The sequence below is a fragment of the Tursiops truncatus genome, chromosome 8 (genome assembly GCF_011762595.2).
Source record: "Tursiops truncatus isolate mTurTru1 chromosome 8, mTurTru1.mat.Y, whole genome shotgun sequence".
NCBI lineage: Eukaryota > Metazoa > Chordata > Mammalia > Artiodactyla > Delphinidae > Tursiops > Tursiops truncatus.
The window spans coordinates 36512107-36584195 of NC_047041.1; positions in this window are offsets into that span (position 1 = coordinate 36512107).

Here is a 72089-nt window from a genome sequence, read left to right on the forward strand (position 1 = left end):
CACTATTTTGTTTATGGTACAAAGGCCTTCATATATAAGGCAAAGTTGAACATTCACTTCTACAACTTTTCTACTTCAGCTTCTTTATTCATCTCTCATTCGACTCTTCTCCCACATTTCTAATCACTAATTCATTTCTACTTTGTGCTTTCTTCTTCTGCCAACTCTGGGAATTCCCTCAAGGTCTGACAGCTGGCCCACTCTCCTTTTCACATCACACTCTCTTTTTGAGCAGTCTTATACTCAGCTTTACATTTTTGCTCTTCTTTTGTATTTCTGTACTTCTCTTTCCACAGAACAAGAAGTTCTTTAAATCAACAAATTCAAAAGTAAAACTTATTTTTCCCATCCCACCAATGAAACTTCATGTTTCTCCAGTATTGTATTTCCAGTCTGAATAATCATACTAACATCTACCCAATTACACATGTCAGAAATCTCAGAGTAGTCTTAGATTCTCTGTATTCTTGCTTCAAATCACACTTCAATAAATTAGTCATCAATTCTGATTATTTTAATTCCTAACTATTTATTATATCATCCCCCTCACCCCATCTATATCTCTACTAATCTGGCAATGCATTCATAATATTTTGCCCAGATAATTTAGATACTTTCTGTTTTCAGTACTGTACTACTCAAACCCATCCTCCTGACTGCCTCTAGAGCAGTACAATAGTGATAGAAATTACTACTGCTCACAAACATTTTAAGTTCTTCTTTCCTGCTGCACATAGAAAAACTCCAGCCTTTTCAGACATATTACAGTTGAGTAGCACCATGCAATGGTTTATGTAGGGAAGTGGTATTTCCAGGTGAAGGTGATGAAAAGTCCATGTATTCATTACCAATCTATATTCCCTGGGATTGTCAACCAAAGAGATTGTACAGCCCTGATAGTCAGGGTTCCTCAGTGAATACTTAGGTCTGATCCCTAGTTCTTCCAGTCAAAGCCATGAAGACTTGGGGACTAATTTATTAAAGCAGCTTTCCAGAATTCCATGACTGGTAGAGCATCTTAAACAAAAATTTTAAGCATGTCACTCTCTTACATGAACTGCTCCAATAGCTTTTGATTTTTCTTTAAGTGTGTTCCAAACATCTTCCATAGTGAAAGAAGGATTTTCAAATGTGGTCTCTGCTCATCTTCATCACTTATGTTCAGTACCTTCATTTTATGTACTATGTACATTTTATGTACTATGTACATTTTATGTACTAATATGCTGAATGCTTTTTTTTTTTTTTGTATATACAATTCATGCCTTCATACCTATGTTTTCACTGTTCTCTCTATATTGGATAACTTCTATTCAAACTTTAAGATTCCACTCAGGTGTCAGAACCCACAGGTAACTGACTGCAAACGTTGAAGCTGATAAACTTTCCAGGAAATGTTTGAAATTTATATTTTTTATCTTAATCTTTTAACAAACTGCCTTATACCTTATTGTATACCTTATACAATGGACATTTCTGGAATTCATCTTAATTAACAAATAGGATATTTTTTGTTAAAAAATTTTAGCTTAATGGAGGGGAAAGGCAAATAATTACAACGATAATAATTTTTATAAATATGTCAAGGATAAAAGAAACATATTATACTGGTAAAGAACAATAACCAGTGCATTTTGGGAGGTCTAACTACCAGCTACCAATGCAGTGAGTATAAAATGAGAGCATTTTCCTTTCACTTCTTTTCATTCCTTTCTTGATAGCTCTTTTTTCTTTTATTTTGCATAATTTACAGTTGTATTGATGATTTACATTTTGATTATGCTATGATAGTTTTACTATGTAAACTGGACCTACTATGTGCATAAGAATTGGAATGGCAGAAAACATTTTCTTTTTCAAAAATGTCCATCATGCTCAGTTGCAATTCTTTGCCTCTAAATATATGAAACACAAAAACATGACATTTCAGACCTAATGGGATTTTAGACACACTCTCATTCATGTATCTGGAAACAGTCATACTGATGGAAGAAAAGTTAACACTTGCAAATTCTATTACTATATCAAGCACCATGCGAATGACCTTCAAGATGGCAGAGGAGTAAGGCATGGACATCACCTGCCTCCTCACAAATACATTAAAAATACATCTACATGAGAAACAACTCCTACAGAACACCTAGTGAATGCTGTCAGAAGACCTCAGACTTTGCAAAAGGCAAGAAACTCCCCATGTAAATGGCTGTGTGGCTGACAGGGTCTTGGTGATCCATCCAGGTGTCAGGCCTAAGCCTCTGAGGTGGAAGAGCTGATTCAGGACATTGGACCACCACAGACCTCCTGACCCCATGTAATATCAGTCAGCAATAGGTCTCCCAGAGATCTCCATCTCAATGCTAAGAACCAGCTCTACTCAAAGACCAACAAGCTCCAGTGCTGGAAACCCCATGCCAAGCAACTAACATGACAGGAACACAACCCCACCCATTAGAAGAGAAGCTGCCTAAAGTCATACTAACTTCACAGACACCCCAAAACACACCACCGGATGTTGTCCTGCCCACTAGAAAAACAAGATCCAGCCTCATCCCCCAGAACACAGGCACCACTCCCCTCCACCAGGAAGTCTCCACAAGCTGTTGAACCAAACTTACCCAGTGGGGGCAGACACCAAAAACAACTGAAACTATGAACCTGCAGCCTGCGAAAAAGAGACCCCAAAAACAGTAAGTTAAGCAAAATGAGAAGAAAGAGAAATACAGAGCTTCTGTATTCCTCTGAAGGAACAAGGTAAAACCACACCAGACCATACAAATGAAGAAGAAATAGGTAGTCTACCTGAAAAAGAATTCAGAGTAATGATAATAAGGATGATCCTTATTATAATAAGGGTCATCATAATTATTATTATTATATAATAATAATATAATAATTATTATTATATAAGCATTATGATGCTCATATAATTATTAATATTATATAAGCATTATGATGCTTATATAATAAGCATCATAATAAGGATGATCCAAAATCTTGGAAATAGAATGGAGAATATATAAGAAAGGTTTAACAAGGACCTAGAAGAACTAAAGAGCAAGCAAACAATGATGAACAACACAATAAATGAAATTTAAAATTCTCTAGAAGGCATCAATAGCAGAAAAACTGAGGCAGAAGAATGGAGGAGTAACCTGGAAGATAAAATAGTGGAAGCAACTACCACAAGGCAGAATAAAGAAAAAAATAATGAAAAGAATGGAGAACCGTCTCAGAGACTTTGTGACAACAGTAAATGCACCAACGTTCAAATTATAGGGGTACCAGAAGAAGAAGAGAAAATACAAGGGACTGAGAAAACATTTGAAGAGATTATAGTTCAAAACTTCCCTAATATGGGAAAACAAATAGTCAATCAAGTCCAGGAAGTAAAGGGAGCCACATACAGGATAAATCCAAAGAAAAACATGCCAAGACACATACTAATCAAACTATCAAAAATTAAATACAAACAAAAAATATTGAAAGCAGCAATGGAAAAGCAGGAAATAACATACAAGGGAATCTCCATAAGGTTAACAGCTGAACTTTCAACAAAAACTCTGCAAGCCGGAAGGGAGTAGCAGGATATATTTAACGTGATGAAAGGGGAAAACCTACAGCCAAGATAACTCTACCCAGGAAGTATCTCATTCAGATTTGATGGAGAAATTAAAAGCTTTACAGACAAGCAAAAGCTAAGAGAATTCAGCACCAACAAACCAGCTTTACAACAAATGCTAAGAGAACTTCTTGAGGCAGGAAATGCAAGACAAGGAAAAAACCTACAATAACGAATCCAAAACAATTAAGAAAATGGTAATAGGAACATATATATCAATAATTACCTGAAAAGTAAATGGATTAAATGCCTCAACCAAAAGACATACACTGGCTGAATGGATGCAAAAACAAGGCCCGTATATATGCTGTCTACAATAGACCAACTTCAGACCTAGGGACACATACAGACTGAAAGTGAGGAGATGGAAAAAGATATTCCATGCAAAACGAAATCAAAAGAAAGCTGTAGTAGTATTCTCATATCACACAAAATAGACTTTAAAATAAAGACTATTACAAGAGACAAAGAAGGTCACTGTATAATAATCAAGGGATCAATCCAAGAAGAAGATATAACAATTGTAAATATTTATGCACCCTACATAGGAGCACCTCAATACAGAAGACAAATGCTAACAGCCACAAAAGGGGAAATCAACAGTAACACAATAATAGTAGGGAACTTTAACACACCACATTCACTAATGGACAGATCAACCAAAATAAAAAAAAAAAAATAAGAAAACACAAGCTTTAAGTGATACATTAAACAAGATGGACTTAATTGATATTTACAGGATATTCCATGCAAAAACAACAGAATATGCTTTGTCCTCTAGTGCTCATGGAACATTCTCCAGGATAGAACATATCGTGGGTCATAAATCAAACCTTGGTAAATTTAAGAAAATTGAAATCATATCAAGTATATCCTCCTATTACAACAGTATGAGACTACGTATCAATTACAGGAAAAAAAACTGTAAAAAATACAAACACATGGAGGTTAAACAATATGCAACTAAATAACCAAGAGATCACTGAAGAAATCAAAGAAGAAATAAAAAAAAAATAACCTACAAACAAATGATAATGAAAACATGATATCCCAAAATCTATGGGATGCAGCAAAAATAGTTCTAAGAAGGAAGTTTATAGCAATACAATCCTACCTCAAGAAACAAGAAAAATCTCAAATAAACAACCTAACTTTAAACCAAAAGCAATTAGAGAAAGAAGAACAAAAAAACCCCAAAGATAGCAGAAGGAAAGAAATCATAAAGATCAGAGCAGAAATAAATGAAAAAGAAATGAAGGAAACAATAGCAAAGTACAACAAAACTAAAAGCTGGTTCTTTGAGAAGATAAACAAAATTGATAAACCATTAGCCAGACTCAACAGGAAAAAAAGGGAGAAGACTCAAATCAACAGCACTAGAAATGAAAAAGGAGAAGTAACAACTGACACTGCAGAAATACAAAAGATCATGAGAGATTATTACAAGCAACTATATGATAATAAAATGGACACCCCTGAAGAAATGGACAAATTCTTAGAAAAGCACAACCTTCTGAGACTGAACCAGGAAGAAATACAAAATATAAACAGACCAATCACAAGTATTGAAATTGAAAATGTGACTAAAAATCTTCCAACACACAAAAGCCCAGGACATGATGGATTCACAGGTGCATTCTTTCAAACACTTCGAGAAGAACTAACACATATCCTTCTCAAACTTTTCCAAAATATAGCAGAGGGAGGAACACTCCCAAACACATTCTACAAGGTCAAAATCACCCTGATACCAAAAGCAAAGATATCATCAAAAAAGAAAACTACAGGGCAATATCACTGATGAACATAGATGCAAAAATCCTCAACAAAATACCAGCAAACAGAATCCAACAGCACATTAAAAAGATAATATACCATGATCAAGTGGAGTTTAACCCAGGAATGCAAGGATTCTTCAATATATGCAAATGAGTCAAAGTGATATGCCATATTAACAAATTGAAGAATAAAAAACATATGATCATCTCAAAAGATGCAGAAAAAAATTCAACAAAATTCAACACCGATTTATGACAAAAACTATCCAGAAAGTAGGCATAGAGGGAACTTACCTCAACATAATAAAGGTCATATATAGCAAAAAAACTGAAACCATTTCCACTAAGATCAGGAACAAGACAAGGTTGCTCACTCTCACCACTATTATTCAACATAGTTTTAGAAGTTTTAGCCACAACAATCAGAGAAGAAAAGAAATAAAAAGAATCCAAATTGGAAAATAAGAAATAAAACTGTCACTGTTTGCAGATGACATGATACTATATAGAGAATCCTAAAGATGATACCAGAAAACTACTGGTGCTAATAAATGAATTTGGTAAAATAGTGCAATACAAAATTAATGCACAGGAATCTCTTGCATTCCTAAACAATAATGATGAAAAAATCTGATGGTGAAATTAAGAAAACACTCCCATTTACCATTGCAACAAAGAGAATAAAATACCTAGGAATAAACCTACCAAAGGAGAAAAAAGCCTGTATGCAGGATACTATAAGACACTGATGAAAGAAATTAAAGATGATTCCAAAAGATGGAGAGATATACCATGTTCTTGGATTGAAAGAATCAACATTGTGAAAATGACTATATTATCCAAAGCAATGTACAGATTCAATGCAATCCCTATCAAACAATGAATGGCATTTTTCACAGAAATAGAACAAAAAATTTCACAATCTCTATGGAAACACAAAAGACCCTGAATAACCAAAGCAATCTTGAGAAAGAAAACTGGAGCTGGAGGAATCAGGCTTCTGGTCTTCAGACTATACTACAAAGTTACAGTAATCAAGAGAGTATGGTACTGGCACAAAAACAGAAATATAGATCAATGGAACAGAATAGAAAGTCCAGAGATAAACCCATGAACCTATGTTCACCTTATCTTTGATAAATGAGGCAAGAATATACAGTGGAGAAAAGACAGCCTCTTCAATAAACGGTGCTGGGAAAACTGGATAGCTACATGTAAAAGTATGAAATTAGAACACTCCCTAACACCATACACAAAAGCAAACTCAAAATGGATTAAAGACCTAAATGTAAGGCCAGACAGTGTAAAACTCTTACAGGAAAACATAGGCAGAACACTCTATGACATATATCACAGCAAGATCCTTTTTTGACCCACCTCCTAGAGAAGTGGAAATAAAAACAAAAATAAACAAATGGGAACTAATGAAACTTAAAAGCTTTTGCACAGCAACTGATGTCATAAACAGGAGGAAAAGACACTCCTCAGAATGGGAGAAAATATTTACAAATGAAACACCTGACAAGGGATTAATCTCCAAAATATACAAAGAGCTCATGCAGCTTAATATCAAAAAAACAAACAACCCAATCCAAAAATGGGCAGAAGACCTAAATAAACATTTCTCCAAAGAAGATATATAGATTGCCAACAAACACATGAAAGGATGCTCAACATCACTAAGCATTAGAGAAATTCTAATCAAAACTACAGTGTGGTATCACTTCACACCAGTCAGAATGGCCATCATTAAAATATCTACAACCAATAAATGCTGGAGAGGGTGTGGAGAAAAGGGAACCCTCTTGTGCTGTTGTTGGGAATGTAAATTGATACAGCCACTATGGAGAACAGTATGGAGCTTCCTTAAAAAACAAAATAGAACTGCCATATCATCCAGCAATCCCACTACTGGGCATATGCCCTGGGAAGACCATAATTCTAAAGGAGACATGTACCACAATGTTCATTGCAGCACTATTTATGATAGCCAGGACATGGAAGCAACTTAAGTGTCCATCAACAGATGAATGGATAAAGAAGATGTGGCACATATATGCAACGGAATATTACTTAGCCATAAAAGGAAACACATTTGACTTATTTCTTTTAAGTTGAACAGTCCTAGAGTCTGTCATACAGAGTGAAGTAAGTCAGAAAGAGAAAAACAAATACCATATACAAATACATGTATACGGAATCTAAAAAAAAAAAAAAAAAGGTTCTCTAGAACCTAGGGGCAGGACAGGAATAAAGACACAGACTTAGAGAATGGACTTGAGGACACGGAAAAGAGGAGGTGTACACTGGGACGAAGTGAGAGTGTGGCATTGACATATATACACTACCAATGTGAAATAGATAGCTAGTGGGAAGCAGCTGCATAGCACAAAGAGACCAGCTTGGTGTGACCTCCTAGATGGGTGGGATAGGGAAGGTGGGTGAGAGATGCAAGAGGGAGGGGATATTGGGATATATGAATATGTATACCTGATTCATTTTGTTATACATCAGAAACTAACACAGCAATGTAAAGAAATTATCCTCCAATACATATGTTAAACATAAATAAATTATAAAATTTAAAAATTTAATAAAATGGAGAGGGTTTATGTGGATATATGTATTAATTTTTTTTAAAAAAAGCAGCATGATGAGGATTTTATATACAAGCATTTCAATTTATTAATTCTCAGGACAACCATGAATATTAGCGTAGGAATCCTTCCTATTTATGCTTCTTATTTTGGGTCACCAGAACAAGATACAAAGAAACAAGACATTTAAAGTAATGAGATTTATTTAGGTCAATGTTTCTGCATGGCCACATTAGTTGATTTTACAGAGGTCCAGAGTCAAGGCAACTGTCTAGTCAACTCAGGTTGCTAAGACAGAATAGCATAGGTTTATACACAACAAACGTTTAGTTTTCACAATTCTGGAGGTTTATACACAGCAAACATTTAGTTCTCACAATTCTGGAGGCTTAGACGTCCAAAATCAGGGCACTGTGAGATTCAGTGTCTGGTGAGAACTCTCTTCTTGGTTTGCAGAAGTCTGACTCTTGTATCCTTCATGAAAGAGAGCAGAGACAGGAAATAAACTCTTTTGACTCTACTTATAAGGACACTAATCCCATTCATGAGGACTCTACTTTCATGAACTGATTTACTCCTAAAGATGCTTCCTAATACTTTCATACCTGGAGTTAGCATTCAACATATTAATTTGGGGTGGGGGGATTTAAACATTCAGCCTATAAAAGCAACTCTCAAATTTAATGTCAAAATTTAAGTACTCTGCATTTTCCTCTAAAGTGATATGTTTTCTCTACTTGTCACCAGAGTTCCTAGAATCTGCAAATTCCTTCTCTGCATATCCAACTTTCTCAAGACACTGCTTATATGAGGCATATGGAATAGTTCAATGGAGACACAGACAATTCTGTGCAGATACAAAAATGTGGGCATTTGACTAGAGCAGACACCAAGGTCCTTACCTTGGGTACAGCACAGCCCATCTACCTCCCCACTCCCTTTCAGGTCAAAGTGTGAAGTTGCTGTTGCTGTGAATTTTGGTTTATTCTTCAACCTTCTTATTAGATATTTTTTGGCTTAATATAGCCGCATCCTATTTTGCTACACATTTCTTATTTTAATTATGATATACTATTTATTCCCCTATGTTCCAATTCTGTGAAGAAACTGAGACTCTGAGGAGTTAATAAGTATCCCAAATCACCCAATTCTTTAAGTGTCAGATCTTTCACTTTATGTCTGACTTCACACAATTTTACCCTGTCCAAGATTAGAGATAGAATCTAAATTATAGCTCAGATTTCTTGTATGTCAAATCACTGAAAAGAGATTCACATACCCACAAATATTTCACAACAAAATAAACAAAGAATTATGTTCACCCAGCCTACTGTTTATTTCACAAGATTGTAAGCATTAGTGGCCATGACTTAAAATAGGACAAAAGAATAAATCTCTTTTCTGATCTCATGAAAGGACTATATTTTATTTTATTTTATTTTATTTTATTTTACATGGGCCTCTCACTGCTGTGGCCTCTCCCGTTGCGGAGCACAGGCTCCAGACGCACAGGCTCAGCAGCCATGACTCACGGGCCTAGCCGCTCCACGGCATGTGGGATCTTCCTGGACTGGGGCACAAACCCATGTCCCCTGCATCAGCAGGTGGACTCTCAACCATTGCCCCACCAGGGAAGCCCAGGACTATATTTTAAATTGTTGGTGCTTCACTGTATAAATCTGTCTTTAGCAATAGATCCCAAGTCTGTGTATGTTGAAATATGAAAAGATATTTTTTATAAAAAGCAAAATAATGGAAAATTTAACATGTGTTTTTCCTGGATCATATTCCAGGAATGTTGGGTTTCCCTTTAGAGGAGATTATGAGCAAGACTTTTGATGTAAGTGATCTAATTATAATTGCCCCCTTTATCACCAATCTATATTGATATTTCAAAGTAACCCTTAAACCATCTTTTCAACTGCTCTTCCATTACCCTGAATTGAGTTCTCATTATCTTATACGCAAGTCATCAGGCTTGAAGTTATTGCAGAAGCCAAGCATTGCTTTAGGTCCCAAGCATTGTCCAAAGAATCATAAAATATGTGAATACATTTCACACAAGCAAATACAACTGTTTTTCAAATGTGTCTAGCTATAACTAATAACAAAATCTTATCTAAAGCGTTATTTAATTTATGAAATTTTGACATTATGTATTTTTACTGTATATGAAAACATCAAGTATAATCACACATGGGGCTGTAAACAGTTTCTCAAAATAAAAAATGTATACAACCAGAGAGAGACCTTCAAGATGGTGAAAGAGTAAGACATGGAGATCACCTTTCTCCCCACAAATACATCAAAAATACATCTACATGTGGAACAACTCCTACAGAACACCTACTGAATGCTGGCAGAAGACCTCAGACTTCCAAAAAGTCAAGAAAATCCCCATGTACCTGGGTAGGGCAAAAGAAAAAAATAAAAAACAGAGACAAAAGAATAGGGATGGGACCTGCACCACTGGGAGGGAGCTGTGAAGGAAGAAAAGTTTCCACACCCTAGGAAGTCACTTCACTGGCAGAGACAGGGGGTGGGTGGGTGGGGAAGCTTCAGAGCCACAGAGGAGAGTGCAGCAACAGGGGTGCAGAGGGCAAAGCAGAGAGATTCCTGCACAGAGGATTGGTGCTGACCAGCACTCACTGGCCTGAGACGCTTGTCTGCTCACCCATCAGGGTGGGTGGGGGCTGGGAGCTGAGGTTTGGGCTTCAGTGGTCAGATCCCAGGGAGAAGACTGGGGTTGGCTGCATGAAGACAGCCTGAGGGGAGCTAGTGCACCACAGGTGGCTGGGAGGAAGTCCCGGAAAAAGTCTGGACCTGCTATAGAGGCAAGAGACCATTGTTTTGGGGTGTGCAAGGGGAGGGGCTTCCTGCTCCGTGTGCCCACAGATGGCAGAGCACTGCCTAAGCAAGCTCCAGAGACAGGTGTTAGCCATAGCTATCACCTTACGGCCAGACCCCAGAGGCAGACACGGACAGCTAGCGCTGCCACCGTTACCACCAAGAGTCCTGTGTGCAAATACAAGTCACTACCAAACCCTCCCAGGAGCCTGTGCAGCACACCACTGCCAGGGTCTGGTGATCCAGGGACTACTGCCCTGGAAGAACACACAGTGTGCCTCAGGCTGTTGCAAAGTCATGCCAGCCTCTGTCACCTCAGGCTCAACCCACATTCCAATTCTGACTACCATACCCCTCCCTCTCCACAGCATGAGTGAGCAAGAGAGGCCTAATCAGCTGCTGCACTAACCCTGTACTGTCTAGGAAAGGAACAGATACCTGAGGGAAGCCTATATGCAGATGCAGGGCCAGAACAAAAGCTCAAACCCAGGAGCTGTGCAAACAAAGAAGAGAAAGGGAAATCTCCCTGTAAAGCCTCAGGAACCATGGATTAAATACCCCCAATCAGCTTGGTAAACCCTGCATCTGTGGAATACCTTAATGGACAGAGTGTTTTCAAACTTGAGGCAGTGGACTTTGGAGGCAACAGTGGACTTGAGGTTTGCTTCCTCCATTTGATTTGTTTTTGGTTTTATGTTTATCTTAGTTTAGTTTTCAGTGTTTGTCTTCATTTGTCGGTTTGTTTATTGGTCTGGTTGTTGTCTTCCTTTTTTTCCTTTTTTATTCTCTTTTTGTGAGTGTGTGTGTGTGTGTGTGTATGTTTCTTTGTGTGATTTTGTCTGTTTAGTTTTGCTTTCACCACTTGTCTTGGGTTTCTGTCTGTTCGTTGTTTGTTTATTTGGTTGCTTGTTTGTTTTTCTTCCTTTTCTTCCATGCCATGCAACTGGCAGCATCTTGGTGCTCTAGCCGCTGTCAGGCCTGAGCCTCCAAGGAGGGAAAGCCAAGTTCAGGATATCGGACCACCAGAGACCTCTGGCCCCATGTAACTTTAATAGGTGAGAGCTCTCCCAGAGATTTCCATCTCAACACTCAGACCCAGCCACACCCAACGACCAGCAAACTCCAGTGTAGACACCCCATGCCAAGTAACTAGCAAGACAGGAAAACAACCCAAACCATTAACAGACAGGCTGCCTAAAGTCATACTAACTTCATGGACACCTCAAAACACACCTCCAGACATGGTCCTGCACACCAGAGGGAGAAGATTCAGCCCCACCCACCAGAAAGCAGGCACCAGTCTCCCCTACCAGGAAGCCTACACAAGCCACTGAACCAACCTCACCCACTGGGGACAGAAACCAGAGGTAAGAGAAATTACAAATCTGCAGGCTGTGAAAAGGAGACCCCAAAACAGTAAGTTAAGCAAGGTGAGAAGATAGACAAATACACAGGAGCAAGGTAAAAACCTACCAGACCAAACAAATGAAGAGGAAATAGGCAGTCAACCTGAAAAATAATTCAGAGTAATGATAGTAAAGATGATCCAAAATCTCAGAAATAAAATGGAGAAAATACAAGAAATGTTTAACAAGGACATAGAAGAACTAAAGAGAAAACAAACAATGATGAACAACACAATAAATGAAATTCAAAATTCTCTAGAAGGATTCAATAGCAGAATAACTGAGGCAGAAGAATGGGTAAGTGACCTGGAAGATAAAATAGTGGAAATAACAACCACAGGGTAATTATTTTTTATCGATAATTACCTTAAATGTAAATGGAGTAAACACCCCAACTAAAAGACATAGATTTGATGAATGGATACCAAAACAAGACCCATATATATGCTGTCTACAAAAGACCCACTTCAGACCTAGGGACACATATGACTAAAAGTGAGGGGATGGGAAAAGATAGTCGATGCAAAAGGAAATCAAAAGAAAGCTGGAGTAGCAATTCTCATATCAGACAAAATAGACTTTAAAATAAAGACTATTAAAAGAGACAAAAAGGACACTACATAATGATCAAGGGATCAATCCAAGAAGAAGATATAACAATTATAAATATTTATACACCCAACATAGGAGCACCTCAATACATAAGGCAATTGTTAACAGCCACAAAACAGGAAATCAACAGTAACAAAATAATAGTAGGTGAGTTTAACACCCCACTTATTCCAATGAACAGATCATCCAAAATGAAAATAAATAAGGAAATGCAAGCTTTAAATGACACATTAGACGAGATGGACTTAATTGATATTTATAGGACATTCCATCCAAAAACAACAGAATACACTTTCTTCTCAAGTGCTCATGGAACATTCTCCAGGATAGATCATACCCTGGGTCACAGATCAAGCCTTGGTAAATTTAAGAAAATTGAAATTGTATCAAGTATCTCCTCTGACTACAACACTATGAGACCACATACCAGTTACAGGAAAAAAAAACTGTAAAAAATACAAATACATGGAGGCTAAACAATATGCTACTAAATAACCAACAGCTCACTGGAGAAATTAAAGAAGAAATCAAAAAATACCTAAAAACAAATGACAATGAAAACATGACAACCTAAAACATATGGGAAGCAGCAAAAATAGTTCTAAGAGGGAAGTTTATACCAATACAATCCTACCTCAAGAAACAAGAAAAATCTCAAATAAACAACCTAACCTTACAACAAAAGCAATTAGAGAAAGAAAAAAAAAACCCAAAATTAACAGAAGGAAAGAAATCATAAAGATCAGAGCAGAAATAAATGAAAAAGAAATGAAGGAAACAATAGCAAAGGTCAACAAAACAAACAGCTGGTTCTCTGAGAAGATAAACAAAATTGATAAACCATTAGCCAGACTCATCAGGAAAAAAAAGGGAGAAGACTCAAATCAACAGCACTAGAAATGGAAAAGGAGAAGTATCAACTGGCACTGCAGAAATACAAAAGATCATGACAGATCACTACAAGCAACTATATGCCAATAAAATGGAAAACCTGGAAGAAATGGACAAATTCTTAGGAAAGCATAACTTTCCAAGACTGAACCAGGAAGAAATAGAAAATATAAACAGACCAATCACAAGCACTGAAATTGAAACTGTGATTAAATTTTTTCCAACAAACAAAAGCCCAGGACCAGATGACTTCACAGGTAAATTCTAGGAAACATTTAGAGACGAGGTAACCACCTATCCTTCTCAAAGTCTTTCAAAATATAGCAGAGGGAGGAACACTCCCAAACTCATACTATGAGGCCACGATCACCCTGACACCAAAAGCAGAAAAAGTTGTCACAAAAAAAAAAAAACAAAAAACAAAACTACAGGCTAATATCACTGATGAACATAGATGCAAAAATCCTCAACAAAATACTAGCAAAAGAATCCAACAGCACATTAAAAAGATCATATACCATGATCAAGTGGGGTTTATCCCAGGAATGCAAGGATTCTTCAATATATGCAAATCAATCAATGTGATATGCCATATTAACAAACTGAAGGATAAAAACCATATGATCCTCTCAATAGAAGCAGAAAAAGCTTTTGACACAGTTCAATACCAATTTATGATAAAAAGTCTCCAGAAAGTAGGCATGGAGGGAAATTACCTCAACATAATAAAGGCCATATATGACAAACCCACAGCCAACATCATTCTTAATGGTGAAATACTGAAACCATTTCCTCTAAGATCAGGAACAAGACAAAAGTGTCCACTCTCTGCACTATTATTCAACATAGTCTTGGAAGTTTTGTACATGGCAATCAGAGAAGAAAAAGAAAAACAAATTGGAAAAGAAGAAGAAAACTGTTGCTGTTTGCAGAATCACATGATACTATACATATAGAATCGTAAAGATGCTACCAGAAAACTACTAGAGCTAATCAATGAATTTGGTAAAGTAGCACAATACAAAATTAACGCACAGAAATCTCTTGCAAACTCTCAATGAAAAATCTGAAAGAGAAATTAAGGAAACACTCCCATTTACCATTGCAACAACAAGAATAAAATATGTACCTTAGGTAGGTAATAAACCTACCTAAGGAGACAAAACACCTGTATGCAGAAAACTATAAGACACTGATGAAAGAAATCAAGATGATACAAACAGATGGAGAGATATACCATGTTCCTGAATTGGAAGAATCACCACTGTGAAAATGACTATTCTCCCCAAAGCAATCTACAGATTCAATGCAATCCCTATCAAACTACCAATGGCATTTTTCATAGGACTAGAACAAAAAAAAATTCACAATTTATATAGAAACACAAAAGACCCTGAATAGCCAAAGCAATCTTGAGAAAGAAAAACAGAGCTGAAGGAATCAGGCTCCCTGACTTCAGACTCTACCACAAAGCTACACTAATCAAGACAGTATGGCACTGGCACAAAAACAGTAATATAGATCAATGGAACAGGATAGAAAGCCTAGAGATAAACCCACACACATATGGTCACCTAATCTATGACAAAGGAGGCAAGAATATACAGTGGAGAAAAGACAGCCTCTTCAATAAGTTGTGCTGGGAAAACTGGACAGCTACATGTAAAAGAATGAAATTAAAACACTTCCTAACACCATACACAAAAATAAACTCAAAATGGATTAAAGACCTAAATATAAGACCAGACACTATAAAACTCTTAGAGGAAAACATAGTCAGAACACTCTTTGATATAAATCACAGCACTATCTTTTGTTGACCCACCTCCTGGAGTAATGAAAATAAAAACAAAATAAACAAAGGGGACCTAATTAAACTTAAAAGATTTGCACAGCAAAGGGAATCATAAACAAGATGAAAAGACACCCCTCAGAATAGGAGAAAATATTGCAAATGAAGCATCTGACAAGGGATTAATCTCCCAAATATACAAGCAGCTCATACAGCTCAATATAAAAAAACCAAACAACCCAATCCAAACCTGGGGGGAAGACCTAAATAGACATTTCTCCAAAGATATACAGATTGCTAACAAACACATGAAAGGATGCTCAACATCATTAATAATCAGAGAAATACAAATCAAAACCACACTGAGGTATCACCTCACACCAGTCAGAATGCTCATCATCAAAAAGTCTACAAACATTAAATGCTGGAGAGAGTGTGGAGAAAAGGGAACCCTCTTGCACTGTTGGTGGGATTGTAAATTGATACAGCCACTATGGAGCACTGTATGGAGGTTCCTTAAAAAACTAAAAATAGAGCTACCATTTGACCCAGAAATCCTAGTACTGGACATATACCCTGAGAAAAACATAATTCGAAAAGAGACATGTACCACAATGTTCATTGCAGCTCTATTTACAATAGCCAGGACATGGAAGCAACCTAAGTGTCCATCGACAGATGAATTGTTAAGAGGATGTGGCACATATATACAATGGAATATTACTTAGCCATAAAAAATAAATGAAACTGAGTTATCTGTAGTGAGGTGGATGGACCTAGAGCCTGTCATACAGAGTGAAGTAAGTCAAAAAGACAAAAGCAAATAGTGTGTGCTAACACATATATATGGAATCAAAAAAAAAAAAGTTCTGATGAACCTAGGGGCAGGACAGATATAAAGATGTAGATGTAGAGAATGGACTTGAGGACATGGTGGTGGGGAGAAGAGGAAGCTGGAACAAATGAGAGAGTAACATTAACATATATACATTACCGAATGTAAAATAGATAGCTAGTGGGAAGCAGCTGCATAGCATAGGGAGATCAATTCAGGGTTTTGTGACCACTTAGAGGCGTGGGATATGGAGCGTGGGAGGGAGATGCAAGAGGGAGGAGATATGGGGATATTTGTATATGTATAGCTGATTCACTTTGTTATACAGCAGAAACTAACATAACATTGTAAACCAATTATACATCAATAAATTTGTTAAAAAAAAAAGTGCACATCCAAAATATTTTGAATGGCTAATGGCTATCATTATAGTTAATTGCAAACTGTGCTTTTTACAATTTCCCTGTTCCAATTCCAAATTTGGTAAGAATCCAAAGTGTACCAAAAACAAATTATGGTTTAATTGTTTAACAGAATGCTATTCAGCAATGAAAACAAACTCCATGCACAACATTGATAAATATCTCAAACACAATGGTGAGTGAAAGATGCTGATAGAATTTTTTTCTGTAAGATTCCTATTCTCTAGAGGTTTAGATGGTGGTTTCCTTGATGGAGGGGGAAGAACTAGGAGATGGAATGAAGAGGTCTTCTGGAGTACTGGCAATGTTCTAGTTCTTGTTTTGGGTGCTGGTTACCCAGGTGTGTCCCCTCTGACAAGTTGTATTCTTATGATCTGTGTATATTTAGGTGTTTTAAGTTTCAGTTGAAAGACTACTAAAAAAAGTAACTGACTGACCTGAACTTGAGAAAGTACCTCTCTAATCATGTTATTTTTTAATACAAGAAGTCTAACTAATTAACCATCCATTAAGGACATACTTGAGAGTGGATGAAAATGCTATTAATAATTATCACAGGACCATCCTCGGCAAATAAGGACATGTGGTTACCTTATTAAATACCTTGAATGGTTCCTTTCTTTCCTTTCATCTTGACATCATTATTTATGAACACAATTTGTCGATTTTTTTCTCACTCTTAATCTTTTTGAGGTCTTGGGTGAGGTCATAGCTTATCTACCTGCCCTAGAATAACTAGAAGAGTAAAACCAATAGTATTAACATAGAAATTTAAAACAATAGAAATTTAAAACAACAGCCTTGGTCCCATTAAGAACAAAGAATATGACACCCACAAATGTCAAAACCTTGTCCTCAAAAAACATTGATTATGATTACTAAGACTGTTGACAATAATGTAAAGAGCAGGGTTAAGAGAGAAGCTGGGTACATCATAAAATCCATAGAGAAAAAGAGGACCGTAGCAGAAGGAAAAGTGTGGTTCTCTTGTGTGAAAATATAAAACCACTTCCAAAGAAAAAATACAACCATTTCTTTGCTCATGATTTTTGAAAAATAAATGAGCCTGCAGAAAATTAACATTTTCTTAGAAGACCATTAGTTCTCTAGGGTGTATATTATAAGTGTGAGAATCTTTTTGCTCAAGAATTGTATTCACTATTACAGCTTACCCACTAATCAACCAAAAGGGAGCAGCTTATGCAATGTCACTGGAGAGAATATTTTTTCTACCAATTTCTGTTATTAATTTCTCAGGCATTTTTATACCTGGTGAGAAATGATAGTTGAAAGGAAAATAAAAAGAATTACTTTTTAGTGGTCTAACAGGTTAATTCTACAAAATTAAAGGCAAGAAATAGATTAAAATGTGTATAGTTTTCTATTATCTGGCTTATGTACATTGTTAGGATTAAAGTGGAATAAAGGAGTAGGAAGTGTTCAAGAGCAGACACAAGCATTTTAATTTACCACGGCACACAAACAACGAACATATTACAGAGAGATGGCAGCATTAGGACAGGATCTGGCTGGAAAGGTTTTAAGCTCTCATTCTTCCTCATGGTTGCATGGTGGCCTCCACTCCAATGCAGCTCCTACCAAGGCTTCTCAATCAGGAAAACCCCCAAGAGGGTGCTTCCTTCTGCATGTTCTCTCCTTCTGCCTCAACAGCCTCACCCTTCTAACCCTCAGTACTGAGACTGGTCAAGCACAACCTTTAAAAAAAAATAATGGTTCAACTGATCTTTAATAGTTGATAGGATATCTTCTGCAGGTCCTCTAAATTATTGTTATACTGAACTCTTTTTCACTCCTGACCTTCAACAGTATGACTTCATATTGATTTTCACCATTTCTGATGTAATTGGAGTGAGAGTGAGCCCAACAGAAGCAAAAGTCCATCCACCAAAAAAAGCTTTCAAATATCTATTTATGGTTCACCTGTGCAAAGGCAAGATTTGAATCTGATTATGAAGAATCAGGAAAATCCCTTCACTTTTCCCACTTCTCTAAATAAATACAAACATCCTTCAGGGGAAAACTCTAACAGGCCTTATCTGTTCTCACACACTTTTATCTCTGTTGATCCTAGGCTCAGTTACATCAGAATATTTTACTTTTGGAGACATCGGTTATCAATTCCTTTCAGCATGTATAAAGTGAGCACCTGAGCTGTGCCTCAAGGCAATATTAAACATTCCCTTTCCTACTAGATGATTTTCTGTCAGCTAGCATGTTTGGCACCCTTGGGAAAGGCAGAGATTCATTTGTAAAGAATTATGCTGCACAGTCATAAATTTAATCCACCAAATCAATAGCATTCAGATTTTTAAAAAAGATATCCGTGGTGCTATCAATAAGGGGAAAAAAGTCTCTATTGTTTACGGTCAGATCATTTCCACAAATCTAATTATTTGGTTATTGAAAAACCACACGTTATAATCCCAACTGGTTGTATTAAAACATTAGAATGTAAAGCCTCAGAAAATGTCAATCAGAAAACTTCCAAGAATGATTCATCACCACTTTCAGGGTGTGACGTTGAAAATAGTTTATCTTTATGCACCAGCCATGAAGAAAGCAGATAAGTGGCTCTAAACTGGCTGCAACGATGATCAGATAATATGCTACATTCACTCCTCTCTGTCATGAATCACAGAGTTTTATACTATCCACTTAATATCCTCCTGCGTTTTACAGCCTAATGCAGTAATGCCAAACATTTTAATTCACCAAAGGACAAATGAATCATAAACGTTACAACCACACACAGGTCTCACTGTTTATTGGCATACTGAGGTAGCAGATGTGATACCTTCATTTTAAACTAGAATTGGATTTCTGACTGATGTAGTTTTTGACACAGAACTCATGCATTTCTGTGCTGCAAATGAAAAATTGTTTCTGTCACAGGTGGTTGGAAATGGCCACTTACAGAGGTCTATCTTTAAAGGTAATTTCTTCATCCCCAAAGATTTCTTGGCCAGTTGGGCTCTCAATCTTAGTACCACCAATTCAGACATGTTATGGTACATTTGGGTATACTGACAAAGAGTGAGAAAAAATTGTTTTCCATCTGTTAGTAAAGAAAGTTCCTCTTTCAGTGTCTCTGACATCCATTTAGAGAAGATCCATCCATATTTCTTTTGGTGTAGGTTTAATATTGATGACTCTTCCAGTTTTTGCTTGCCTGAGAAGTTCTTTATTTATCTTATTCTAAATGATAATCTTGCTGGGTAGAGTATTCCTTTCAGCACTTTGAATATATTATGCCACTCCCTCTGGTCTGCAAAGTTTCTGCAGAGAAATCAGCTCAAAGCCTTTTGTGGATTCCCTTGTATATGACTTTTTGTTTTTCTCTTGCTGCCTTTAGAATTCTCTATTTTAATTTTTGCCATGTTAATTATGATAAACTGAGATTTGTGGTCTCTGCAGATGCATTTAGAGTTTGAGCAAAGAAAATGAATTGTGCTATTATAAGAGTTTAGGCAGAAGCACACATTACAAATTAAACTAAGAGAATTCCTGCACAACCATCTCTAGGTGAAGGGTGATGGTAGTCTACTGGATTCATAATTTATATCCTCTATTTGTGGTCAGATAGCTGTGTTTCCCACTCAGTGAACTGGGGATAGCACTATCATCTATTTCAAAATATATTATGAGAATTAAATAAGGAAATGTTTAAAAGTGCTCACTTAAAATATAATCCAGCACTTTGTCATATGATAAATGAAAGCTGCTCTCACTGCTATCAATAAAGGCATTAACCAGCTCAGCTCTCAAGTATCTAATTTCTTATATCTACAACATCTGTTGTTTGTTTCTCAAGATGTTATTTTAAGAGAACAAGTGCTAGCAGCAAACACACAGCACTAAGTCTCTGTCCAGGAATCCAGGAACTTTCATTTCCATTGCAAGTAGAAATGGAAAACTATGATTTAACTGCAATTAAGAAAACTTTATCTACTTACTAAAGTCCAAAGATTCTGCCAAATAATGTGAAGAAATTATTTTATAGATAAAATAAGCTCTAATCAAGTTCATATACTTTAAGAGCAGAGATAGATAGAAGTACAACTTGAGGTTAGTGTCTCTGACTCCAAACCCACATTTAATCTGAACTAAGTGAACTCTTTTAGCTTATATATGAGGATAAACAATTTGTGAAGAAGATAAAAAATGAGGCATCCTACATTTCTAATATTACAAAAAAATTTAATTGAAGTTTAAAAGTCAGAGGAAAGAGAAAAGAGAGGAGTTTATATGAAACTTGAAAGTACAGCTGCAAATGAATGATTATTCAGAAGTAAAAAAGAAGTCAGAGTTACAAGTAATCAGTCTATTTAGATTTCCTTTTTTTAAAAAAAATTTATTGGAATATAGTTGACTTACAGAATATTGAGTAGAGTTCCCTGTGCTATACTGCAGGTCCTTAATAGTTATCTATTTTGTATATAGTATATATATATATATATATATATATATATATATATATATATAGTACTCTGTATATGTTAATCACAATCTCCTAATTTATCACTTTCCCCCACGTTTCCCTTTTGGTAACCATAAGTTTTATTTTGAGATCTGTGAGTCTGTTTCTGGTTTGTAAATAAATTCATTTGTATCACTTTTTATTAGATTCCACAGATAAGTGATATCATGATATTGTCTGTCTCTGTCTGGCTTACTTCACTTAGTATGATAATCTCTAGGTCCATCCATGTTTCTGCAAATAGCATTATTTTGTTCTTTTTTATTGCTGAGTAATAGTCCATTGTACATATGTACCACATCTTCTTTATCCATTCATCTCTTGATGGACATTTAGGTTGCTTCCATATCTTGGCTCTTGTAAATAGTGCTGCAATTAACACTGGGGTGCATGTGTCTTTTCAAATTATGGTTTTCTCCAGATATATGCCCAGGAGAGGGATTGCTGGATTATATGGTAGTTTTTTAAGGAAACTTCATACTGTTCTCCATAATGGTTCTACCAAGTTGCATTCCCATCAACAGTGTAGGAATGTTCCCTTTTCTCCACACCATCTCCAGAATTTATTGTTTATAGATTTTTTTGATGATGGCCATTCTGACAAGTGTGAGGTGATACCTCATTGTAGATTTGACTTGCATTTCTCTAATAATTAGTGATGTTGAGCATTCTATTTCCTCATAATTCAGTCTTGGAAGATTATATGTTTCTAGGAATGTATCCATTTCTTCTACGTTGTCCAATTTGTTGGCAAATAATTGTTCATAATAGACTCTTATAACCTTTGTATTTTTGGGGTCTCAGTTGTCATTTCTCCTCCTCATTTCTAATTTTATTTATTTGAGTCCTGCCTCTCTCTTTTTTTTTTAGTTAGTCTAGTTAAAGGATTGTTTATCTTTTCAAAGAACCAGCCCTTAGTTCATTGATCTTTTCCATTGTTCTTTCTAGTCTCTATTTCATTTATTTCCACTCTGATCTTTAATATTTCCTTCCATTTATTAATTTTGGGCTTCCCTTGTTCCTCCTTTTTTTAGATCCTCTGGGCATAAAGTTAGAATGTTTATTTGGGATTTTTCTTATTTCCTGTGGTAGGCCTGTACTGCTATGAACTTACATCTTAGAAACAGTTTTAGTGTATCCCATAGATTTTGATATGTGACAGTTCTATTTTCATTTGTCTATAGGTAATTTTTAATTTATCCTTTGACATCTTTCATGACCAATTGGTTTTCAGTAACATGTTGTTTCGTCTTCACATTGTTGTGGTTTTTGCCCTTTTTTCTTGTGATCGATGTTTAGTTTCATATCATTGTGATCAGAGAAGATGTTTGATATAATTTCAATCTTCTTGAATTTATTGAGACTAGTTTTGTGACTTAACATGTAACCTATCCTGGAGAATAATTTGTGTACATCTGAGAAGAATGAGACTGAGGCAATAATCAAAAATCTACCAACAAACAAAAGCCAAAGACCAGAAACTTTCACTGGTGAATTCTACAAAATATTTAAAGAAGATTTAATACCTATTCTTCTTTCAAACTCTTCTAAATATTGAAGAGTAGGAAAACCTTCTAAACATTATTTTTAAAGCCAGAATTACACTGACACCAAAAGCAGATAAGTACACAACACACACACAAAAACAATTATGGGCCAATATCCTTGATAAACATAAAAATATCCAACAAAATATTAGAAAATGAATCCAACAATACATTAAAAGAATTATACACCAAACAAAACAAAAACAATTATACACCACAATCACATGAGATTCATTCCAGGGATACAAGGCTGGTTCAATATCAGCAAACCAATCAATGTGATAAATCACATTAACAAAATGAGATTAAAAATTATATAGTCATCTCAATAGATTAAGTAAAAGCATTTTAAAAATCCACATCTGCTTATGATAAAAACTCTCAACAAAGTGAATATAAAGGGAATACACCTCACTATAATAAAGGCCACATACGACAAACACACAGGTAACATCATACTCAATGGTGAAAAGCTGAAAGCTTTTCTGCTAAGATCAGGAAGAAAACAAGGATGCTCACTCACTCCACTTTTATTCATCATAGGATTGGAAGTCCTAACCAGAGAATCATACAAGAAAAAGAACTAAATGTCATCCAAATCAGAAAGTAAGAAGTAAAATGTCACTATTTGCACATGACATGATATTATAAATAGAAAACTCTAACAATGCCACCAAAAAAACTTTAGGACTAAAAAATGAATTCAGTAAAATTTCAAGATACATAATCAATACACAGAAGTTTGTGGCATTTCTATACACTAATAACAAACAATCTGAAAGAAAAATCAAGAAAAGAAACCCATTTACAATTTCATCACAAAGAATAAAATACCAAGGCATAAATCTACTCAAGGAGCTGAAAATTCTATACACTGAAAACTCTAAGATATGAAAGAAATTGTAGAAGACACAAATAAATGGAAAGATATCCCATGGTCATGGATTGGAAGAATTAATATTGTTAAAATGTCCATACTACCCAAAGCAATCTACAGATTAAATTCAATTTCTATCAAAGTTCCAATGGCTTATTTCACAGAAATAGAACAAATTATTCTAAAATTTGTATGGAAATGCAAAAGACCTTGAATAGCTAAAACAATCTTGAGAAAGAAGAACAAAGAAAGAGATATCATGCTCCCTGATTTCAAAGTATACTGTAAAGCTATAGTAATCAAAACAGTACAGTAGTGGCACAAAAACAGACACAGAGATTAACAGAACAGAATAGAGAGCCCAGAAATAAACCTATGCATATACAGACAATTAATTTCTGACAAAGGAGCCAAGAACATACAATGGGGAAAGGAGAGCCTCTTCAATAAATGATGTTGAGAAAACTGGACAACCACATGCAAAGAATGAAACGAGACCACTATCTTACACCATACACAAAAATTAACTCAAAATGGACTAAATACTTAAATGTGAGACTTGAAATCATAAAATTCCTAAGAAAAATGTAACAGGTAACCTCAGTGGCATTGGTCTTAGCATCATTTTTGTGGGGGAAGTAAGGGAAGGAAAACAAAAGCAAGGGAAACAAAAATAAAAATAAACAAATGGACCTACATCAAATGAAAAGGCTTCTATGCAGCAAAGGAAATCATCATTAAAATGAAAAGATAATCTACTGAATGGGAAAAAACTATTTGCAAATCATATATCTGATAATGTGTTACTATGCAAAATATAATAAAGAACTCATACAACTCAATATTAAAAAAAACAAACAACTGATTAAAAAATGGGTAGAGGAACTGAATAGATATTTTTCCAAAGAAAACATACATATAGCCAACAGGCACATGATAAGATATTCAACATCACTAATTATTAGAGAAATGCAAATGAAAACCACAATGAAGGATCATCTCACACCTGACAGAATGGTTATTACCAAAAAGACAAGAAATAACAAATGGTGGAGAGGATGTGGAGAAAAGGGAACACTGGTACACTGTTGGTGGGACTGTGAGTTGGTGCAACCACTATGAAAATCAGTATGGAGATTCCTCAGAAATTTAAGAATAGAACTACCATTTGACCCAGCTACTCCACTTCTGTGTATTATCTGAAGAACACTGAAACACTTATTTCAAAAGATACATGCACTCTTATGTTCATTACAGTTTTATTTGCAATATTCAAGATATGGAAACTACCTAGGAGTCCACTGATGGATGGATGAATGTGTAAAGGAGATGTGGTATAAGTACACAATGGAATATTACTCAGCCATAAAAAGAAGCAAATCCTGCCTTTTGTAACAACATGGATGGACCTTGAAGGTATTATGTTAAGTGGAATAACTGATAGAGAAAGACAAATATTATATGATTTCACTCATATGTGGGATATAAAAAAAACTGATGAATAAGCAAAATAAAAACAAACTCATAGATACAGAAATCAGATTATTGGTAACCAGAAGGGAAGGAGGTTGGGGGATAGGCAAAATAAGTGAAGGGGTCACCTTTATGGTGATGGATGGCAACAAGACCTATGGAGGTGATCACTTTGTAGTGTATACAGATGTCAAATTATGATGCTGTAAACCTAAAACTTATATAATAATAAGTTTTTAAAAGAAGTCAGAGTTACCAATTATTGATTTCATCATTTATCATTCACTTTTACGTATGTGATCTGAGCACTTATAGGCTCCAGACTCTGTGCTAAGTATTAAAGGGGAAAGAAAAAGTAAGAGATACCACTCTTGTGCCCAAGTAGCCCATATTATTTTGTAAGACAGAAATATTTAAACAGTTGCCATAAAGGATAAAGTTGAGGGCTAAAGGTATAGTGCTGGAAAAATGCATTTTGTATGGAGGAATCTGGGAGAGCTTCCTAAAACGAGGTAGTATTTAGGAGGTGAATGAAGGTTTACTAGAAAAACTGAATGGGAAGGAGGGAACATGGATGGTTAGGCTCTAAAGAGGTGCAAGAGAATAGTATGCCAAGAATAATGAGTGATTTGGGGTACCTGTACAGTGTTGGGTATGAAAGAAAAGAGAGGGTATTGGTAAAGGCAGAAAGAAGTGAAGTTGGAGAGAAAAGAAGGACTTAGATCATAGCAATTCCCAGCTGAGTAATCAAACAAGCACATGCCTAGGGAAAGAAAAATGACAATAGCTGGAAGAGATTGAAAATTATCAAACTATATCACTCTCATTATGTGGCTTAGCTTCACTAAAGACATAAAATCTCTGCGATCAGGCAGCATAGAATAGCACACAATTATTTGTCCAATATTTAGATAAAAGAGAGGACGTGTGGTAATGAAAACATCTCAAGGAAAATTGAGTTTGAGAGCAAAGATTGCTAAACTAAGTATTATCTAGGTTTCAGTCAAACACACAGACTTGGGTACAGACACATCTCTTAATCCTCCGATATAGGTGCAATCAATCTCATAACCAGATCCATCAGGTAAACCATGCAGCACATTATGAAGAAGCACTGATTTTAAAAGAAATAAAGTAAAACTCAAGTTGTCACTGACAGTTACATAAAATGAATAATTCTAGAGAAAAAATTTAAATTTTTATACCAAGCATGCAATTTTAGAGAAAGCTTCTGCCACTTCAAGTTTAAATTACATTTTCTGATTTTTGCTTTCAGCCCTGATATATAAAGAGCTTGGAAGTCATCATATCCATCCTTAAAACAAGAAAAAGCTAGGAAACCTGAAAATCAATGTGGATCTATATTAATTTCAGACAAAGCAAATTTTACTAAGGAAAATTGAGAGGTAAAAAAGGAAATTATATAATAATGAAGGTCAATTCTCCAAAATATATAACAATCCCTAATATGTATACACCTAATAATATAGCATCAAAATATGTGAGGCGGGGGCTTCCCTGGTGGCGCAGTTGTTGACAGTCCGCCTGCCGATGCAGGGGACACGGGTTCGTGCCCCTGTCCAGGAAGATCCCACATGCTGCGGAGCAGCTGGACCCATGAGCCATGGCCGCTGAGCCTGCGCATCCGGAGCCTGTGCTCCGCAACGGGAGAGGCCACAACAGTGAGAGGCCTGCATACCAAAAAAAAAAAAAAAAAAAAAGTGAGGCAAAAAAATAATAGAACCACAAGAAGATATATACTCAGTATTACACTTGGAAGAACTCCTTTTTAAGTAATTGATAAAACAAACAGGCAAAACTCAGTAAGAATACAGTTGAGCTGAATAACACTATCAATCAACTTGATCTGACATGTATAAAATACTCCACCCAACAACAGCAAAATATATATTTTTCTCTTATATCATAAAGAAAACTCACCAAGATAGACTATATGCTGGACCATAAACATACCTTAGCAAATTTAAAAGAATAAAAAGACATACAAAGTGTGTTATCAAATAGAATGGAATAAACTATAAATTAATAACAGAAAGAGAGCTGGAAAATCCTAAACATTTGGCAATTAAATAACACTTCAAAATTACTCATGGATTAAAGAAGAGAAATTTATTAATGTAATAAACTAAGTAAAATGTTAATTCAGATTATCAAATTTTATGGGATGCAGTAAAAAAAGTTTTTTGAGAGAAATTTACAGAATTAAATGCATGCATTAGAAAAGAAGAAACTACCTTAGGAAACTAAAACTAAAGAAAGAGGGCCAAGGTAAGCCTGAAGCAAGCAGAAGAAAAAGAAATAATACAAATTAGAGTAAAAATCAATGAAATTGAGACTAAGAAAGCAATGGGGAAAAGTCAACAAAATAAAAAACTGATTTATAAAGATCAAAAAAATTGATAATTCTCTACCCAGAGTAACTAAGAAATAAAGATTGACAGCACAACTTACTAATACAGGGAATGAAAGAGAGGTCATTTCTACTGATTCCCTAATAAGGGGATGCTATGACTAACCCTCTGCCCAAAATATTGATATCTGAAAAAAAATTGACATATTTCTTAAAAGACACTACCAACACTCACCTAAGAAGAAATAAATCAGTGGAATAGGCCTATATCAATTAAAGAAACTGAACCAATAATTAAAACCTTCAAAAAAAAAAAGGAAAAAAAGGCACCAGGCCCAGATGGTTTCACTGGTGAATTCTACCAAACATTTAATAAAGAAAAGACACCAGTTTTCCACAATGTGTTCTAGAAAATAGAAGCACAGGGAACACTTCCTGACTCATTCTGCGAGGTCAGCATTGCCCTACTACCAAAATCAGACAAAGAAATTACAAGAAAGAAAAATTACAGATTGATATTTTTATGAGCATAGATGAGAAAACCTTCAACAAAATATTAGTAAATTAAATCCAACTATGTATACAAATAATTATAGATTTCAACCAAGTGTGACTTACTTCATGTATACAATGTTGTTTCAATATTCAAAGATCAATGTAATCAACCTCATTAATAAGCTAAAGAAGAAAAATTATATGAACATCTTGATAGATGAAGAAAATGTCACACTCATTTACAATTAAAAACTCTGAACAAATTAGAAATAGAGACTTCCTTAACTTGATAAATAACATCCACAAAAATCCAACAGCTAATATCATAATTAGTTGTGAGAAACTGAATGTTTTTCCATCAAGATTAAGAGCAAGGGAAGGGTGTACTTTCCAACCACTCCTGTTCAGTATTGTACTGGAGGTACTAGGTAGTACAATAAAATAAGAAAAGGAAATAAAGTATGTATAGACAGGAAAGAAGAAATAAAGCAGTTTTTGTTTGCAGATCATATGGATTTTTATGTAGTAAATCCTAAAGAAATGAAGAAAAAAAGTAAAAGTCCTCCTGGAAAAAATAAGCAAATTTGCAGGAAGTCTATAATTTAAAACACAAAAGTTAATTGCTTTCCAGTAATAAGTAATTGGAATTTGAAATTCAAATCCCAATTTGAAATTGAACAGTAACACCAAAAAATGATACTCCAGTACAAATCTAAAAAATATTTTCAGTATCTAACACCAAAACCTTCAAAACTCTGATGGAAAATTCAAATAATATCTAATAAGTGGAGAAATAATCCATGTTCATAGATTGGAAGACTCAAATTATTAAGATGTCAATTCTTCCCACTCTATATGTAAATTCAAAACAGCCTCAAACAAAATTGTAGCAAGCTATTTGTAGACATTATCAAACTGATTTTAAAGTGTATAAGGAAACACAAAAAGCTGAGAATAAGCAATGCAAAACTGAAGAAGAACAAAATTGAAGGATTCACAATACATGATTTTAAGACTTACTCTAAAGCTATGTAATCAAGACAATGTGGTGCCAGTAGTGAAAGAAGAGACACATAGATCATAAAGAGTGCCCAGAAATAAATCCACATAAATATATTCAACTGACAGTTAAAAAGGAGTACAGGCAATTGTGTAAAGTAGGGATTAGGTTTTTTAACAAATGGTGTTAGAAAAATTGGTTGTTTCTATGTCTGGTAAACAAAATAATATCCTTCAAAGATGTTCATGTCCTGACCCCAGATCCTATGAACATGTTACCTTACATGATAAAAGGGACTTTGCAGATGTGATTAAGAATCTTGACATAAGCAGATTATCCTGGATTATCAAGATAAGGCTGAGTAATCACAAACGTCTTTTATAAGAGAGAACCAAGAGGGTGAAGGTCAGAGAGAAAGATATGGCAAGTAACAGAAGCAGAGATTTGAATATGTTTGTTGTTGTTTTGAAGATGGAGGAAGTGTCTATGGGCCAAGGAATGCAGGTGCCCTTCTGAAGCTAGAAATACAAGGAAAAGATTCTCTCCTAGAACCTCCAGAAGTAACACAGCCCCTAAAACCCATTTTGGATTTCTGACTCAAAAACTGTAAGAAAATATATTTGTGTTGTTTTAAGCCACTGAGTTTGTGGTAATTTGTTGTAGCAACAAGAAAGAATGAATACCTGTGCAAAATAATTAATCTTGACTCAGACTTTACACCCTTCACAAATATTAAGTAAAAATGGATAATAGACCTAAATGGAAAATGGAAAAATTTTAAACTTATAGAAGAAAACATAGGTGACCTTTGGTTTGATGAATTTTTTGATACCATATCAAAAGCACAATCCATCAAAAAAAATGATAAAATGAACTTTATTAAAATCTTTAAATTTTTCTTTGAGAAATACACTGCTAAGAGAATTGAAAGCTAAGTGTGATATGCTAAATAATGGTCACCTAAAGATGTCCACATCCTAATCTCCCGATTAAGAATAAGTTGTGTGAATATGTTACCTTACTTGGTGAAAGGGGTTTTGCAGATATAATTAAGAATCTTGAGATGGAGAGATTACCCTGGACCATCTGGGGGTCCCAATGTAAACACAAGCGTTTTTATAAAATGAGGGAAGGAGAGTCAGGCTCAGAGAGAGAGATAGTAAAATACCATGCTGCTGACTTTAAAGATGGAGGGTGGGGCCGTGAGCCAAATAATGCAAGCAACCTCTAGGAGCTAGAAAAAGGAAGGAAATGAATTCTCCCTTAGAAACTCTAGGAGGAATACAGCCTTGACAACACCATATTTGTAGAAATTCTGGTGTCAAGAACAATAAGAGAATAAATTTGTATTGCTTAAGTAACTCAGTTTGTGGTGATTTGTTATAGCAGCAATAGGAAACTAAATTCATAAGACAGACTGGAAGAAAAATTTTGCCAACGCATGTCTAATAAAGAACTTGTATCTAAAATATACAAAGAATTAAAACTCTACAATAGGAGAACAAAAATCTAAAATAAAGGGCAAAAAGTATGAACAGACACCTCACCGAAGAAGAGAAGCATACGATTTTTTAAAAGGTATATGAAAGAAAACTGAACACATTAATCATTAAGCGATTGAAAATTAGAACAGTAAGTTGCCACTACACATCCCAGTACAATGGCTGAAATCCAAAAACTTGACAGTATCAATTAATGGAAAGGATGCAGAGCAACAGAAACTCATTCACTGCTGGTGGGAATACAAAATGGTAGTAATTTTGTAAGACAGTCTATCAGTTTTGTACAAAGCTAAATATAGCCTTACCATAAAATTCTGAAATCACACTCCTAGGTCGTTACCCAAATGATTAGTAAACCTAAGCGCAAACAAAATTCTGCAGTTGTATGTTCATAAGAGCTTTATTCATAATAGCTGAAAAGTAGAAGCAACCAAGATGTCCTTTAATAGGTGAATGGTATAAACAGAATGTAGTGGGTCCATACAGTGGAATTTTGTTCAGCACTAACAAGAAATAAGACATCAAGCTATAAAGGTAAAAATAAACCCCAATGTATATTACTGGGTTAAAGAAGCTGGTCTAAAAAGGCTACATATTATATGTTTCTAATTTTATGACATTCAGAAACAAATGAAAAACTGTAGAGCTGGTTAACAGATCATTGGTTGCCAATGGCTTGAAGAGGTGGTTGAATAAATAAAGCACAGTGGATTTTTTAGGGCAGTGAAACTACTCTGTATAATACTGTGATGCTGAATAAATTACTCAAAACCCATAGAACTTTACAGGATAAAGAATGACCCTTAATGTATGCAAACTAAAAAAAAATCATTTAGGAGGTCAGGTGATCTCAGGATGGAATGCAGAATGTTACAAAATGACATAACTGAATTATAAATATATGAAGTAACCTCACTAAACGGGAGTGGGGGAAAAAGACGCTGATCTAGGTAACTTTTGAAATTAGTGGAGTTTGTGAGACCAAAGGCAAAATGAGCAGTACATAAGCACTACATTTAGTTAGTAAAGTTTTTTCCCATGGGTGAGGGTTAAAAATTCTGAAACTGCTATAAATGTATATTGAAACTGATGTAATTAAGTGATTAGATATCAGATGGTGGGAGCCATGTTGGAGTGAGAGATTACAGATAAGTAAGTGTGGGAAGCTTGAATGATCCATATAGTACTGTATTAGAATTAGAGACATCAGTATGAACTCATGCTTAGTTGAATGCAGATACAGATGGACACATATAGAAATATTTATAGATATATGTATACGTATATATATTTCCATAGTTTGTCAGCTAATACGATCTAGAAATAATGACATCCTAGTAGCAACTGCACTCCCAAAACTTGAATGCTTGTCTCTAATATCATCTCCAATAAAAGATATCAGAGATTCTTGGAGAACTGGCTGATTCTGGAGCTGGAACAAGAACAAACAAGATAATCTAGGAGAATCTTTTAGTGACTGAAAGTAAGGAAGTGCTCAGAAACCAAAATTATGTGAGTGAAAGAGACCAAGGAGCCAACTGATAGAGCTCCTAATGTCCAAAGCTGGAACAATTTGATCAAGAAAATAAATGACATAGTATTGGATTATAGTACAAAGTATAGTATAAATATCTCATAACCCAATTTAATAACAAGTAAAATATCCAATAAAGCAAAATTGCAAAAGTTTACAAAATACCTGGCCATTACTCCTCTAAACTGTCAGTCTTCAAAACAAAGAAAATCTGAGAGATTGCTAGAGTCTAGAAGAGTCTATGGCGACACAACAACTATTTATAATGTGGAATCCTTGATGTGAATGTGTCTATAAACACAAACACACACATACACACACACACATATCAAATGGTAAGCATTACATTAATTGTAAAATGATGAGTTAAGACCACTCTCCAATTCCGGACAAAACAGTACAATTTTAAATCAAAATAAAGAGACAAATTATCATTATTTGCAAAGAAAACAAAATAATAAAAATTTAAATGAAACCATTAAAATGATATTATGAGCCATTGAAGTGGCTGGAAACAAAAGAGAAAATATAACTTTCATGTTGTAGTAGTAACCAGAAAATATATGTGGGAAATATTTCTGTCAAATAAAATATGCAACATAATCCTACTAAGAAATTATTTGATCTATGTGAATAAAATAAAAGGAGAGAGAAGAAGTTTTCACATAAATTAAATGTGCCAAGCACTACACTTGGAACTTTACCTATAACATCCTCAAAATAATATAGTAAAATAGGCATTATTGTCTGTCTTTTACAGATGTGGGCAGTGAGCCCTTGAGTGTCTAACTTGCAAAAGATAACAGAATCCGAAAGTGTTTGAAAAAGGATTCAAGTCTTGGATTGAGAAATTCCAAAGTACATGTTGTTTCACTCCACTGTGCTATGAAGTTTTCTCATTTTCTTTTTATATTAAACTAACTATTGAAATGAGTAACAAGTTATTTAATTTTTACTACCTTGGTGGAAAATATGGGTATCAGTGCTTTTATGAACCACTTCTTTCCAATTTCTGCGGATGCAGTCTGCAGTTAGAATCCTAACACTTTCATTACCTTTTTTTCACATTATGAACTTTTAAGAAAATTATTTTAATAATCAAATGTACTTATTCTTTTAATTGATTACCTCATTGCCCTGGTATCCTCTTAGCACCTGTCCTCTGGTAGGCATTAAATAAGATTACAAAGATTTCTTTTTTTTTTTTTCCACATAGCACTATTATAATTACCTTTATTACATATGTTTTTAAACAATTCTCTATTTGCATTCCAGGATGGCTATCACATCCATTCCCTTAAATAACACTCTTTTTAAAGTAGCATTCATGTAGCACTCTTAAAATCATCTTTATTACATGGATTTTAAATACTTCTCTACTAAATGTATATCACAACCATAACCTTTGAAAACCACTGCTCTCAATGTAGAAAGCAGAAATTACTCTTAAAAACATCTTTATTACATGTGTTTTTAAACACTACTATACAACAGTAATATTTGTCCTCACATTAAGGTTTTTTTTTGTTTTAGTCCCATTAAAGTAAGAACATCTTGGGCTTCCCTGGTGGCGCAGTGGTTGAGAGTCCGCCTGCCGATGCAGAGGACACGGGTTCGTGCCCCGGCCCCCGAAGATCCCACGTGCCACGGAGCAGCTAGGCCCGTGAGCCATGGCTGCTGAGTCTGCGCGTCCGGAGCCTGTGCACCGCAACAGGAGAGGCCACAACAGTAAGAGGCCCATGTACCGCAAAAAAAAAAAAAAAAAAAAAAAGTAAGAACATCTTTCTGTTGTCTTCTTGCATTAACAAAAAGTGAGAAATCTTAAGTTACAGTCTTTTTCTTAAACAGCTCTATGTTCCTTTTTCTTTTGTCCCCTTGTAACATTTAATGTTATTGAGGAGTGGTCAAAGGATGAATTTTGTTTGTTTCTTTGTGTCTAAAGTGGATTTGTACTTGTGAGATCTCTTATCTATCAGTTTGAATATTTTACCAGATTACATCTGATGCTGCTTGTTTTTTGATTAGCTTTGCCTTTACCTTATAATATTTATTATTCTTAATTATTAAGTATTTAAGTTTATCATTTTATTTGTTTATTCAGGCTTTATTTACATTTAGAAATGTTTACTAAGTGTTTTGCATATTAACAGCAGGACAAGAAAAGTAAAAGAAAAGTGGAAAAGCAGGAAAATAAAAGACTAAAGGATTTAGAGTCAGAATAAATGAAAGTTCAGGTTCCAGCTCTGCTACATATTAGTAACTTGGTTTAGGACAAATTCATAAACTGTAAAATTTACTTCCCATGTTTATAAAATGGTGATTATAATCCTTACTTGACAATTTAAGTGGATTAAGTAGGAAACCAAATGTGACTCTGTCTGGCACATTGGAAGTCTGAATGGCCAACCAGTAGTGAAATTATAAGCAAAGAATTTTATATTGGGAATGTTGTACTGTTAGAAGACTGCTGAGAAATCTGTGGAAAAGCTAGATCAACATATTTTAAAAAAATCCAAGCTTTATTCTGCTGTTTAAGACCATCTCTCATTTTGTTCCTGGAAATTTTGTTTCATATGTGACCATATTTTACCCTCACACTTCAATTATTTTATAAGCAATTTTAAAAAGAATGTCTGCTTTTTATCTTAGGGTTTAATAGTAATTTTCTGTGAAATATGAATTCAGGTTTTCTTCAAGCCTCAAACATATTGCACTGATTCAGGTTCAATTGTCATTCTCACCTGTCTATGCCATAGGAGGCAAGGCTGTTTTTATTCAAAACAACAGGAGTGCAAATACATGAACCCTGATACCTGGTGCTGTCATTTTACAATGCTGTAGCCTGGATGCATTGTCATTTAATAGCACCAACTAAATTGTTCTCTATTTTTTATAATTCAAAAAAATATATACTAACAGGGTTTGAAACCATGAAGAATTATAGTGTGTAATGACCAATTTTAACATGCTTTATAATCCATCAAAATGGGAATATTACCTTAGGGTACAATTTATTTTCCCTTATCATAAAATTCTACCATAGTTAGAACAGTCATATAAATAAAAAAGATGAGTCCTTTGCAGAGGTAATGAAAGGAAACCCATTCAGTCTTCCTTCTAATGTTTCATTCTGGCTTTTTTGACAGCTGAAGACACCAAAGTTCAATCAAATGCCTTTAGCACAGAAATGAAAAATGTACGCATTAAGCAAATTTGTTCACATGAAATAATTGACAGTGGTATAAAGAGATTCAATTCAGTGGTTTATAAAATACAAGAATCTGATCTAAATTAATTTGAAATTACAAAGCATGAAAAGCATGTGCTATTTGGCAAACTAAGGAAATGGATCAATAGGTTTCTATTTGTATTTATATTGTCTACATTCATTCCTTTTTGAAAGAAATAAAAGCACAAAGCATGTTATGATTTTTAGAGAATGCTCTAATCCTCCTATGGTATTCTGTACAAATGTATAAATAGTCCTGATCTCTGAGCACAAATGACTTCATACATAATAAGCAGGAGGCCAAACGAGAAATGAAAAACAAAGACATACAATGTTGACTAACTCAACCACAGGATTCAAATTAGTCTTTCCTGAATGTCCTTTAATGACAGTTCAGCACAAAGGTTTATTACTGCAAAGGGGAAAAAGGATTTAAATGTAAGAAAGTTTATGACAAAAAAAGGGTTTTTTCCTTGATGGTGATTTTTTTTTTTTAATTATTGATACAACTCAGAATGAGGATTTAGAAAACAATGTAAATAATGTACTCAATAACTAAAAGCATGCCAGTGAAAGTCACTATTTTAAGCTTAGGACTCTCAATATGATGAAAACAATACAAGTTTGCACCCTGGGATTTTAGGCACAATGGATATACATAGAATGTTTCTATATGGGCAGGATTATGTGCTGTGGATCAAGAAAATGAATTCCTTTGTCTGCCTAAAATTTTACTCACTCTAAAAGCAGAAGAAATTTCTTAAAAAATTGATAGGACACTATAAGTGATTTCCACTCATTTCAACAAGATAAAAGAAAAAGACAAATATTGAACATGATGCTTGAAAATCTGTCTTCTATAAACACTATGTAAAAAGCCAAAAATCATACTTGATTTGCAACAGAAAATAAAACACCTGATTATTTTCATTGTTCACTGCTGAGAAAAATATAAGTGGGCTGATAGAAAAGTCCAGTGAGTTCTTTTTCTTGTAACCCATCCATCTGCAATACAGCTTTTGCATAGCTTTTCTTTATTGGCATGATACATCAGTATCAAATATGTTTAAGGAGTATTTAAGCTTTCACTATAGCTAAGTCATTCAAGACTTTTTCTATTTGAAATCTTTTGTTTTATCATTTGTATGATTCATTTACATCAGTAGCATCCTGATTAATTTCATTTTATGGCCAAGGGCTGTAACAGATACTCTTTGTTGTGTTATTTTTTTCCTTTTAGTTTCTTTTGGGATTTATCTAACAAAACAGAATACAGTAAATACTTGCTTAGCATGAAGCCCATCAAAACATTTTAAATAGATTTTTACTTCAGGGGTTTATAAGTCATCAACAAGGTATGAGAGAAAGTGAGCTAATTTTTATTGAATTAGAAATTTCTAAGTTTTAGAGATTTTATATGCAATGTAATTTGTACCTCACAATAGTACAGCAAAGTTTTTATATTATCCCTAATTTACAGATGATAAAACTGATTATCGGAGAGATTAAGAAACTTTCCCAAGATCACATATAACTAGATGTAGGAACCAGGTCAAAGGCACAGATTTACCTAAAGATTAAACACTTAATGTAAGTAACACCTTAACTGATAAAAGAAGAAAAAAATATGATTTTTCATTTAAATAGGTACATAAATATTCAGCAAAAATTATTTATTTGTAATTTTTGAAAAAAGAACAATTAGGAAGACTAATTTCCAAATGAGAGGAATTTCCATAAACTGGTGAAGTATATTTACTACAAGCCTATAGCAAATGACACATCAAACAATGAACCACAGGTAATTCCCTGGTGGTCCACTGGTTGGGACTTCACCCTCTCACTGCCGACAGGCCGGGTTCAATCCCTAGTCAGGGAAATAAATCCCACAAGCCACGCATCATGGCCAAAAAAGAAAAAAATACAAACAAACAAATAGTGAACCACAGACTGTCATTTTTTAAAATATTTTTGTTGAGGTATAATTGACATACATTATATTATTTTCAGGTATACAACATAGTCACTCAACATTTGTATACAATGTGAAATGATCACCACAATAAGTCTAGTTAACATTTATCACCAAAATTAATTCAATATTATGGATTATATTCCATATGCTGTACTTTACAACCCTATGACATTTATTTTTTTTAACTGGAAGTCTGTATTTCTTGATCCCTTTACCCATTTTGCATCCCCAACTCCCCCCCCACCCCCCACTTTTGGCAATCACCAATCTGTTCTCTGTATCTATGAGTCTGGATTTTGTTTTGTTTTGTTTATTTTGTTTTTCAGATTCCACATATAGGTGAAATCATATGAAAATTGTCTGTCTAACTTCACTTAGGATAATACAAAGTATAACAATGTTGTCATAAATGTCATGATTTTATCCTTTTTTATGGCTGAATAGTATTCACATTACCACATACCACTTACTTTTTATCCATTCATCTAACATGGACACACAGGTTGTTTATCTATCCTGACTGTTATAAAGAATACTACAATGGACATAGGAGTCCATATACCTTTTCAAATTACTTGTTTTTTTCTGTTTGGTAAGTATGCAGTAGTGAAATTTCTGGATTGTATGGTGGTTCAATTTTTAATTTTCTGAGGAACCTCCATAACTGTTTTCCTTAGTGACTGCACCAATTTATAGTCCCACCAACAGTGTACAAGGGTTCCCTTTTTGCCACATCCTCACTAATGCTTGTTATTTCTTGCCATTTTGATAAAAGCCATTCTGACAGGTGTAAGGTGATATCTCATTGTGGTTTAGATAGCTTTTTCCTTTTGATTAGTGATGGTGAATACCTTTTCATGTACCTGTTGGCCATCTGAATGTCTTCTTTGGAAAAATGTCTATTCAGATCTTCTACATATGTTTTAATCAGGTTGTTTGTTTTTTGTTATTGAGTTGTATGAGTTCTTTGTATATTTTGGATATTAACCCCTTACCAAATATATGATTTGCTAATGGCTTTCCCATTCAATAGATTACCTTTTTGTTTTGTTGATGGTTTCCTTTGCTATGTGCACACTTTTTCATTTGACTTAGTCCCTCTTTATTTGCTTTGGTTTCCTTTGTCTTTGGAGTCAGAGCCAAAAAAAAAAAAAAATTGCTAAGAACTGTGTCACAGAACTTAAAGGCAATGTTTTCTTCTAGGAGTTTTATGGTTTCATGTCTTACATTCAAGTCTTTAATCCATTTTGAGTAAATTTTTGTATATGGTTTAAGGTAGTGGTCCAGTTTCATTCTTTTCAATATAGCTGTCCAGTTTCCCCACATCATTTATTGAAGATACTGTCCTTCCCCCATAGTATATTCTTGGCTCCTTTGTCATAAATTAATTGACCACATAAGTGTGGGCTCTTCTAGGCTCTCTATTATGTTCCATTTGTCCATATATCCATTTTTATGCCATTACCATATTGCTTTGATTACTATAGGTTTTTAGTATAAACTGAAAACAGGGAGCATGATACATCTGGCTTTGCTCTTCTTTCTCAAGACTGTTTTGGCTATTCAGGGTGTTTTGTGGTACCATACAAATCTTAAAATTACTTGTTTTAGTTCTGTGAAAAATGCTGTTGGAATTTTGATATGGATTGGATTGAGTCTGTTGATTTCTTTGAGTACTATGAACACTTTAACAGTAATAAATCTTCCATTTAAAGAGCATGGAATATCTTTCTTTATATGTTATCTCCCTCAATTTTTTTTTTTTTTTTTTTTTTTTTTTTTTTTTTTTTTTGCAGTATGCGGGCCTCTCACTGTTGTGGCCTCTCCTGTTGTGGAGCACAGGCTCCGGACGCGCAGGCTCAGTGGCCATGGCTCACGGGCCCAGCTGCTCCGTGGCATGTGGGATCTTCCCAGACCGGGGCACGAACCCGTGCGCCCTGCATCGGCAGGCGGACTCTCAACCACTGCGCCACCAGGGAAGCCCCGTCAATTTCTTTTACCAATGTCATATAGTTTTCAGTGTATAGTTCATTCATATTTTTGGTTAAATTTACTCCTAGATATTTAATTCGTTTTGAAGGGATTGTAAGTGGGATTGTTTTCTTGATTTCTCTTTCTATTTTTTTTTTGAAGTTTGGAAAACATTGCTTTATTAACAAATAATGACATAGAGCATTTAGTGATAACAAACATCATGTAGTCATTGCATGGATTTGAAAAATCCTAACATTTTCCTGTATCCACTTTAATTTTTTTTGTTTTACATCTTTATTAGAGTATAATTGCTTTACAATGGTGTGTTAGTTTCTGCTTTATAACAAAGTGAATCAGCTATACATATACATATGTTCCCATATCTCTTCCCTCTTGTGTCTCCCTCCCTCTCACTCTCCCTATCCCACCCCTCTAGGTGGTCACAAAGCACCAAGCTGATCTCTCTGTGCTATGCGGCTGCTTCCCACTAGCTAGCTACCTTACATTTGGTAGTGTATATATATCCATGCCTCTCTCTTGCTAGTTCATTTTAGTGTATAGAAATGCAGCAGATTTGTATATTAATTTTGTCTCCTGAAACTTTACTGAATTCATTTATTAGTTCTAACAGTTTTAAGATGGAGTCTTTAGGTTTCTCTATATATAGTATCATGTCATTTGCAAACACTTTTACCTCTTCCTTTCCAATTTGTATGACTTTTATTTCTTTTCTGTGTAATTGCTATGGCTAGGACCACCAATACTGTGTTGAATAAAAGTGGACAAGTGAGCATCCTTGTCTTGTTCCTGTTCTTAGATGAAAAGCCTTTAGCTTTTTATCATTGAGTATGATACTATTGGTGGATTTGTGATGTGTAGTCTTTATTATGTTCAGGTACATCTATACCCACTTTGTTAGGAGTTTTTATCATAAATGAATGTTGTATTAAGTCAAATGCTTTTCTGCATCTATTGTGCTGATCATATGATATTTGTCTTCCATTTTGTTAATGTGGTGTATCACTTTGATTTGTGGATATTGAACTATCCTTGCATCCCTGGAATAAATCCTACTTGATCATGGTGTAGGATCCTTTTAATATATTGTTTTATTTTGTTTGTGAATAATTTGTTGAGGATTTTTGCATCTGTGCTCAGCTGGGATATTGGCTTGTAATTTTCTTTTTGTGTGGTGTCCTTGTCTGGTGTTGGTATGAGGGTAATTCTGGCCTTTTAAAAAGAATTTGACAATGTTCCATCTTCTGCAATTTTTTGGAAGAGTTTAAGGATAGGTATTAAATCTTCTTTGAATGTTCTGTAGAATTCACGAGTAAAGGCATCTGATCCTGAACTGTTGCTTTTTAGGAGGTTTTTGATTACTGATTGAATCTACTTAGTAATCAGTCTATTCAGATTTTCTATTTCTTCATGATTCAGTCTGGAAGATTGTATATTTCTAGGAACTTATCCATTTCTTCTAGATTGTTCAAGTTGTTGCTAGATAATTGTTCATAGTAGTTTCTTAAGATCTTTTGTGAGGTAAGTTGTAATATCTGCTTTCTTATTTTTGATTTTATTTAAGAGATCCCTCTACCTTTTTCTCTCAGTAAGTCTAGCTAAAGGTTTGTCAATTTTGTTTATCATTTCAAAGCAAAAGCTCTAGCTTTCATTAATCTTTTCTATTGTCATTTTAGTCTCTATTCCATTCTTTCCCCTCCCCATGTCCCTCTCCCCTCTGGTAACCACTAGTTTATTTTTTATATCTGTGAGTCTGTTTCTGTTTTATCACATCATTCTTTTTTTTAATTTCTTTTTAGATTCCACATATAAGTTAAAACCTGCACTGTTTATCTTTTGCTGTCTGACTTATTTCATGAAGCATAATAGCCTCTAAGTCCATCCATGTTGTTTGCAAATGACAGAATTTCATTCTTTCTTATGGCTGAGTAATCAGACAACCTGATTAAGAATTAGGCAGAAGACTTGAATAGAAAGTTTTTTCAAGATACACAGGTGGCCATCAAGCACACGAAAAGATGCTCAACTTCACTAATAATCAAAGAAATGTAATTCTAAAACAATGAGATATCACCTCACACCTGTCAGAATGGCTATCATCAAAAAGTCTACAAATAACAAATGTTGACGAGGATGTGGAGAAAAAGGAGCCCTAGTACACTGTTGGTGGATATGTATATTGGTGCAGGAACTATGGAAGACGTTATGGAGGTTCCTCAAAAAACTAAAAGTAAAACTATCAAATGATCCATCAATTTCACTCATGGGTATATATCTGAAGAAAATGAAAACACTAATTTGAAAAGATATATGCACCACAATATTCCTAGCAGTATTATTTACAGTAGCCAAGATATGGAAGCAACCTAAGTGTTCATAAGAGATAAATGGATAAAGGAAATTGCATATATATATACACACAAATATAGTCCCTTTACATTTAAAGTGATTATTGACATGTATATAGTTACTTCCATTTTGTTAATTGTTTTATGGTTATTTTTGCAGTTCTTCTCTGTCCCTTTTTTCTTCTCTTTCTCTCATCCCTTGTAGTTTGATGACTTTCTTTTGTGTTTAAATTTCTTTCTCATTTTCTTTTGTGTATTTACTATATGTTTTTGTTTTGTGGTTACCATGATGGTCACATACATCATTCAATGTATTTAATAGTATATTTTAGGTTGATAGCAACTTAAATTTTAACACATTCCAAATTCTACATTCTTCCTCCCCTCACTCACATTTTATGTTTCTGATGTAACATTATACATCTTATTATTTTATGTCTGTTTTATCAAATTATTTTAGTTTTACTAAAATATTTTAGTTTTACTACTACTACTTTTGTGTTTTAACCTTCATAGTAGCTTTAAAAGTGATTAATCCACTAACTTTACAATATATTTACCTTTTCCAATGGGGCTTTTACTTTTATAAGTTTTCTTGTTTTTAACTAATGTCATTTCTTTTCAACAAGAAGAAATCCCATCAATACTTTTTCTAAGGCCAGTTTAGTAATGAGAATTCCTCTAGCTTCTGCTTCTCTGGAAAACTTTTAGTTGTCTTTCAGTTCTTAATGATAACCTTGCCAGATAGTGTGTTCTTGGTTAGAAATGTTTTGCTGTTGTTGTTGTTTTTTTTCTTCTTTCAGCTCTTTGAATACGTCTTGCAACTCCCTTCTGGCCTTCAACGTTTCTGCTGAGAAAGCTTCAGATAGCCTTATGGGGTTTCTTGCTGCTTTTACAATTTTATTTTTTATCTTTAACTTTTAACATTTTAATTATAAATTGTCTTGGTGTGGATTTCTTTGGGTTCATCTTATTTGAAACTCTCTGGGGTTCCTGGACTTGAATGTCTGTTTCTTCCCTAGGTTAGGAAAGTTTTCAGCCATTATTTCTTCAAATAATATTTTTGCCTCTTTCTTTCTCTCTCTCCTTTCTTTCTGGGACCCTATAATGCAAATGTTATTCTGCCAGATATTGTCCCATAGGTCCCTTAAGTTCTGTTTATTTAATTATCTATTTTCGGTTCTTTTTTCTTTTTGCTGCTCTATTTGGGTGAGTCCCATTGCCTTGTGTTACAACTCACTGATCTGTTCTTCTGCTTCATCCACTCTGTTTTTGAACTCCTCTAGTGTATTTCTCAGTCAGTTATTGTATTCTTCATATCTGTAACTTCTGTTTGGTACTTTCTTATTTTTTCTTCTTTGTTGAAGTTCTCACTGTGTACATTCATTTCTCTCCCAACTTCAGTGAACATCTTTATTATGACCATTACTTTGGATTCTTTGTCATGTAGATTACTTATTTTCCTATTATTGATGTCTTTTTTCTGAAGTTTTGACTTGCTCTTTTCTTTGGAACATATTTCTCAGTTTTCTCATTTTGCTTGACTCTCTGTGTATTTCTGTATATTAGGCAAAACAGCTACCTCTCTAAGTCTTGAATGAATGGCCTTTGTGTAGGTGATGACATTTCTCTTTCAACCTTGTCCTAGCTGTTGGTTATCTCTTGAACCTTTGTGATTGTCTAAACCTCCTGGTTTATTCTTGATGTGTCCCCATTGTTGAGGCTGTGCCCAAACCTATCAGTGTTCTAAGAGGAGAAAACTCATTTAGCATCTAGTTTCAGGCAGTTGGAAGCCAGAGCCTCAGGCAGCAGTTTTAAAGTACGAAAATATATACAATCCTGTAGGGCCACAATTGTAATCCCTGCTGGTCTCCAGTTCAAGAAATCTAGAGGTGTTCCCTGGGCAACAGTTGCAATAATCAAGCCTCCAGACAAGGGTATTAATTCCTTTTATGTTTATAAGAGCTTATAGGAGCTCTTGTTGAGCTATAGTGAAGCCAAAGGCATACACATGGATGTTGTCTCCCTGCTTATGTTTCCTGAAAGTGCTTCCTTAGCCCCTCGATGTGTGAGAAACGTGAAGCCTGTCACTCAGGCTGAAACTTCAGGCTAAGTAAATAGATCTTTTTCACAGGAAGCCTGGGGTTGTGTTTCAGTCTGCTGTCTATGCAGTGCTGTGGGGGTGGTGGCATTCTAAGAACTGTCCTTTTGATTGTTACAGTCCCACAGAGCTCAGAAATGCCAGCCCCCTTGGCCACTTGGGCCAGGAGATCAAGGGGAATCCCCTGTGTAGATTGCACATACCTGCTGGCATTAGCAAAGCAACTGGAGAGTACAGGGCATGGGTATCCTCACCAGGAAAATGTCTTGAGTGTGCATACCCAGAGGTTTCAGCAATGCAGTAGGAAAGATGTCTTACCTGGGCTTGCCTGGCATCAGCAAAGTAGTGGGCTAGTGTCATGGCCAATTGCTCTGCCTGTATTAGCTAGGTGGTGGGAGGGTGCCACCTTTAAGCTTTACTTCCCACCTGTTCTAAGAGCGTAGGTGGAGAGTGCAATAATGGCATAAACCAGCTTCTCAATCTCCAGGGAGTGTTTCAATTGTCCCATACCTCTTCAGCAGATGCTTTTAGACTAGCAAATGAGTATCCTTTACATATTGTCTAGGTGTTTTTCAAATTGCTGTTTTTATGCTGGGTTTATGGGCAAGTGAGACTACACATGAGCCCTTTAAAAGGGGAATCTCAGTTTCCTATAGCACACTGTGTCCCTTGGACATCAGCCCTATTGGTTTCTTAAGGCAAACATCTCTCTGTTGCAGATCCCAGCAGTTGGGGTGCCTGATGTGTCTGGTGAGATCCCTTCCTGTTGTGTGTTCCTGCACCAGGGATGGGGTTTTGGTGAGACTGTATCTTTGACTTGCCTACCCATCTTGACATGGAGCTTTTATCCTTTGATAAGGAGAAGTAGATCATCTAGTTTCCAGATATTTTTCAGAGGGTAATGATCTATATGTAGCAGTAGATTTTGTGTGTTAGCTTATGTAAAAAATGTCCCTGGAATCTTGATTGAAATTGCATTGAATCTATAGATGGCTTTGGGTAGTATAGACATTTTAACAATATTAATTCTTCCAATACACAAACACCGGATATCTTTCAATTTACTTGTTTCTTCTTCAATTTCTTATATCAGTGTCTTATAGTTCTCAGTGTAGAGACCTTTCATGTCATTGGTTAAATTTATTCCTAAGTACTTTATTGATATTGGTATTATCATAAATGGGGTTATTGTCTTTATTTCTTTTTCAGATAATTTGTCATTAGTGTATAGAAATGCTACTGATTTTTGTATGTTGATTTTTGTATCCTGCAACTTTACTGAATTTTCTGATTAGATATAATAGTCTTTTTGATGGAGTCTTTAGGATTTCCTTTATATAAAATCATGTCATCTGCAAATAGAGACAATTTCACTTCTTCCTTTCCAATTCTGATGATTTTTTTGCTTTTTCTTGCTTGACTGCCCTGGCTAGGACTTCCAGTTATATATTGAAATTCAGTAGTACAAGTGAGCACACTTGTCTTTTTCCTGATCTTAGAGGAAAAGCTTTCAAAGCTTTTGCTATTGAGTATGAAGTTAGCTGTGAGCTTATCATATATTTTTTTTTTATTATATTGAGGTATGTTCTTTCTGTAACTAATTTGTTAAGAGTTTTTCTCAAGAATCGATGTTGAATATTGTCAAATGCTTTTTATGCATCTATTGAGTTGATCATATGAATTTTATCTTCTATTCTATTAATGTGAGGTATCTCATTTATTGAACTTTGTATGTTGAAACATTCTTGCATCCCAGGGGGGAATTTCACTTGATCATGATGTATGATCCTTTTAATGTGTTGTTGAATTCAGTTTGCTAGTATTTTGTTGAGAATTTTTGCATCTATATTCATCAAAGATATTGACCTGTAGCTTTCTTTTCTTGTAATGTTCTCATACAGGTTGATATCAGGGTAATGCTTGCCTTGTAAAATGATTTTGAGCATTCTGTCCTCTTCAAATTTTTGGAAGATCTGAGAAGAATTGGCATTTATTCTTCTTTAAATTTTTGGTAAAATTCACTGGTGAAGCCACGTGGTCCTGGCTTTTTCTTTGTTGGAAAGCTTTTTTTATTATTGATTCAATCACCTTATTCATTATTGGTCTGTTCAGATTTTCTCTTTCTTTATAATTCTGTCTTGATAAGCTATGTATTTCTAGGAATTTAACCATGTCTCCTGGTGTTCAGTTTATTGGCATATAGTTGTTCTTAGTAGTCTCTTATGATATTTTGTATTTCTGTGGTATCAGTTGTAAGCCTCCTCTTTTATTTATAATTTTATTTATTTGGGATCTCTCTTCTTTTTTTTGGTTATGCTAGCTAAAGATTTGTCAATTTTGTTTATCTTTTCAGAGAAACAACTCTTAGTGTTGTTAATCATTTCTATTGTTTTTCTGTTCTCTATTTCATTTATTTCTACTCTAATCTTCATTTTTTCCTTCCTTCTGTCAACTTTGGGCTTAGTTTGTTCTTTTTTTTCTAGTTCTTTGAAGTGTAAAATTAATTTGTTTATTTGAGATCTTTCTTTTTTCTGGATATATAAGTTTATTGCTATAAACTTCCCTGTTAGAACTGCTTTTGCTACATCTCAGAAGTTTTGTATGTTGGGTGCACAGCAAAGAAATAATCAATAAAATGAAAGGGCAATGAGAGAAAATATTTGCAAATCACACATCTGATAATGGATTAATGTTCAAAAACTGTAAGAAACTCATACAACTCAACAGGATAATAATAATAATAATCCAATTAAATAATCCAATTAAATCCAATAATAATATCCAATTTAATAATCCAATTAAAAATGAGCGAAGGACCTCAATAGACATCCTTCCAAATAAGATAATCAAATGACCAAGAGGTATGTGAAAAAGTGCTCAATGTCACTAATCATTAGGAAAATGCAAATCAAAACCACAATGAGATATGTCCTCACACCTGTTAGAATTGCTATCCTCCAAAAGACAAGAGATAATAAATGTTGGCAACAATGTGGAGTAAGGGAATCCTTGTGCACTGTGAGAATGTAAATTGGTACAGTCACTATGGAAAACATTATGGAGGGTCATCAAAAAATTAAAAGTCGAAGTACCATATGATCCAGGAAATCCATTTCTAGGTACACATCCAGAGGAAATGAAATCATCCCAAAGTGATATATGCACCCTCATGTTCATTGCAGCATCTTTTACAATAACCAATACATGGAAACAACCTAAGTGTCCATTGCTGTATAAATGGAAAAGAAAATAGTATTCCATATATACAATGGAATACTACTTAGCCATAAAATAGAAGTAAATCCTGCCATTTTCAACAATATGGATGGACCTTGAGGGTATTAATCTATGTGAAATGTCAGACAAAGAAACACAAATACTATATGATTTCATTTATATGTGGAATCAAAAAAAACAAACAAACGTATGAACAGAGATCAGATTGTGGTTGCCAGAGATGAGAGTGGGAGGTGGGGAAATTGGGTGAAGGTGGTCAAAAGATACAAACTTCTAGTCATAAGATAAATAAATTCGGAGTTGTAAGTTATAGCATAATAACTATATGTAACAATACTGTATTGTATATTTGAAATTTACTAAATGAGTAAGTCATAAAAGTTCTCATCACGGGGGAAAATGTTAGCAATGTTAGCTGATGGATGTTAACTAAATTTATTGTGGTAATCATTTTGCAACATATTCATATGTCAAATCATTATGTTGTACATATTAAATCTAAACAATGTTATATATCAATAATATCTCAATAAAACCTGAAAAAAATTTAAATGAAAAAAATGTAAAGTAAGTATTCCAGCTGTGTAACCTGAAATCCTCTATGAAAACACTAGAAAAAATTTGTCTTAAGGTATGACTAATTTACTAAAGGCTTGTTACTTTGAAGTTTAACTTGTATCTCTAAATTATATTAGTAGTCAACAGAGATTCAGAGTTGAAAATAGACGTACATCATTTATGTGATTTAAAAAAAAAACAGTAGTATGTGTGTGTACTAACATGGAAACTAACCTTATTTTGTTTATAATGAAAAACTAAAAGAAATAAAAAATATTTTTTTATAAAAAGGAGAGTAAAACAAATAATAGAAAAAAAAGAAGGAAAGAGTCAAAAAGTATCATTAATTGTAAATAATATGATTGCCTAAAAGAAAAAAAGAAGATTTAGAGACAAATTATTAGAATTAGTAAGAGAAATCATTGTTTGCCAGATACACAAACAAGAATCCAAACTTAGCATTTTTAAATACTAGCAAAAAAATAAAATATAATGTTTAAATATGTCATTTTCTGTGGCAATTTATATATATAGATACAAATTACCTAAGGAAAATTGACTAAAAATTTTCAACACCTTACACAGAAAATCATAGCCATTTACTGAAATACATCAAAGATTAAATGACTAGAAAATATATCATAATCATAGATAAGAAAAATTGATTTCATAAAAATGTAAATTCTTGCCAAATTAATCTATAGAATTCTAATCAAAACCCAATCAGTTTCCCGTACAATCATTAGGCTGATTTTAAAATCTATCTGTAACTGCAATGTACCAAGAATAATGAGATATTTTGGAGAAGAAGCAAAATGAGTTGAAGTAGGGCTAGGCTTAGAAGATGTAAAACATCACTTAAAAACTATAATAATTCAAGCCATTTAGCACTGACACATAGATAGACAAACACTTTGAACAGGATAGAGCAGGGGTCGGCAAACTACAGCCTTTGTGAAAGATCTAGTCTATTGTCTGTTTTTGTAAATAAAGATTTTTAGGAAACACAGCCATACTCATTTATTTAAATATTACCTGCTTTTCTGCCTGCTAAATGGCAGAGTTGAATTGTTGTAAGAGGTATTAAAGAGCCGCAAAATCCTATAACTTTTCCTATCTAGCCCGTTAACAGAAAATTTTTTCTGACCCCTAGATTAGAGAGCTTAGAAAAAGATCTATGTACAAATGAAAACATGATTATAATAAGTGGGATAAATGATATTGCAGATAAGTGGGAAAATAATAGACTTTTCACCAATTCTCAGACCTTTTTTTCCATAGGTCATAAAGTTTTATATTGGTCATTAAGACACATTAAACACAAACACGAATATCTAATTTAAAGATCTACAGTTTTTATTTTTTTTAATTGTACACTTGAAATATGTGCTGTTTATTTTTATTTATTTTTTGACTGTGTTGGGTCTTCATTGCTGCACGCAGGCTTTCTCTAGCTGTGGCCAGCAGGGGCTACTCTTTGTTGTGGTGCACAGGGTTCTCATTGCGGTGGCTTCTCTTGTTGTGGAGCACGGGCCCTAGAGGGTGCGGGCTTCGGTAGTTGCGGTGCATGGGCTCAGTAGTTAAAGTGTGCGGCCTTTAGGGTGTGTGGGCTTCAGTAGTTGTGGCACACAGGCTTACTAGTTGTGGCTAACAGGCTCTAGAGCACAGGCATAGTAGTTGTGACGCATGGGCTTAGTTGCTCTGTGGAATGTGGGATCTTCCCGGACCAGGGATTGAACCGATGTTCCCTGCATTGGCAGGCAGACTCTTAACCACTGCACCACTGGAGAAGTCCATAAAAATATACAGTTTTTAATAGAAGAATATCTTCATGAAACCAGAATAAGAAAGAATTCCAGGGGAGGAGCTTCAAGATGGCGGAAGAGTAAGATGTGGAGATCACCTTCCTACCCACAAATATATCAGAAATACATCTACATATAGAACAACTCCAACAGAACACCTACTGAACTCTGGCAGAAGACCTCAGACCTCCTCAAAGGCAAGAAACTACCCATGTACTTGGTAGGGCAAAAGAAAAAACAGAGACAAAAGAATAGGGATGGGACCTGCACCAGTGAGAGGGAGCTGTGAAGGAGAAAAGGTTTCCACACACTAGGAAGCCACTTCGCCAGTGGAGACAGGGGGTGGTGTGGAGGAAGCTCCGGAGCCATGGGGGAGAGTGCAGCAACAAGGGTGTGGAGAGCAAAGCGGACAGATTCCCGCACAGAAGACCAGTGCCGACCAGCACTCACCAGCCCAAGAGGCTTGTCTGCTCACCTGCAGAGACAGGTGGGGGCTGGGAGCTGAGGCTCTAGCTTCAGAGGTCGGATCCCAGGGAGAGGACTGGGTTTGGCTGCATGAACACAGCCTGAAAGGGCAAGTGCACCACAGCTAGCTGGTAGGGAGTCCGGGAAAATGTCTGGAGCTGCCAGAGGCAAGAGACTTTTTCTTGCCTCTTTGTTTCCTGGTGCGTGAGGAGAAGGGATTAAGAGGGCCGCTTAAAGGAGCTCCAGAGGCGGGTGTGAGCCATGGCTATCAGCACAGACCCCAGAGACGGGCATGAGATGCTATGGCTGCTGCTGCAGCTACCAAGAATCCCGCATACAAGAACAGGTCACTATCCATACATCCCCTCCTGGGAACCTGTGCAGCCCGTCACTACTAGGGTCCCATGTTCCAGGGACAACTTCTCCAGGAGAACACACGATGCGTCTCAGGCTGGTGCAACGTCACACCAGCCTCTGCAGCTGCAGGCTTGCCCCTCATCCGTACCACTCCCTCCTCCCAGCCTGAGTGAGCCAGAGCCCCTGAATCAGCTGCTCCTTTAACCCCGTCCTGTCTGAGAGAAGAACAGATGTCCTCAGGTGACCTACAAGAAGAGGAAGGTCCAAATCCAAAGCTGAACCACAGGAGCTGTGCAAACAAAGAAGAGAAAGGGAAATTTCTCCCAGCAGCCTCAGGAGTAATGGATTAAATCTCCACAATCAACTTGATGTACCCTGCATCTGTGGAATATCTGAATAGACAAGAAATCACCCCAAGTTGAGTAGTTGGACTTGAGAAACAATGATATGTATGTTTCTTTCCCTTTTTCTCTTTTTGTGAGTGTGTATGTGTATGCTTCTGTGTGTGATATTGTCTGTATAGCTTTGCTTTTACCATTTGTCCTAGGGGTCTGTCTGTCTGTTATTATTATTTTTTATTTATTTTTTCTAGTATAGTTCTTAGCACTTGTTATCATTGGTGGAATTGTTTTTTGGTTTGGTTGCTCTCTTCTTTCTTTCTGTTTTTTATCTTTAAAATATTTTTTAATAATTATTTTTTTATTTTAATACCTTTATTTTATTTTATCTTACTTTATGTTATTTTGCTTTGTTTTATCTTTTTATTTTTTCTTTCTTTTTTCTCTCCCTTTTATTCTGAGCTGTGTGGAAGACAGACTTCTGGAGCTCCAGCCAGGTGTCAGGGCTGTTCCTCAAGGGGAGAGACCCAAATTCAGGACACTGGTTCACAAGAGACCTCCCAGCTCCATGTAATATAAAATGGCGAAAATCTGTCAGAGATCTTAATCTCAACAAAAAGATCCAGCTCCACTCAATGACCAACAAGCTACAGTGCTGGATACCCTATGTAAAACAACAAACAAGACAGGAACACAACCCCATCCACTAGCAGAGAGGCTGCCTAAAATGATAATAAGGACACAGACACCCCAAACTCACCATTAGACATGGGCCTCTCCACCAGAAAAACAAGATCCAGCCTCATCCACCACAACACAGAAACTAGTCACCTCCACCAAGAAGCCTAAACAACCCACTGAACAAACCTTAGGCATTAGGGATTGAAAACAAAAATGTCAGGAACTACGAACCTGCAGGCTGCGAAAAAGGGACCCCAAACACAGTAAGTTAAGCAAAATGAGAAGACAGAGAAACACACAGCAGATGAAGGAGCAAGGTAAAAACCCACCAGACCTAACAAATGAAAAGGAAATAGGCCATCTACCTGAAAAAGAATTCAGAATAATGACACTAAATATGATCCAAAATCTTGGAAATAGAATGGAGAAAATACAAGAAGCATTTAACACGGACCTAGAAGAAGTAAAGAGCAAAAAAATAGTGATGAACAACACAATAAATGAAATTCAAAATTCTCTAGAAGGAATCAATAGTAGAATAACTGAGGCAGAAGAACAGATAAGTGACCTGGAAGATAAAATAGTGGAAATAATTACCGCAGAGCAGAATAAAGAAAAAAGAATGAAAAGAATTCAATACACTCTCAGAGACCTCTGGGACAACATTAAACACACAAACATTCAAATTATAGGAGTCCCAGAAGAAGAGAAAAAGAAGGGGACTGAGAAAATATTTGAAGAGATTAAAGCTGAAAACTTCACTAATATGAAAAAGGAAATAGTTAGTCAAGTCCAGGAAGCACAGAGAGTCCCATACAGCATAAATCCAAGGAGAAACACACAAAGGCACATATTAATCAAACTATCAAAAATTAAATACAAAGAAAAATTATTAAAAACAGCAAGGGAAAAACAACAAATAACACACAAAGGAATCACCATAAGGTTAAAAGCTGATCTTTCAGCAGAAACTCTGCAAGCCAGAAGTGACTGGCAGGACATATTTAAAGTGACAAAGGAGAAAAACTCACAACCAAGATTACTCTACCCAGCAAGGATCTCATTCAGATTTGATGGAAAAATTAAAACATATACAGACAAGCAAACGCTAAGAGAATTCAGCACCACAAAACCAGCTTTACAACAAAGACTAAAGGAAAATATCTAGGCAGAAAACACAAGAAAAGGAAAAGACCTACAATAATTAACCTAAAACTATTAAGAAAATGGTAATAGGAACATACATATTGATAATTACCTTAAATGTAAATGGATTAAATGCTCCCACCAAAAGGCACAAACTCGCTGAATGGATACAAAAATAAGACCTGTATATATGCTGTCTACAAGAGACCCACTTCAGACCTAGGGACACATACAGACTGAGAGTGAGAGCATGAAAAAGATACTCCATGCAAATGGTATTCAAAAAAAGCTGGAGGAACAATTCTCATATCACACAAAATAGACTTTAAAACAGTTTAAAAGAGACAAAGAAGGACTCCAGAAAATGATCAAGGGATCAATCCAAGAGAAGATATAACAATTGTAAATATTTAGACACCCAACATAGGAGCACCTCAATACATGAGTAAATACTAACAGCCATAAAAGGGGAAATTGACAACAACACAATCATAGTAGGGGACTTTAACACCCCACTTTCACCAAAGGACAGATCATCGAAAATGAAAATAAATGAGGAAACACAAGCTTTAAATGATACATTAAAAAAGATGGACTTAATTGATATTTATAGGACATTCCATCTAAAAACAACAGAATACACTTTCTTCACAAGTGCTCATGGAACATTATGCAGGACAGATCATACCCAGGGTCACAAATCAAGCCTTGGTAAATTTAAGAAAATTGAAATCATATCAAGTATATTTTCCAAACACAATGCTATGAGAATAGATATCAATTAAAAGAAAAACTCTGTAAAAACTACAGTCACATGGAGGCTAAACAATACACCACTTCAAAACCATGAGGTCACTGAAGAAATCAAAGAGGAAATCAAAAAATACCTAGAAACAAATGACAATCAAGACACGATGACCCAAAACCTATGGGATGCAGCAAAAGCAGTACTAAGAGGGACATTTATAGCAATACAATCCTACCTTAAGAAACAAGAAACATCGCAAAAAAACAACATAAGCTTAAACCTAATGCAATTAGAGAAAGAAGAACCAGAAAAACCCCAAGGTTAGCAGGTGGAAAGAAATCATAAATATCAGATCAGAAATAAATGAAAAAGAAATGAAGGAAATGATAGCAAAGATCAATAAAACTAAAAGCTGGTTCTTTGAGAAGGTAAACAAAATTGATAAACCATTAGTCAGACTCATCAAGAAAAAAAGGGAGAAGACTCAAATCAATAGTATTAGAAATGAAAAAGGAGAAGTAACAACCGACACTGCAGAAATACAAAGGATCGTGAGAGATTACTACAAGCAACTCTATGCCAATAAAATGGACAACCTGGAAGAAATGGACAAATTCTTCGAAATGCACAAATGGCCAAGACTGAAGCAAGAAGAAATAGAAAATATGAACAGACCAATCACAAGCACTAAAATTGAAACTGTGAGTAAAAATCTTCCAACAAACAAAAGCCCAGGACCAGATGGCTTCACAGGCGAATTCTATCAAGCATTTAGAGAAGAACTAACACCTATCCTTCTCAAACTCTTCCACAATATAGCAGATGGAGGAACACTCCCAAACTCATTCTATGAGGTCACCATCACCGTGATACCAAAACCAGACAACGATGTCACAAAAAAGCAAACTACAGGCCAATATCACTGATGAACATAGATGCAAAAATCCTCAACAAAATACTAGCAAACAGAATCCAACAGCACACTAAAAGGATCATACATCATGATCAAGTGGGGTTTATTCCAGGAATGCAAGAATTCTTCAATATACACAAATCAATCAACGTGATACACCATATTAACAAATTGAAGGAGAAATACCATATGATCATCTCAATAGATGCAGAGAAAGCTTTTGACAAATTCAACACCCATTTATGATAAAACGCCTGCAGAAAGTAGGCTTGGAAGGAACTTTCCTCAACCTATAAAGGCCCTATATGACAAACCCACAGCCAACATCGTCATCAATGGTGAAAAACTGAAACCATTTCCACTAAGATCAGGAACAAGACAAGGTTGCCCACTCTCACCACTCTTATTAAACATAGTTTTGGAAGTCTTAGCCATAGCAATCAGAGAAGAAAAAGAAATAAAAGGAATCCAAATCAGAAGAGAAGAAGTAAAGCTATCACTGTTTGCAGATGACATATTATCCATAGAGAATCCTAAAGGTGCTACCAGAAACCTACTAGAGCTAATCAATGAATTTGGTAAAGTAGCAGGGTACAAAGTTAATGTACAGAAATTTCTTGCATTCCTGTACACTAATGATGAAAAATCTGAAAGTGAAATTAAGAAAACACTCTCATTTACCACTGCAACAAAAATAATAAAATATCTAGGAATAAACCTACCTAAGGAGACAAAAGACCTGTATGCAGAAAATTATAAGAGTGATAAAAGAAATTAAAAATGTTACAGATAGTTGGATACCATATCCATGATGAATACCATGTTCTTGGATTGGAAGAATCAACATTGTGAAAATGACTATACTATGCAGAGCAATCTACAGATTCAATGCAATCCCTATCAAACTACCACTGGCATTTTTCAGAGAACTAGAACAAAAAATTTCACAATTTGTATGGGAACACAAAAGACCCCAAATAGCCAAAGCAATCTTGAGAAACAAAAATGGAGCTGGAGGAATCAGGCTCCCTGACTTCAGACTATACTACAAAGATTCAGTAATCAAGACAGTATGATACTGGTACAAAAACAGAAACATAGAACAATGAAACAGGATAGAAAGCCTAGGGATAAACTCATGCACATATGGTCACCTTATCTTTGATAAAGGAGGCAAGAATATACAGTGGAGAAAAGACAGCCTCTTCAATAAGTGATGCTGGGAACACTGGACAGCTATATGCAAAAGAATTTAATTATAATACTCCCTAACACCATAAACAAAAATAAACTCAAAATGGTTTAAATATCTAAATGTAAGGCCAGACACTATCAAACTCTTGGAGGAAAACATAGGCAGAACACTCTATGACATAAATCACAGCAAGATGCTTTTTTACCCACCTCCTAGAGAAATGGAAATAAAAACAAAAATAAACAAATGGGACCTAATGAAACTTAAAATCTTTTGCACAGAAAAGGAAACTATAAACAAGATGGAATGACAACCCTCTGAATGGGAGAAAATATTTGCAAATGAAGCAAATAGCAAAGGATTAATCTCCAAAATCTACAAGCAGCACATGCAGCTCAATATCAAAAAAAAAAAAAACAACCCAATCCAAAAATGGGAAGAAGACCTAAATAGACATTTCTCCAAAGATATACAGATTGTCAACAAACACATGAAAGAATGCTCAACATCATTAGTCATTAGATAAATGCAAATCAAAACTATAATATGATATCATCTCACACCTGTCAGAATGGCCATCATCAAAAAATCTACAAAGAATAAATGCTGGAGAGGGTGTGGAGAAAAAGGAACCCTTTTGCCCTGTTGGTTGGAATGTAAATTGATACAGCCACTATGGAGAACAGTATGGAGGTTACTTAAAAAACTAGAAGTAGAGGTACTGTATGACCCAGCAATCCCACTACCTGGCATATACCCTGAGAAAACCATAATTCAAACAGAGTCATGTATCAAAATGTTCACTGCAGCTCTATTTACAATACCCAGGACATGGAAGCAACCTAAATGTCCATCAACAGATGAATGGTTAAAGAAGATGTGGCACATATATACAATGGAATATTACTCAGCCATAAAATGAAATGAAATTGAGTTATTTGTAGTGAGGTGGATGGACCTAGAGTCTGTCATAGAGAGTGAAGTAAGTCAGAAAGAGAAAAACAAATACCATATGCTAACACTTATATATGGAATTAAAAAAAAAAAAGTGGTCATGAAGAACCTAGGGGCAAGACGGGAATAAAGACACAGACCTACTAGAGAATGGACTTGAGGATACGGGCAGAGGGAAGGGTAAGCTGTGGCAAAGTGAGAGAGTGTCATGGGCATATATACACTACCAAATGTAAAATAGATAGCTAGTGGGAAGCAGCCGCATAGCACAGGGAGATCAGCTTGGTGCTTTGTGACCACCTAGAGGGGTGGGATAGGGAGGGTGGGAGGGAGGGAGATGCAAGAGGAAGAGATATGGGGACATATGTATATGTATAACTAATTCACTTTGTTTTAAAGCAGAAACTAACACTATTGCAAAGCAATTATACTCCAATAAAGATGTTAAAAAGAAAAGAAAAGAGAGAATTCCAAACAAGGCTTAAGAATCACAAACCAAAAGGAAAAGATTTTGTTGAAATTTTTGATTGTATTAAAATTGGTAATCATGATAATGACAATGAGCCTTTGAAAGTGCTGTTCTTGCAACCTGGAATTATCTGCCCTCAGATATCTAAATGGCTAACTTCTATATTATATCAGGTTCCCTCCACAGAAAACACCAAGACACAGATTTCAGAGCAAGTAGTATATTTGGGAAGTGGTCCCAAGAAGAACAGATAGATGAATTATTTGAACAGAAACGTGGAGAAAACAATTCAGTTTGTGTAAGTCCCTGAACCCCTGGAGGCCTCTGAGAGACATGTGGATCAAAGAAGCAGGACATTATCTACCTACTCTCTCATCCATCATTACTAGAAGATTACTTCTGTAGATGTTATCTCCCTAGCACCCCTGGGCTAACCTATGTGTAGAGCTAGCACACCCTGTTAGCCAGAGAATACCCACAGGTGAGAGTACCAATTGCTGCAGTAAAGAAGCCATTAGATGTACATAAGCGGTAAGTGCTGAGGGAACGTGGACCAGGCAACCTTAGTTGGATTTCTCTACAAATATCAGCTCACCAGAGCAGCTTTGCCTGACCACCTGGCATGAAATAGCTTTCCATTTCCATAGTCATTTTCTTCTTAACCTGTTTTATATATCTCTTTATTTGTTTATAATCTGTCCCCATTCCTCATTAGAATGCAAGTTTCGTAAAGACAGAGATGTTGTTTCGTAAACTGCTATATCTCCAGCACCTAGAATAATGTTTGATACATAGTAGGTGTTCAATTATTTTTTGTTAAATAAATAAATGCATGAATTAGATGTCACTTCATAAACATAAGAATGACAAAAAGTAAAATCTGAGAATATCAAGCATTGTGAAGAGATTATATAAAGGCAATTATTATATAATGATGGTGGAAATATGAACTGGTGTAAAATTTTGAAGACCAATTTGGTAATATTAAGTACAATGGAAGGCACACTTACCCTAATACCCAGTTACACTATGATGTAGAAAAACTCCCACCCTGGTTTATAATTTACAGTAATTTCTGCCCATGTGTAAATACATCTAGAAGAATGTTCATTGCAGAGAAACATCATGAGTATTTTATATATTCAAAGTCCTTTTACAAAAAACAAGCACTCTAGACAGTGCCTCAAGTTTATAGATTCTTCTTTCTTTTCCACCAAATGGAAACAAATACCATTATAAGAATCACAGCTTAGATTTTTAAATCACTTCAGTGTTTACAAGGCCTTGTTTCACTTGATCTTCATGACACTAGAGGCATCATTGGTGCTAAGGACAGAGTGGTAGACAGGACCTGGCTTATGTTATCAAGGAGCTTATTCGACAAGGGATCTAATCTAGGGAAAATATAATTCCATTTTACAGATAAGGAAATGCAGTTTCAGAAGATTCATTGCATTGTCCAATGACAGGAGCAGTAGATCCAATAGTCAGAATTTAAACACATTTTCTCTCACTCTAAACCCATGCTCTTGTCCTTATTGTAAACTGGCTGTATTTTTAACAACAACAAAATAAATCTCTCAAAGTAATTAAAATTAATCAAATAATAATAAAAGTTTTGTGGTTTCTATACAACTAAGGTCAAATCAGAATAAGAACATCTCTTTTTCCAGCTTATGAAAAATCTTAGAGGTATTCATGTAAAATAAAGAAATAAAAACCTGAGTTTTCCATTTATAAAACTGAAAACACATGTGAAAGTATTCCACACTCTAAAATATATATTGTTTTCACTGGCAATATTTATGCAACATAACTTCCTTTTGCCTTAAGTGATTATATTCAAGCAATTGCCAAATTTTTTTAAAGTTAAAGTTAAATAATAATTCCACTATTAAAGAAAACAGGTAAAACCATTGCTTTTGCTATTTTTTTAATCTCTTTAATTTTAAATCTGAGAAAAAAATGTTATTTTGTTGTAAAGGTTATTCAGGGATTAGAGGCTGGAGCTGAAATTCAAAGGTTTCTTCCAAATCTGACTCTAAGATTTTAATTACATCTTTCTGAAGATATTGGATAAGGACTTCACTACAATAGTTAGTCCAAGATATCACAGCTGGAAATACTGTCTTGCATTTTTTTTGGTTAGGTTTTTAAAAAAAAAAAAATTATTGGAGTATAGTTGATTTACAATGTTGTGCTAGTTTCAGGTGTACAATAAAGTGAATCAGTTATACATATACATATATTCACTCCTTTTTAGATTGTTTTCCCATATAGGTCATTACAAAGTACTGAGTAGAGATCCCTGTACTATACCATAGGTCCTCATTAGTTATCTATTTTATATATAGTAGTGTGTATATGTCAATCCCAATCTCCCAGTTTATCCCTCATCCCCGTCCCACATAAGGCAGTTGCTTTATTAGTACTCTTCAAGAAAGATCACTTGGTATTTCTAGAAGGTTTTGAGTCTTACAGTCCTTTAGATATCAAATGCACTAAGTTGAAGCTGCATTGAGGTAGAGAAGCCAGTGTAGAGGGCAAATAGAGGAAGCAGAAAAAATAAAATAATTCTTTGGATATCAAAACCTCCATGTGGAGGTGGGTTGTAATCTTCCCCCAACTAGTTCTATGGCTTTGGATAAGCTTACCTAAATTTACTGTTTTTTACTTTCTCATTTGTAAATTGAAATGACAGTACCTTCCTTATCTACAAGAGAGGTTTGCTACTAGGATTAGGAGAGCTAATATATAAAAATGCATTTTTAATACATATAAAGCTCCCAATATACATTGAAAATATTATTATAATAATATGGAAGGTTTAACTCAAAGGACTTCTTCTACATTTCAAATAAGTTAATGTGTGTGAAAATTCTGTCTTTCATTCATGAAAAAATATGCATCATATCAACAAATACAAATGAATACCTGTAGTATGTTAGGTCTTATGTTAGATACTGGAAATGTATAAAACAGGAAAGTATGGTTTCTTGAACTCAGCATTTTTTCTTTTTTGTAACATCTTTATTGGAATATAATTGCTTTACAATGGTGTGTTAGCTTCTGCTTTATAACAAAGTGAATCAGCTATACATATACATATGTTCCCATATCTCTTCCCTCTTGCGTCTCCCTCCCTCGCACACTCCCTATCCCACCCATCTAGGTGGTTACAAACCACCGTGCTGATCTCCCTGTGCTATGCGGCTGCTTTCCACTATCTATTTTACGTTTGGTAGTGTATATATGTCCATGCCACTCTATCACTTTGCCACAGCTTAGGCTTCCCCTTCCCCATATCCTCAAGTCCATGCTCTAGTAGGTCTGTGTTTTTATTCCTCTCTTACCCCTAGGTTCTTCATGACCATTTTTTTTCTTAGATTCCATATATATATATGTTAGCATACGTTATTTGTTTTTCTCTTTCTGACTTACTTCACACTTTATGACAGACTCTAGGTCCATCCACCTCACTACAAATAACTCAATTTCATTTATTTTTATGGTTGAGCAATATTCCATTGTATATATGTGTCACATCTTTATCCATTCATCTGTTGATGGACATTTAGATAGCTTCCATGTCCTGGCTATTGTAAATAGAGCTGCAATGAACATTTTGGTATATGACTCTTTTTGAATTATGCTTTTCTCAGGGTATATACCCAGTAGTGGGATTGCTGGATCATATGGTAGTTCTATTTGTAGTTTGTTAAGGAAGCTCCATACTGTTCTCCATAGTGGCTGTATCAATTTACATTCCCACCAACAGTGCAAGAGTGTTCCCTTTTCCCCACACCCTCTCCAGCATTTATTGTTTCTAGATTTTTTGTTTTGTTTTGTTTTTTTGATACTCAGGCCACTCACTGTTGTGGCCCCTCCCATTGCGGAGCACAGGCTCCGGACGCGCAGGCTCAGTGGCCATGGCTCAAGGGCCCAGCTGCTCTGCGGCATGTGGGATCTTCCTGGACGGGGGCACGAACCCATGTCCCCTGCATCTGCAGGCGGACTCTCAGCCACTGTGCCACCAGGGAAGCCCGTTTCTAGATTTTTTGATGATGGCCATTCTGACCAGTGTGAGATGATATCTCATTGTAGGTTTGATTTGCATTTCTCTAATGATTAATGATGTTGAGCATTCTTTCATATGTTTGTTGGCAATCTGTGAATCTTCTTTGGAGAAATGTCTATTTAGGTCTTCTGTCCATTTCTGGATTGGGTTGTTTGTTTTTTTGTTATTGAGCTGCATGGGCTGCTTGTAAATTTTGGAGAGTAATCCTTTGTCAGTTGCTTCATTTGCAAATCTTTTCTCCCATTCTGAGGGTTGTCTTTTGGTCTTGTTTATGGTTTCCTTTGCTGTACAAAAGTTTTTAAGTTTCATTAGGTCCCATTTGTTTATTTTTGTTTTTATTTCCATTTCTCTAGGAGGTGGGTCAAAAATAATCTTGCTGTGATTTATGTCATAGAGTGCTCTGCCTATGTTTTCCTCGAAGAGTTTGATAGTCTCTGGCCTTGCATTTAGGTCTTTAATCCATATTGAGTTTGTTTTTGTGTATGGTATTAGGGAGTGTTCTAATTTCATACTTTTACATGTACCTTTCCAGTTTTCCAAGCACCACTTATTGAAGAGGTTGTCATTTCTCCACTGTATACTCTTGCCTCTTTTATCAAAGATAAGTTGACCATATATCCGTGGGTTTATATCTGGGCATTCTATCCTGTTCCACTGATCTATATTTCTGTTTTTGTGCCAGGACCATACTGTCTGGATTACTGTAGCTTTGTAGTATAGTCTGAAGTCAAGGAGACTCATTCCTCCAGCTCCATTTTTTGTTCCCAAGATTGCTTTGGCTATTTGGGTTTTTTTGTGTTTCCATACAAATTGTGAATTTTTTTGCTCTATTTCTTTGAAAAATACCAGTGGTAGTTTGATAGGGATTGCATTGAATCTGTAGATAGCTTTGTGTAGTAGAGTCATTTTCACAATGTTGATTCCTCCATTCCAAGAACATGGTATATCTCTCCATCTATTGTATCATCTTTAATTTCTTTCATCAGTGTCTTATAATTTTCTGCATACAGGTCTTTTGTCTCCTTAGGTAGGCTTATTCCTAGATATCTTATTCTTTTCATTGCAATGGTAAATGGGAACATTTTCTTAATTTCACTTTCAGATTTTTCATCATTAGTGTATAAGAATGCCAGAGATTTGTGTGCATTAATTTTGTATCCTGCTACTTTACCAAATTCATTGATTACCTCTAGTAGTTTTCTGGTAGCATCTTTAGGATTCTCTATGAATAGTATCATGTCACCTGCAAACAGTGATAGCTTTACTTCTTCTTTTCTGATTTAGATTCCTTTTATTTCTTTTTCTTTTCTGATTGCTATGGCTAAAACTTCCAAAACTATGTTGAATAAGAGTGGTGAGAGTGGGCAACCTTGTCATGTTCCTGATCTTAGTGGAAATGGTTTGTTTTTCACCATTGAGGACAATGTTGGCTGTGGGTTTGTCATATATGGCCTTTATTATGTTGAGGAAAGTTCCCTCTATGCCTACATTTCGCAGGGTTTTTATCATAAATGGGTGTTGAATTTTGTCAAAAGCTTTCTCTGCATCTATTGAGATGATCATACAGTTTTTCTCCTTCAATTTGTTAATATGGTGTATCATGTTGATTCATTTGCATATATTGAAGAATCCTTGCATTCCTGGAATAAACCCCACTTGACCATGGTGTATGATCCGTTTAACATGCTGTTGGACTCTGTTTGCTAGTATTTTGTTGAGGATTTTTGCATCTATGTTCATCAGTGATATTGGCCTGTAGTTTTCTTTCTTTGTGATATCTTTTTCTGGTTTTGGTATCACAGGGATGGTGGCCTCGTAGAATGAGTTTGGGAGTGTTCCTCCCTCTGCTATACTTTGGAAGAGCTTGAGAAGGAAAGGTGTTAGCTCGTCTCTAAGTGTTTGATAGAATTCACCTGTGAAAGCACCTGGTCCTGGGCTTTTGTTTGTTGGAAGATTTTTAATCACAGTTTCAATTTCAGTGCTTGTGATTGGTCTGTTCATATTTTCTATTTCTTCCTGCTTCAGTCTTGGCCCTTTGTGCATTTCTAAGAATTTGTCCATTTCTTCCAGGTTGTCCATTTTATAGGCATAGAGTTGCTTGTAGTAATCTCTCATGATCCTTTGTATTTCTGCAGTGTCAGTTGTTACTTCTCCTTTTTCATTTCTAATACTATTGATTTGAGTCTTCTCCCTTTTTTTCTTGATGAGTCTGGCTAATGGTTTATCAATTTTGTTTACCTTCTCAAAGAACCAGCTTTTAGGTTTATTGATCTTTGCTATCATTTCCTTCATTTCTTTTTCATTTATTTCTGATCTGATATTTATGATTTCTTTCCCTCTGCTAACTTTGGGGGTTTTTTGTTCTTTTTTCTCTAATTGCTTTAGGTTTAAGGTTAGGTTGTTTATTTGAGATGTTTCCTGTTTCTTAAGGTAGGATTTTATTGCTATAAACATCCCTCTTAGAACTGCTTTTGCTGCATCCCATAGGTTTTGGGTCATCATGTCTCCATTGTCATTTGTTTCTAGGTTTTTTTGTTTTCCTCTTTGACTTCTTCAGTGATCACTTCCTTATAAGTAGTGTATTGTTTAGCCTTCATGTGTTTGTATTTTTTACAGATCTTTTCCTGTAATTGATGTCTAGTCTTATCACGTTTTGGTCAGAAAAGATACTTGATACGATTTCAATTTTCTTAAATTTACCGAGGCTTTATTTGTGACCCAAGATATGGTCTACCCTGGAGAATGTTCCATGAGCACTTGAGAAAAATGTGTATTCTGTTGTTTTTAGATGGAATGTCCTATAAATATCAATTAAGTCCATCTTGTTTAATGTATCATTTAAAGCTTGTGTTTCCTTATTTATTTTCATTTTGGATGCTCTGTCCATTGGTGAAAGTGGGGTGTTAAAGTCCCCTACTATGATTGTGTTACTGTCGATTTCCCCTTTTATGGCTGTCAGTATTTGCCTTATGAATGAGGTGCTCCTATGTTGGGCGCATAAATATTTATAATTGTTATATCTTCTTCTTGGATCGATCCCTTGATAATTATGGAGTGTCCTTCTTTGTCTCTTGTAATAGTCTTTATTTAAAGTCTATTTTGTCTGATATGAAAATTGCTACTCCAGATTTCTCTTGATTTCCATATTCATGGAATATCTTTTTCCATTCCCTCACTTTCAGTCTGTATGTGTCCCTAGGTCTGAAGTAGGTCTCTTGTACACAGCATATATATGGGTCTTGTTTTTGAATCTATTCAGCCAGTCTGTTTCTTTTGGTGAGAGCCTTTAATCCATTTACATTTAATTATTGATATGTATGTTCCTATTCCCATTTTCTTAATTGTTTTGGGTTTGTTACTGTAGGTCTTTTCGTTCTCTTGTGTTTCTTGCCTAGAGAAATTCCTTTACCATTTGTTGTAAAGCTGGTTTGGTGGTACTGAATTTTCTCAGCTTTTGCTTGTCTGTAAAGGTTTTAATTTCTCCATCAAATCTGAATAAGATCCTTGTTCAGTAGAGTAATCTTGGTTGCAGGTTTTTCTCCTTCATTACTTTAAATATGTCCTGCCACTCCCTTCTGGCTTGCAGAGTTTCTGCTGAAAGATCAGCTGTTAACCTTATGGGGATTCCCTTGTGTGTTATTGGTTTTTTCTCCCTTGCTGCTTTTAATATGTTTTCTTTGTATTTAATATTTGATAGTTTGATTAATATGTGTCTTGGTGTGTTTCTCCTTGGATTTATCCTGTATGGCACTCTGTGTGCTTCTTGAACTTGATTGAATATTTCCTTTCCCATATTAGGGAAGTTTTCAACTATAATCTCTTCAAATATTTTTGCAGTCCCTTTCTTTTTCTCTTCTTTTTCTGGGACCCCTAAAATTCGAATGTTGGTGTGTTTAATGTTGTCTGAGAAGTTTCTGAGACTGCCCTCAGTTCTTTTCATTCTTTTTTTCTTTATTCTGCTCTGCATTACTTATTTCCACTGTTTTATGTTCCAGGTCACTTATCCGTTCTTCTGTTTCAGTTATTTTGCTATGGATCCCTTCTAGAGTACTTTTAATTTTGTTTATTGTGTTGTTCATCATTGCTTGTTTCCTCTTTAGTTCTTCTAGGTCCTTGTTAAATGTTTATTGCATTTTCTCTATTCTATTGCCAAGATTGTGCATGATCTTTACTATCATTATTCTGAATTCTTTTTCAGGTAGACTGCCTATTTCTTCTTCATTTGTTAGGTCTGGTGGGTTTTTACCTTGTTCCTACATCTGCTGTGTGTTTTTTTGTCTTTTCATTTTGCTTATCTTACTGTGTTTGGGGTCTCCTTTTTGCAAGCTGCAGGTTTGTAGTTCCCATTATTTTTGGTGTCTGTCCCCAGTGGCTAAGTTTGTTTCAGTGGGTTCTGTAGGTTTCCTGGTGGAGGGGACTAGTGCCTGTGTTTTGGTGGATGAGGCTGGATCTTGTCTTTTTGGTGGGCAGGTCCACACCTGGTTGTGTGTTCTGGGCTGTCTGTGGCCTGATTGTGATTTTAGGTAGCCTCTCTGCTAATGGGTGGGGCTGTGATCCTGTTTTGCTAGTTGTTTGGTGTAGGGTGTCCAGCACTGTAGCTTGCTGGTCATTGAGTGAAGCTGGGTCTTGGTGTTGAGATGAAGAGCTCTGGGTGTTTTTCACCCTTTGATATTACATGCAGCTGGGAGGTCTCTTGTGGACCAGTGTCCTGAAGTTGGCTCTCCCACCTCAGTTGCACAGCCCTGACACGTGGTTGGAGCACAGAGAGCCTGTCCTCCACATGGCTCAGAATAAAAGGGAGAAAAAATAGGAAGAAAGAGGATAAAATAAAATAAAGTAAGATAAAATAAAATAAAGTTATTATAATAAAAATTAATTATTAAGAAAAAAATTTTTAAGTTAAAAAAAAACTGGATGGACAGAGACCTAGGACAAATGTGAAAGCAAAGCTATACAGACAAAATCTCATACAGAAGCATACACATACACACTCACAACAAGAGGAAAAGGGACAAAAATAATATATCTTGCTCCCAAAGTCCACCTCCTCAATATGGGATGATTCATTTTCTATTCAGGTATTCCATAGATGCAGGGTACATCAAGTTGATTGTGGAGATTTAATCCTCTGCTCCTGAGGCTGCTGGCAGAGATCTCCCTTTCTCTTCTTTGTTTGCACAACTCCTGGGTTCAGCTTTGGAGTTGGACAGGCCTCTGCATGTAGGTCCCCTGAGAGCATCTGTTCTCTGCTCAGACAGGACGGGGTTAAAGGAGCAGCTGATTCGGGGGCTCTGGCTCACTCAGGCCAGGGGTGGGGGGAGGGGTACGGTTGTGGGGCGAGCCTGCGGCGGCAGAGGCCAGCATGACTTTGCACCAGCCCGAGGTGCGCCGTGCATTCTCCCGGGAAAGTTGTCCCTGGATCACCGGACTCTGACACTGGCGGGTTGCACAGGCTTCCGGGAGGGGTGGTGGGGAGAGTGACCTGTGCTTGCACACAGGCTTCTTGGTGGCTGCAGCAGCAGCCTTAGCATCTCATGCCCATCTCTCGGGTCCGCGCTGATACCCGTGGCTCGCGCCCGTCTCTGGAGCTCCTTTAAGCAGCGTTCTTAATCCCCCTCCTCGAGCACCAGGCAACCAACAGGCAAGAAAAAGTGTCTTTTCTCTTTGTCAGGTCCAGACTTTACCCGGACTCCCTCCCGGCTAGCCGTGGCGCACTAACCCCTTCAGGCTGTGTTCATGCCGCCAACACCAGTCCTCTCCCTGCGCTCCGACCGAAGCCCGAGCCTCAGCTCCCAGCCCCCGCTCGTCTCGGCAGGTGAGCAGACAAGCGTCTCGGGCTGGTGAGTGCTGGTTGGCACTGATCCTCTGTGCGGGAATCTCTCCACTTTGCCCTCCGCACCTCTGTTGCTGTGCTCTCCTCCATGGCTCTGAAGCTTCCCCCTCCGCCACCCGCAGTCTCCACCCGCGAAGGGGCTTCTAGTGTGTGGAAACCTTTCCTCCTTCACAGGTTCCTCCCACTGGTGCAGGTCCCATCCCTATTCTTTTGTCTCTGTTTTTTTCTTTTTTCATTTGCCCTACCCAGGTATGTGGGGAGTTTCTTGCCTTTTGGGAGGTCTGAGGTCTTCTGCCAGCGTTCTGTGGGTGTCTGTAGGAGTTGTTCCCCATGTAGACATATTTCTGATGCATTTGTGGGGAGGAGGATGATCTCCACGTCTTACTCTTCTGCCATCTTCTCAAATCTCTTGAACTCAGCATTTAACACAGGAGCGAGACAAAAGAGCAGATAATAATCAAAACTGTTTGCTAAATGTACTGGTCGCTTTAGAAGCAATTACAACTGGGAGACTTCACATAAGAGGAGATATTTGAGATGCATCTTAAAGAAAAAAGAGTTTTGAGTAGGCATAGAAACAGAGAAAGGCCAGCTCAATTTCAGAAAGCTATATATGCAAAAAGGTATGTGGCAAGAGAGATGTAGTATCTTCTAAAGAAAGCACAAAAGTTTAGTGGAGTAAAAAATTAAACAGAAACTAGTTTGTGAATCATCTTGCTAATTGCACAAAGAATTTGGAACTTTATCTTGAAATGATGCAATGTTACTGAACAATTCTAAAGAAAGAAGTTAAAATTAGGTTTGTATTTTTAGTAATGGTACTCTATACGCAGGAGAAAGGAGCAGCCGTGTAGGAAAAATCCTGGAGTTTTTAAACCAGTTAAAAGGCTACTGAAATAAACAAAGTGCAACATAATGAAGATCTAAAGCAAGGTATTTGCACTGAGAGTAAAGAGAAGTAACATTATAGAACAATCAGGAAGGAGAAGCAAAAATACTAATGGATTGATGAAAGGGAAGAGTCAAGGATGATGTAAAACCAACAATAAAAAGGATAAATGAGTACGCTTGAACCCAGCTTGATAAAATAAACCATGTTTCATTTACTGATCATTTACAACCTAAATACAAGTGTAATACTATGTACTTTGGTTCCAATGATAACTTCTACTTCCTTGTCCCTACAGATTAGTTTATCCATATTCACAAAAATCTTCCTGCCCCAATCCTACTATATTCAGTGTAGTTGTTGCTTCTATTGTCCTAGTCTACCTCATTCCTGAACTTTTTATCCTCTTCTGTGACTTCTAAAGATTTACTTACTAGAATTTTTTAAACTTCTATTACACATACCCAAATATGTTTAAAAGTAAGTTTAAAAATAAAGATGTTCTTTTTTGCAAAGAAATATTTCTGAAAAATACCAATTCTGCCACACTATTCAAGAAATGGCTCCTCTGCTACCTGTATAATCAGATTTGCTCTCTACTTCTTTGACATAGAGCACCTCCTTGGAAGAGGTTTTATTTCACACCCTGAGATGTGGCAGAAAAAGAATTTCCAGTATGAGCTTGACCTTTAAAAATCTCTGCCATATAACAACCATCCTAAGCATAACAATTTAGCCAATGATGTGATTTCAAATGTTCTCCCCAGATGCAGCCTTTTGGACTTTTAAAACTTAACAGTCACACTGTAAGTCAAGGTGGCAGTATTATTAATATTATTTTATGATTAGTTTCTGACACAGAAGTACTTTACATAATATGTAAAGTATTATACATAACAATACTAAATATGTTTAATATTGCATTTTGTTAACTTTTTTCAATACAGTTTAATAGCTTGATAAAATGACTAGCACATAGTGCATGATAAATATGTAATATAAATTAATTAATGTCAATATTATAAAACTATTGGTCTTTTTTTTTTGGTCATTTTTATTTAGGTAATTTAATATGTGTCCACATGACACCATGTAGACATAATTTTAAAATCTTAAGGGGCATTTAACAGTCATAGTTCTTCTTGATAGACACCAACTCTGGTTGTCTTAAGAGTGTTCAGGGAGTCCAAGGAAGGCTTAGCAAAGGAGAAGGGACTAGCACAGCTCTGGGGTGAGCCAGCAGGAAGAGTATCCCATCACTCTACATAACTCCTGTGCTGTTACCACTGCCACTGCTTGACACAGCCGCTGCCACTGGACACCACTGGCAGACTACCCCCAAACTTTATTTATTTCTTCCTCTTTGTATCACTCAAGTTACAAGGGGAGAGGAGACAGGGAGAATTCTCTGGGAAGAATTTAATTGGTTGAACACAGGTCACTTGCCCAAAGCTTGGCTTCCAGGGTTTCTCCTCTGAGGTTCTCTGGTGGGAGGTGGGGCATTGCATCCCACCACCAGTATACACAGTAGAGATTATTCCATAAATGGGAAGAAGATAGTATTTTAGGGTGGAAGGAGATAGTATGCTTTGGAGATGGTAGTTACAGGCTGTCCGGTATGTGAACAGGGCACAGATAGAGTTGTAGGATTTTGAACCATTACTAAAGCTTATTACTTTTATTATACTACTTATCATACTGGTTTATATTAAGGTATGTCTGTTTCCTCAAGTGAGTTCCTTCAGGTTAGGGAAGATGCATACATTATTTAAAAAGTAATTTTAATTATATTAACTAGTATTAATTAATAATAAGTAACAATGGAATACTAGTCAGCCATAAAAAATAATGGAATATTGCCATTTGCAGCAACATGGATGGACCTAGAGAATATTATGCTTAGTGAAATAAGTCAGACAGAGAAAACCAAATACTGTATGATATCATGTATATGTGGAATCTAAAAGATAACACAAATGAATGTATATGCAAAGCAGAACAGACTCACAGACATAGAAAACAAATTAGTAGTTACCAAAGGGGAGAGGAAAGGGAGGGGGGAAAATTAGAGGTATGGGCTTAAGAGATACAAACTACTATGTATAAAATAGATAAGCAACAAGGATATACTGTACAGCACAAGGAATTATAGCCCTAATCTTGTAATAACTTTTAATGGAGCATAATCTATGAAAATACTGAATAACTATGTTATACACCTAAAACTAATATAATACTGTAAATCAACTATACTTCAATAAAAGTAAATAAATAAATCGGCCTTTTCCTCCTGTATCTGACTCATAATATGTACCCCATTTTATGTAAGAATTCACACACATGTGATTTTAAAATGTTCTTTTGATATTTCATGTCTAATTATTTTTTAAGATCCCACAATGGTAACTCCTAATCAAAAGGGGCTTAAGAAAATTAAACAATGATTTTATTGTATTTATTCCCAATAACCTATATCGCAAAATATCTTAGGGTCATAAACTTCCAGAAGTCTCAACATTCCAACCCCATGTTGGAATTTAACCCAACACCCATTTGCTCCTTAACACCAAAAAATGGATGCTTTAGTCCCCTCAGTTTAATAATGCTCAGGCTAGTGTCTTTAGTTGTCTTTTAGCTGTTGTTTTTAATAGAAATGTATTATGCCTAGCTCTCTAGTAACACTTCTGATAAGTTATTGCTTTGTATTTGTGTTCTGTATAAAAATGAACAGTAGGATTCAAATCGTATTTGAGAGCTCAGAGTTCAGCCAAAAATTCAATTATGTAAATTGGAAAACAAAATGCCAGTGAAAAGAAAGCTAACCATTCAATGTACCTTAACTCAGATAGGGGCTGAAGGGGGGCTGTAAATAAGGAGAGAAAAAGAGCATTGCTGTAGCATTTGGAGGAGGACAAATATTTTTTACATTGTCTTGCAGTAATAAGAATCTTCATCTACCTTCTACCCGAAATGTATCTGTAGCCATGATTTGAACCATTGATCTGTGCGTATGCTTTATACTCTCTGGGTGGCTGTGCTTCACAAAGGCCCTGTTCTCTCATTTGTGTGGGTATAGATTTGTACTGCTGAACAAACAAAACAAGGCAGAACGCAAACAATCAATGAACCCTGGGGGGAGGGTTTAAAAGGCAGACAACTGGCTGATGTCCGGGCATTGGCACACAATCTGGAGGGTTTATTTTTATGAATGCACATTTCAGTTTGAAAAAGATCTTTGGAAAACTGGCTTTGGAAAGAATCTAAGGTATAGTAAATTTTTGTTGTTGTTTTATTTTTGTTTTAATACTGGTTTCTACGGATTCTATGGGATTCTATGGATATATCTCAGAAGCGGCTTCAGGGGATGAGAGCAAAGGAGGTTGGACGCAGGGGGCCTGTCACCTTACCTTAATCATCACAGCATTTCTTGTATCTCTTGAACACATTATTTTTCCACTTAATTGAGGAATAGATTTGTCTGCTAAAAACCGTTTTTAAAATCACTGATCTAGTTCAAAGTAATACTTCATTTTACAGCTGAACAAGGAGAGGCCAAAAGGGTTAAGTTAGTAGAACACTGACCATAGCTAGTATTAATAGAGCTGAGATTAAAATCCTCTTCTTTTCCAGCCTATATCTACCACCAGCTCAAGTTGCCTTTTATTCAGTTCACTAAGTTCTAGTCATTCCATCCTTGATAGTCAACCAAAGCACCCCCAGCACACAAATTTTAAAAAGCGGTTTTGAACTCTGAGTTAGGTTAAACAATCTAAAGAAAATAATAATGAGGATAAATTATAACTACAGAATTATTAATAATTTGCAAAAGGGGCTTCCCTGGTGGCGCAGTGGTTGAGAGTCCGCCTGCCGATGCAGGGGACATGGGTTCGTGCCCCGGTCCGGGAAGATCCCACGTGCCATGGAGTGGCTGGGCCCGTAAGCCTGCGCGTCCGGAGCCTGTGCTCCACAACGGGAGAGGCCACAACAGTGAGAGGCCCGTGCACCACAAAAAAATAAAAATAAAAAAAAAAAAGTTTAAAAAAAAAATAATAATAATTTGCAAAAGATATATGGATACGTACAAAACTTCTCTGTTAAAATAAGCAGCCAATGATCTCTATTACACTTTTGGGAGAGCTCTATCAAGGAAGAGATACAGCTATGTATAAAGAATAATGGCTAAGTAAAGGAAAAATGTTGTAGACAGAGGAAAGAGCATAGAAAGATAGGAAATCATGTTAAGTGCATTGATGTATTTATCAATGAGGAAGGAAATTATTTCAGTAACTGAGTAAAGTAAATGTATTCAGATAATATTGAAAGACACTTTGAAATACAAAACATGATTCATATAATGTACCACCTTATCATTTCAAGAATGCTGATGTGTGAAGGACTAGTAAACTCCCAGAATGCTTTTTTATTTACAGGTTATAATACCTGAGGTTTTGTTATATAAGGAAAAGCTTAAATGAGCTCTTGTAAACAGTTATTTCCATAGTGACCATAAGCCATTTGCCAGTGAGAGGACAGTTTATGCCTCTGCCCTCCCTAAATGGCATGCATATTTTACTACAAGCTCTTGCCAGTCTGGTTTGTCTCAATAACTGATTCACCTCTGAGCCCAAAAAACCATGCCACTCAATTTTAGTCAATTTGCCTCCATTTTCCATCCTCTTCTC